General features: G+C 46.8%; 3 protein-coding genes across 3 annotated transcripts in view; 2 read left to right on the top strand and 1 right to left on the bottom strand.

The window, feature by feature from the left end:
- LOC121274691 (forkhead box protein N3-like) overlaps positions 1-9,054 on the top strand; it is a 12,846-nt gene extending 3,792 nt beyond the window's left edge. Inside the window, exons 3-5 of the mRNA XM_041181994.1 lie at positions 2,220-2,266; positions 8,043-8,157; positions 8,610-9,054. Of these exons, the coding sequence (XP_041037928.1) occupies positions 2,220-2,266; positions 8,043-8,157; positions 8,610-9,054 (607 nt within the window). The remainder of the gene's footprint in view (positions 1-2,219; positions 2,267-8,042; positions 8,158-8,609) is intronic.
- Positions 9,055-12,383: 3,329 nt separating this feature from the next.
- On the top strand, positions 12,384-39,812 carry LOC121274717 (phospholipase A and acyltransferase 3-like). The gene is made up of 4 exons (XM_041182048.1): positions 12,384-12,525; positions 23,044-23,149; positions 33,324-33,589; positions 39,588-39,812. Exons 1-4 carry the CDS (start codon positions 12,517-12,519, stop codon positions 39,732-39,734), a joined length of 528 nt encoding a protein of 175 aa, XP_041037982.1. The 5' UTR covers positions 12,384-12,516; the 3' UTR covers positions 39,735-39,812.
- Positions 39,813-68,652: 28,840 nt separating this feature from the next.
- Positions 68,653-71,756, bottom strand: part of LOC121274690 (phosphofurin acidic cluster sorting protein 1-like) — a gene marked incomplete at its 5' end in the record, with an annotated part of 5,854 nt that continues 2,750 nt past the window's right edge. Inside the window, one exon of the mRNA XM_041181993.1 lies at positions 68,653-69,612. Coding sequence (XP_041037927.1) covers positions 69,494-69,612 — 119 coding nt within the window. The remainder of the gene's footprint in view (positions 69,613-71,756) is intronic.

The following is a 71,756-nucleotide window of genomic DNA, read 5'->3' as shown; positions in this document are numbered from 1 at the left end:
TGAATAACGGTACCACATTGGCTATCCTCCAATCCTCTGGCACCTCTCCTGTGGCCAGAGAGGTATTGAAAATTATTGCCAGCGCCCCTATCTCCTCCTTTGCCTCACTTAACAGCCTGGGATACATTTCATCTGGGCCTGGAGATTTATCTACTTTTAAGTCTGCCAGACCACTTAGAACCTCCTCTCTTTCTATGATAATTTCTTTAATTATATCACAGTCCTTCTGCCTGATTTCCATACCCATGTCATCCCTCTCACTTGTGAACACTAACAATTCATTTGAAACCCTACCTACGTCTTCCAGTTCCGCACACAAATTACCACTATGGTCCTTAATAGGCCCTACTCTTTCCCTAGTTATCCTCTTACTCTTAATGTACTTGTAAAATAACTTTGGATTTTCCTTTCTTTTACCTGCCAATATTTTTTCATTCTCCCTTTTTGCTCCCCTAATGTCCTTTTTAAGTTCCCCCCTACACATTCGATACTCCTCTAGGGCTTCCACTGTTTTGAGCCTTCGGTATCTGCCATAAGCCTCCCTTTTTCTCTTGATCCAACCCTGTATATCCCTCAACGTCCAGGGTTCCCTGGATTTGTTGGTCCCACTCTTTATCTTTACTGGAATATGTTGGCCCTGTACTCTCCCTATTTCCTTCTTGAATGAGTCCCACTGCTCTGACGCAGATTTACCTAAACGTAGATGCTCCCTGTCCGCTCTGGCCAAATCATATCTGATCTTATTAAAATTGGCCTTCCCCTAATTTAGTACTCTGATTTCTGGCCCATCCTTGTCCTTTTCCATAACAATCTTGAATCTAACAGAGTTATGACCATTATCTGCAAAATGCTCCCCCACTGATACCTCTGCCACTTGCCCGGCTTCATTCCCTAAAATTAAGTCAGGACCGCCCCATCTCTTATAGGATCTTCTACGTACTGGCTTAAAAAGCTCTCCTAGATGCATTTTAAGAATTCTGTTCCCTCTAAACCTATCACACTATGACTAACCCAATTAATGTTGGGACAGTTGAAATCCCCCCACTATTACTACCCTACTGTTCTTAAACTTCTCTGAAATTTGCCTACATATCTGCTCTTCTATTTCTCTCTGACTATTTGGTGGCCTATAGTACACTCCCAGCAATGCAATTATTCCTTTTTTGTTTTTAAGTTCTACCCATATAGCTTCAGTTGAGGAGCCTTCTAAGTTGCCATCCCTCCTTACTGCTGTAATTGATTCCTTGATCAATATTGCGATACCCCCTCCTCTTTTACCCTCCTTCCCTGTCTTGCCTGAAGACCCCATATCCTGGAATATTGAGCGGCCAATCCTGCTCCTCTCTCAGCCATGTCTCTGTGACAGCAATGACATACTTCCATGTGTTAAGTTGTGCCCTCAACTCATCTGCCTTATTCGTCAGACTCCTTGCACTAAAATAAATACCATCTAACCTTGCCAAACTCCCTTGTGCCTTAACTGGCCTATAATTTCTATGCCTTCCAGACTCACTTGCTCTCTCTTCTAATTTTGGCTGTGCATCTCCCCCCTGCTGAACCTCCTCTAAACTTGTCTGGAACCTTGGTTGGACCTCACTTAGTTACTGTGCATTGTCTGGTCTCCATATATGAAAAAGATATAGAAGCACAGGAGAAGGTGCAGTAAAGATTGACAAAGACGATCCCAGAACTGAAAGGTTCGAACTATCAGGAAAGGCAGAACACTCTGGGGTTCTTTTCTCTAGAGAAGAGAAGGCTGAGGGGTGACCTGATCAAGCTCTTTAAAATGAGGAAGGGGGTTTTGATAGGGTCGACGTTGAAATGTTTCCAATTGTGGAGAGAGACCAGAGCTGGGGCCATCAATATAAGACAGTCACTCATAAATCCAATCGGGAATTCAGGAGAAACCTCTCCACCCAGAGAGTGGGGAGAATGTGGAACTCACTCCCAGGGATTGGTTGAGGTGAATAGTATAGCTACATTTAAGGGGGAAGCTGGATAAACACCTGAGGGAGAAAGGAATAGAAGGATATCGTGATGGGGGGAGATGAAGAGGGGGTGGGATGAGGCTTGTGTGGAGCAGAAATATCAGCGCAGAGTGGATGGGCTGAATGTCCTGCTTCAATGCTGTACATAGTTTGTATTAATGTGATAGAAGGAGTGAGAGAGATCTGCACAGCTGCTCACAATAACTCCCTCTCTCTCTGTTTCTCTGCCAGCTCCAGTGCCACAGTTCTGCCATACATACCTTACACACAGGACCCAGGTGAGTCAGTCAGAACAAGCACCCGCCTCCCAAACTGCTTGTTCTTATCCAGCAAGGAGCAGAGTCCCAGTCCTGAGGGATAGGGGTCTATCTCCATCCCACAGGCATTGAGCTTTGTCCAGCAGGGTTAGGGGGTCTATCTCTGTCGCACAGGGACTGAGCCTGTCCAGCAGGGTTAGGGGGTCTATCTCCATCCCACAGGCACTGAGACTGTCCAGCAGGGTTAGGGGGTCTATCTCCATCCCACAGGCACTGAGCTTTGTCCAGCAGGGTTAGGGGGTCTATTCTGTCCCACAGGGACTGAGCCTGTCCAGCAGGGTTAGGGGGTCTATCTCTGTCCCACAGGGACTGAGCCTGTCCAGCAGGGTTAGGGGGTCTATCTCTGTCCCACAGGGACTGAGCTTTGTCCAGCAGGGTTAGGGGGTCTATCTCTGTCCCACAGGGACTGAGCCTGTCCAGCAGGGTTAGGGGGTCTATCTCTATCCCACAGGGACTGAGCATTGTCCGGCAGGGTTAGGGGGGGGTCTATCTCTGTCCCACAGGGACTGAGCTTTATCCGGCAGGGTTATGGGATTTATCTCTGTCCCACAGGGACTGAGCCTGACCAGCAGTGTTAGGGGCTGTATCTCTGTCCCACAGGGACTGAGCCTGTCCAGCAGGGTTAGGGGGTGTATCTCCATCCCACAGGCACTGAGCTTTGTCCAGCAGTGTTAGGGGCTGTATCTCTGTCCCACAGGGACTGAGCCTGTCCAGCAGGGTTAGGGGGTCTATCTCTGTCCCACAGGCACTGAGCTTTGTCCAGCAAGGTTAGGGGGTCTATCTCTGTCGCACAGACAATGAGACTGTCCAGCAGGGTTAGGGGGTCTATCTCCGTCCCACAGGGACTGAGCTTTGTCCAGCAGGGTTAGGGGGTGTATCTCTGTCCCACAGGCACTGAGCTTTGTCCAGCAGGGTTGGGGGTCTATCTCCATCCCACAGGCACTGAGCTTTGTCCAGCAGGGTTAGAGGGTCTATCTCTGTCCCACAGGCACTGAGCTTTGTCCAGCAGGGTTAGGGGGTCTATCTCTGTCCCACAGGCACTGAGCTTTGTCCAGCAGGGTTAGGGGGTCTATCTCTGTCCCACAGGCACTGAGCTTTGTCCAGCAGGGTTAGGGGGTGTATCTCTGTCCCACAGGCACAGAGCTTTGTCCAGTAGGGTTAGGGTTAGTCCTGCTCGCCTTACAATTTTTCTTTCTGATAATCCAGAAAAGAATGAGTAAGGAAAGAGGCAACCATAACATGGGGACTGTGAAACTTGTCCTTCCTCCACAGACCTGACACTACCTTCCCTATCACACACGCTGGGAGGTCTTGTGATGAGCGTCCCTGCTTCTGAGCCAGGAGCTCTGGGTTCGAGTCCCACTCCAGGCCTTGATGACCATGATGGTATGTTCCCAATGTGGCCAAACAGGTTCATTATCATTCCATGTGATGGAATCACTCTCCAGCAGCTGCTGAAGCCAAAACTGAAAAAGTGACATCACAGGAAAGCTGTGACCTGATTGGTTGGTAGGAAATGTGCAGCAAATTTGAAAAAAGCTAATAAATGAATTATCTAAGTAGTGATGGCTGGGCAGGTGATGTGCTGTAGCTGTATGATATGGGAGCTGGCAGATCCCATTGCGAGCCGCAGTGATCACATCTGCAGCAAGTGTTGGTTGCTGGAGGAACTCCGGCTCAGAACTGATGAGCTGGAGTCCGAGCTCCGGACGCTGCGGCACATCTGGGAGGAGGAGAGTTACCTGGACGCTTTGTATCAAGAGGCGGTCACACCCGGTAGATTAAGTACCTCAAATTCGGTCAGTGGTCAGGGTCAGCAGGGTGTGACTGCAAGTGAGGCTGGTAGAGGGATCCTGTGTTCAGGAACAGAGGAGCCTCAGCTCTTGACCTTGTCCAACAGGTACAAGGTTCTTGCTCCCTGTGTGGGTGAGGAACAGGGCTGTAGGGAGGATGAGCCAGCTGACCACGGCACTGTGGCACAGGAGGCCATTCATGAGGGGGGAGCAAAAAGACAAGTGGTAGTTGTAGGGGATTCTATAATTAGGGGAATTGATAGCATCCTTTGTAAGCAGGATCGAGAGTCCCGCATGGTATGTTGCCTGCCTGGTGCCAAGGTGAGGGACATCTCTGACTGGCTTGAAAGGATATTGAAGAGGGAGGGGGAGGATCCAGTTGTTGTGGTCCACGTCAGGACAAATAACACAGGTAAGACTAGGAAAGAGGACCTGTTTGGGGATTATCAGGAACTAGGAACTAAATTAAAAAAGAGGTCCTCAAGGGTTATAATCTCCAGATTACTACCCAAGCCACGTGCAAATTTGCATAGGGACGTGAGAATAAGGGAAGTAAACATGTGGCTAAAGGAGTAGTGTGGGAAAGAGGAGTTCCATTTCATGGGGCACTGGCATCAGTATTGGAACAGGAGGGATCTGTACCATTGGGACAGTCTCCACCTGAACCGATCTGGGACCAATGTTCTAGCGAAAAGGGTAAATAGGGTGGTCAACAGGACTTTAAACTAGAAAGTCGGGGGGGAGGAAGGGAAGGGTAAAACTCCAAGAAGTATGACTAATGGGAAACAAAGCAGCAGGTTAGCGTTGGTGAGGGAGGGGGGGGGGGTGGATTCAACTTCATGGAAAATTCTGAAAAAACTGAAAAGAAAGGAGAGCCCAGGAGAGGCTATTAAAGTCTCCAGAACACAAAATAGGACAGAGTGTTTGGAAAGGGCTAGGAATCTAACTTCAAGCACATCAGATAAAAGGACGACAATGAGAAAGGGGACGGGAAATACAGGACTGAAGGTGTTGTATCTGAATGCATGCAGTATATGAAATAAGGTAAATGAGTTTGTGGCGCAGATTGAAATTGGCAGGTATGATGTGGTGGGCATCACGGAGACATGGCTGCAAGGGGATCAGGACTGGGAGCTAAATATCCAAGGATATACATCCTATCGAAAAGATAGGCAGGTTGGCAGAGGGGGTGGGGTTGCTTTGTTAGTAAGAAATTAAATTAAATCGATAGCAAGAAATGATGTAGGGTCAGATGATTTAAAATCTGTGTGGGTAGAGTTGAGGAACAGCAAAGGTCAAAAAACCATAATGGGAGTTATGTACAGGCCTCCGAACAGTAGTCAGGATGTGGGGCACAAGATACACCAGGAGATGGAAAAGGTGTGTAAGAAAGGCAAGGTTACAGTGATCATGGGGGATTTCAATATGCAGGTAGACTGGGAAAATCAGATTGGTAGTGGATCCCAAGAAAAGGAATTTGTGGAATGTCTATGAGACGGCTTTTTGGAACAGCTTGTGGTGGAGCCCACTAGGGAACAGGCAATTCGAGATTTAGTGATGTGTAATGAGGCAGATTTGATAAGAGAGCTTAAGGTGAAGGAACCCTTGGGAGGAAGTGACCATATTATGATAGAATTTACCCAGTAATTTGAGAGGAAAAAGCTGGAATCAGATGTAACGGTATTACAGTTGAATAAAGGCAACTAAAGAGGCATGAGGGAGGAGCTGGCCAGAATTGACTGGGAGATGAGCCTAGCAGGAAAGACAGTGGAACAGCAATGGCAGGAGTTTCTGGAAGTAATTTTGGAGACACAGCAAAAATTCATCCCTAGGAAGAAGAAGCATACTAAAGGGAGGACGAGGCAACCATGGCTGACAAGGGAAGTCAGGGACAGCATAAAAGCTAAAGAGAAAGCATACAATGCGGCAAAGAGCAGTGAGAAACCAGGGGATTGGGAAGCCTACAAAGACCAACAGAGGACAACTAAAAAAGCAATAAGGAGGGAGAAGATTAAATATGAGGGTAAACTAGCCAGTAATATAAAAGAAGATTGCAAGAGTTTTTTAGATCTATAAAGGGTAAAAGAGAGGCAAAAGTGCACATTGGGCCCCTGGAAAATGACACTGGAGAAGAAGTAGTGGGAAACAAAGAAATGGCGGAGGAACTGAATAGGTACTTTGCGTCAGTCTTCACAGTGGAAGACACGAGTGACATCCCCAAAGTTCAAGAGAGTCAGGGGGCAGAGGTGAGTATGGTGGTCAACTGAAAGGTCTGAAGGTGGATAAATCACCTGGACCAGATGGATTATACCCCAGAGTTCTGAAGGAGATAGCTGAAGAGATAGTGGAGGCATTAGTGGTGATCTTTCAGGAATCACTCGAGTCAGGGAGGGTCCCTGGGAAATCGCTAATGTAACCCCCCTGTTTAAGAAGGGAAATTACAGGCCGATTAGCCTGACCTCAGTCGTTAGTAAGATTTTAGAGTTCATTATTAAGGATGAGATTTCAGATTACTTGGAAGTGCATGGTAAAATCGGGCAAAGTCAGCATGGTTTCATCAAGGGGAGGTCATGCCTGACAAATCTGTTAGAATTCTTTGAGGAGGTAACGAGTAGATTAGACAAAGGAGAGCCAATGGATGTTATCTACTTGGACTTCCAGAAGGCCTTTGACAAGGTGCTGCACAGGAGGCTGCTCAGGAAGATAAGAGCCCATGGTGTTAGAGGCAAGGTACTAGCATGGATAGAAGATTGGCTGTCTGGCAGGAGGCAGAGTGGGGATAAGGGGGTCCTTCTCAGGATGGCGGCCGGTGACTAATGGAGTTTCGCAGGGGTCAGTGTTGGGACCACAGCTTTTCACTTTATACATTAATGATCTGGATGAAGGAACTGAGGGCATCCTGGTTAAGTTTGCAGATGATACAAAGATAGGTGGAGGGACAGGTAGTATTGAGGAGGCAGGGAGGCTGCAGAAGGATTTGGACAGGTTAGGAGAATGGGCAAAGAAGTGGCAGATGGAATACAACATGGGGAAGTGTGAGGTCAAACACTTTGGTATGAAGAATAGAGGCATAGACTATTTTCTAAATGGGGAGAGAATTCAGAAATCTGGAGTGCAAAGGGACTTGGGTGTCCTAGTTCAGGATTCTCTTAAGGTTAACTCGCAGGTTGAGTTGGTAGTTAGGAAGGCAAATGCAATGTTGGCATTTATTTCGAGAGGACTAGAATATAAAAGCAGGTATGTGCTGCTGAGGCTTTATAAGGCTCTGGTCAGAGCACATTTAGAATATTGTGAGCAATTTTGGGCCCTGTATCTCAGGAAGGATGTGCTTGCCCTGGAGAGGGTCCAGAGGAGGTTCACGAGAATGATCCCAGGAATGAAAGGCTTAACATATGAGGAACATTTGAGGACTCTGGGTCTATACTCGATGGAGTTTAGAAGGACGAGGGGGGATCTGATTGAAACTTACAGAATACTGAAAGGTCTAGATAGAGTGGATGTGGGGAAGATGTCTCCATTAGTAGGAGAGACTAGGACCCAAGGGCACAGCCTCAGAGTAAAGGGAAGACCTTTTAGAACAGAGATGAGGAGAAACTTCTTTAGCTAGAGAGTGGTGAATCTATGGAATTCATTGCCACAGAAGGCTGTGGAGGCCAGGTCATTGAGTGTATTTAAGAACGAGATAGATAGGTTCTTGATTGGTAAGGGGGTCAAAGGTTACGGGGAGAAGGCGGGAGAATGGGGTTGAGAAACTTATCAGCCATGATTGAATGGCAGAGCAGACTCGATGGGCCGAATGGCCTAATTTCTACTCCTACGTCTTATGGTCTTATGGTCCATAGCTCCAGACTACAACATGCTTGTTGAAGTGCATATTCCTTCATGAACTGTAATTTCCAGACACCAGACGTGGCTCTAACTCCAGCTCTGTTTCCATTCTGCAGATGGAGAGATTCCGCAGCAGCTTTTGAAAGTGAATCAGGAACATGGTGTAACTGCCGTAATGGATCATGATGGGACCAGTGTAATTGTTGATGAAGATCCCACCATGACAAACAGGTATTGTCCTTAACAAACAGTCTGATAGCTGGGAAAATACAGGCAGTGGGAAACAGACTGGAGTAGGAACCTGAGGCAGATGGTGGAGAAACAGACCGGGGATGGCGAGGCGGGGTGGTGGGGGTGGGGGCGAGACAGACAGACAAAGGAAGGAAGGGGACAGACAGAGGGAGGGGATGAGAGAGATAGGGGGGAGGAGAGGACTCAGACAGACAGAGTGAAGGAGAGAGACGGGGAGGGAGACAGACAGGACGAGGGGAGGAGATGGATGGGGGAGGGGAGACAATGAATGGGGAGGAGGAGAGGAGATGGACAAGGGATGAGAGGAGACAAACAGGGGAGGGGAGATGGATAGGGGAGGGCAGGAGACGGATGGAGGAGGGGAGGAGATGGATGGGGGAGGGGAGGAGACAGACAAATTTCTATCTGATGTTTTGCTTTCTCCTCTCCAGTTGTGAGCTGCCGTTTCTTCCCCTTCGGAAAGACTCCTTTTTCAACAGCCTGACACCAGCTCCCTCTACCATGCCCAGTGGGGATCATAACTACAGCCTGGTGAGGGCAGAGGAATGGGAGCTGTGCCTTCCGGTAGCCAGTGACCAGGAAGGACATGAGAATGTCTCAGGGAAACTTGGCTGCGATGAGGGTGATGATGACAGTGAGGGCTTCCTGAGTGGTGATGAGTGGGAGATGGAGAACAGTTCAGAGGACGAGGAGGTCAAGGACTCGCTAGCGGACAGCGGCTATGTTCCCCTCAGCCTCCGGGATGTCCCGGCTGTGGAGCTGTCAGAGGGCAGCCCGTGTGACAGGAGCCAGGAGGGGTTGGGATTCTCGGGCATTGATGAAGAGCTAAAAGAGGTGGCTGGATCCCTGCTCCACCTGGCTGGAATCTGCAGCTGAGGGGAGACTGGACTGAGCGTCAGGGAGGGGTCGTGGGGGGTGTCAACCTAACACCCTTCCTCCCACCCTCCAGGTTCAGTTTTCCCTTGGGGCTGACTCTATCGCCTGGGGTTTACCCCACCCCCGGTGCTTACCCTACCCACCCCACCACCCACACAGCCCCACTCCCCTCCCCACCCCGGCAAGGGCTCACCCCTTCCTCTGGGCCTTATCCTACCACCCACACAATGCCCCCCAGGGCTCATTGTTCTCCCCGGGGCCTCACAGTGACACCCCCTGTTCCTACACCCAGTTTATTCCCAGTCTCAGTCGCCAGTGTCCAGCTGTAACTGAGCCACGCTGGATCTGGAACACTCTGAACCATACTGGAGAGCGCATTCACACACTGAGCCACCCAGCTCACGTTACTCTGTAAAATCTTAGTGTGAAGTGAATCACAGACACATTAATCTGGGAACGTTTTGAAACTTCTGATAACTCAATGGTTTCAGTCTCCATCATCTTCTTTTCCAACCTCTCCTGTTTCCTTCTGCTTGTGGCCTCCTGTCTGAGGAGCACAGACACAGGGAGGGAGTAGGAAAAACACAGACTACACACACCGTGATCAGACTCACACATATATGTAAATGCATGTACATATACACATACATGTAGACGTGTATATATACGTACGCACACATGAACAGAATCACGTGTACACACTTATAAACATATATAGTTCTGTGAGGATTTAGTAGACACACATGTGACACCATGTAGATATCATTTCACTCAATAATGAAGCCAGTTAGACAGATGCGAGATGAGACGTCATTCGCAGTTTAACATACAGAAATACTGAACTGGCCAATGGCAGCTTTTAAAGTCTTCACATTTCTGATATGAATTAAAAATTTGTGACTGAAATCTCCTTGTTTGTGTGTTAGTCAGTAACACTGAGAATCCATGAGCTCCTCAAATGTGCAATGGGAGCAGTGGAGAGGGGACAAGAGGACAGCGAGTGAAGCTGGGGGAGTTACCACCACAATTCAGGGTGATCATGGAATGAGGAGCAGTTTTAACAGGCGAGAGCAGGACCCGGTGATGCTCAATGTGGTCCAGACACACCTGGTGATGAACAGCTCAACCAGTTGTCCACCATATTGGTTCAGGTCTGCATCCTTTGATCTTAAGTGGGCAGAGATCAGGGTAACTCCAGGGAGGAGTGACTGGGATGAGAGTGAGTAATGATTTTTAATGGGGACCAGGGAGTATCGAAGGTGGAGGTGAGAACATGATTAGCAGATCATTAGGTACAAAAATATCACAGTCAATGGAGGGCCAAAAACTAGACTGTTTCATTTGAATTTCTATATCTGCAGTCATTCTGGGAACTCTAGTCTTAGATGCCCTTCCTTTCACTCGCATGGGAATGTGTCTGCTCTGTAGCTGAACAATCTCCTGTTTAGAGGCCTCCCATTGCTGATTTACTGTTTGACCTATCAATGTCAGATCATAATCCATCTGGGCCAAGAACATAACAAGGAATATTGTATTCCTATTCCAGCCCCTTCTCTGATCCAGTCCTTCGTTATTGAGTTTACAATCTCACCTTGGACTGAACCAACTCTTCCTGTCATTCCTTTAAATGGTCTCATCACTGAGAAGGAAAACAAAGAATCCACATCAATTCTCTCACAGACACCAGAAAATAAAAACAAAAACTGAGAGTTCAAAATCATCCATCAAAATAAAAGCTGCAATGAGTTTTGTATCTGTGTGGGTTTTGGGCCTGTGCAGAGAGGCTTTTTAAAAAATTTAGTCATTTATGGGCTGAGGGCTTTGCTGGCTGGGCCAGCTTTGTTGACCATCCCTAATTGCCCCTTGAGAAGGTGGTGGTGAGCTGCCTTCTTAAGCCGCTGCAGTCCATGTGGTGTAGGTACACCCACAGTGCTGTTAGGGAGGGAGTTCCAGATTTTGACCCAGCGACAGTGATAAAATTCCAAATCAGGAAGGGGAGGGCAGTTAAAAGTCAAGCACATTGCTGTGGGTCTGAAGTCACATGTAAGCTAGGGGATTTCCTTCCCTACAGGTCATTAATGAACCAAATAGGCTGTTTTACAACATCATCAGATATATTCATCACCAGACTTGAAATTCCAGATTTTTATTGAACTCAGATTTCATTATCTGCTGTGGTGGGGTTTGAACACAGGTGCCAGGAGCATTACCCAGGGTCTCTGGAATACTAGTCCAGTGTCAATATCATTACACCATCACCATTTGGTGCTATATTTGGGGTTCTTGATGCTCTCTGCTTCAGCAATAACCACAACGATGTTTGCAGGGTTATCAGTATAACTCAGTAACTACCTGTCTACCATCAGAGTCAGAATATCAGGTGTTCTGTCTGACTGTAGTAACATCAGTAAAAAATCTAAACGGATGCTTTCAGTGACAGTGCTAAGGGAGTGCCACACTGTCCAAGGGTCAGTACTGAGGGAGTGCTGCACAGTCGGAGTGTCAGAACCGAGGGAGCGCCGCACAGTCGGAGGGTCAGTACTGAGGCAGCGCCGCACAGTCGGAAGGTCAGTACTGAGGGAGCACCGCACTGTCGGAGGGTCAGTACGGAGGGAGCGTCGCACTGTCGGAGGGTCAGTGCTGAGGGAGCGCCGCACTGTCGGAGGGTCAGTGCCGAGGGAGCGCTGCACTGTCGGAGGGTCAGTGCTGAGGGAGCGCCGCACTGTCGGAGGGTCAGTACTGAGGGAGTGCCGCACGGTCGGAGGGTCAGTAATGAGGGAGTGCCGCACTGTCGAAGGGTCAATACTGAGGGAGCACCGCATTGTCGGAGGGTCAGTACTGAGGGAGCGCCGCACTGTTGGAGGGTCAGCTTTTGAAATGTTAAACCACATTTATTTATCTACCAAAGCCACAGAGTAAAACCTGAACAGTGCATTAGTATGTCACTGTGAATGGGATCTTGCTCTGCACAAATTGGCTGCTGGGTTATTGCAACAGTGACTACACTTCAGAAAAAGTACATCATAGGCTACGAAGTGCTCTGAGGTTCCCAAGATTGAGAAAGGCGCTATATAAATGTAAGTTCTTTCTTTCTCATCACACCTGTAAGATAGGGTTGTTGTTGCCAGACAGTAGGATTGGGCAGCATGTCAAGAATGTTCATGGGTGGGAACGTGGAACTGACAGGAAGTTTTGATAAGGAATCTGGCACAACAACCTTTGTTCATGTGAAGTATCAAGACTGAAATAATCTGGGTGTGTTAACAACTGATTGGTCCATTTAAACTACATATATAAAGCCTAACAGACATCAGTGTGGAGAACTCAGTATAGGACCAACGACTTTATAAAGAAAGTCACATTGTTTCTCGATTCCATTCCACAAGTGATTTGACGTGGCAGAGTGATTTGATGTTCACAGTTGCCTAATTCTTGGTTTCAGTTTGCATTCACGATTTGAAAATGCACAAAGTAAGTTTTTGTTTAAGTTTGTCTTTAGTATTTTTGATCTTGACCAGTTCTAACACTTTGAACCTCAGAGATAAAAACAAAAAAACTGCGGATGCTGGAAATCCAAAACAAAAACAGAATTACCTGGAAAAACTCAGCAGGTCTGGCAGCATCGGCGGAGAAGAAAAGAGTTGACGTTTCGAGTCCTCATGACCCTTCGACAGAACTTGCGTTCGAGTCCAAGAAAGAGTTGAAATATAAACTGGTTTAAGGTGTGTGTGTGGGGGGCGGAGAGATAGAGAGACAAAGAGGTGGAGGGGGGGAGGGTTGGGGGGGTGTGGTTGTAGGGACAAACAAGCAGTGATAGAAGCAGATCATCAAAAGATGTCAACGACAATAGTACAATAGAACACATAGGTGTTAAAATTAAAGTTGGTGATATTATCTAAACGAATGTGCTAATTAAGAATGGATGGTAGGGCACTCAAGGTATAGCTCTAGTGGGTTTTTTTTTTATATAATGGAAATAGGTGAAATAGGTGGGAAAACCCCAACCCCCCCCCCCTTCCACCTCTTTGTCTCTCTATCTCTCCGCCCCCCACACACACACCTTAAACCAGCTTATATTTCAACTCTTTCTTGGACTCGAACACAAGTTCTGTCGAAGGGTCATGAGGACTCGAAACGTCAACTCTTTTCTTCTCCGCCGATGCTGCCAGACCTGCTGAGTTTTTCCAGGTAATTCTGTTTTTGTTTTGGATTTCCAGCATCCGCAGTTTTTTTGTTTTTATCTCTGTGTTTAATTGACTGCCACTGCTCTTCAAGAAATGCCTACCTCCTTGAAGAAGTTCTGTTCCTCTCTGCGACAAGACTTCCGTATCTCTCTGTTGTCTTGCTCACCTTCTTTGCTTTCCATTTCCCTCCTAGTGTTTGACAAGGTGTTTACTAAAACCCGCTTTCACAGCCATATCTCCTTTCTCAGTGACTGTCTCCGTCTCCGACTTACCCCACGTGGATTTCAACTGAAATTCCACCCCTCATGTTTCGAACCCACCCAGGATTACAGGTATCTCCGGGACATAAAACGTTTCTCGGACTGCTGTTCCCGTCACATTCTGAAATCCACACTCAGTGCCATGCGCCGCCATATGAACACATTCGACCTCTCCCTCCAGCAGCACCGCCGTACCCTTTTTCAAAGCTGCGCGTGCCCCCAGTTTCATTTTATCCTTCGGCTCATCCGACGCCTCAACAAGAAACTTTTTCTCTTTCTCTCAAGTGCTAAGGAACGCAAGCTACAACAACTCATCGACACCAACACCCATCTAGGACCCCCCACCCCTGCCTGTTCCTCCGTCCCCATCCTTTCTTCCAATCCCAACCCCAGCCGTGTATTCACTATACCCCCTGACCTTCCCCTCTCCGATGCTGAACGTTCAGTGCTCAGCAAAGGACTTAGTTTCATACCCTTACGCCCTCACCTCAATGAATTTCGGGCTCGGCATGATACTGAACTCTTCTTCCGCCGTCTTCGTCTCCGGGCTCAATTCTTTGGGCAGGAGTCCTCTCCCAGTTCAACGGATCCTTTTACCCATCTCCAATATTCTCCCTCCACCTGGACCCCTCCCTCTGGATTCTTACCTTCTCTCGATCTTTTCATTGAGAACTGTCGGCGCGACATTAGTCGTCTCAATTTCTCTGCTCCTCTCACCCATTCTAACCTGTCTCTCTCTGAACTTACTGCACTCCATTCTCTCAGGTCCAACCCTGACATTGTCATCAAACCCGCTGACAAGGGTGGTGCTGTTGTTGTCTGGTGCACTGACCTCTACTTCGCGGAGGCTGAGCGTCAACTCACAGACACTTCCTCCTACCTCTTCCTGGACCATGACCCCACCACTGAACATCAAGCCATTGTTTCCAGGACTGTCAGTGACCTCATCTCCTCTGGGGATCTCCCTCCCACAGCTTCCAACCTGATAGTCGCCCAACCTCGGACGGCCCGCTTCTATCTCCTACCCAAAATCCACTAACAGAACTGCCCCGGTAGACCGATCGTCTCAGCTTGCTCCTGCCCCACAGAACTCATTTCTCGTTATCTTGACTCCCTTCTCTCTCCCCTTGTCCAGTCCCTTCCCACCTACATCCGTGATTCCTCTGACACCTTACGTCACATCAACAATTTCCAGTTCCCTGGTCCCAACCGCTTACTCTTCACCATGGACGTCCAATCCCTCTACACCTCCATCCCCCACCAGGATGGTCTGAGGGCCCTTAGCTTCTTCCTCGAACAGAGGCCCGAACAATCCCCATCCACCACTACTCTCCTCCGTCTGGCTGAACTTGTTCTCACACTGAACAATTTCTCCTTCAACTCCTCTCACTTCCTCCAAATAAAAGGTGTGGCTATGGGTACCCGCATGGGCCCCAGCTATGCCTGTCTCTTTATGGGGTATGTGGAACATTCCTTGTTGCAGTCCTACTCCGGCCCCCTTCCACAACTCTTTCTCCGGTACATCGATGATTACTTCGGTGCCGCTTCATGCTCTCGTCAGGACTTGGAAAAATTTATTAATTTTGCTTCCAATCTCCACCCCTCCATCATTTTCATGTGGTCCATCTCTGACACTTCCCTTCCCTTCCTTGACCTCTCTGTCTCAATCTCTGGTGATAGACTGTCCACCAATATCCATTTCAAACCCACCAACTCCCACAGCTATCTCGACTACAGCTCCTCACACCCTGCTTCCTGTAAGGACTCCATCCCATTCTCTCAGTTCCTTCGCCTCCGTCGCATCTGTTCCGATGATGCTACATTCAAAAACAGTTCCTCTGACATGTCCTCCTTCTTCCTTAACCGAGGTTTTCCACCCACGGTCGTTGACAGGGCCCTCAACCGTGTCCGGCCCATCTCCCGCGCATCCGCCCTCACGCCTTCTCCTCCCTCCCAGAAACATGATAGGGTCCCCCTTGTCCTCACTTATCACCCCACCAGCCTCCGCATTCAAAGGATCATCCTCCGCCATTTCCGCCAACTCCAGCATGATGCCACCACCAAACACATCTTCCCTTCACCCCCCTTATCGGCATTCCGTAGGGATCGCTCCCTCCGGGACACCCTGGTCCACTCCTCCATCACCCCCTACTCCTCAACCCCCTCCTATGGCACCACCCCGTGCCCACGCAAAAAATGCAATACCTGCCCCTTCACTTCCTCTCTCCTCACCGTCCAAGGACCCAAACACTCCTTTCAAGTGAAGCAGCATTTCACTTGCATTTCCCCCAACTTAGTCTACTGCATCCGTTGCTCCCAATGTGGTCTCCTCTACATTGGAGAGACCAAACGTAAACTGGGCGGCCGCTTTGCAGAACACCTGCGGTCTGTCCGCAAGAATGACCCAAACCTCCCTGTCGCTTGCCATTTCAACACTCCACCCTGCTCTCTTGCCCACATGTCTGTCCTTGGCTTGCTGCATTGTTCCAGTGAAGACCAACGCAAACTGGAGGAACAACACCTCATCTTCCGACTAGGGACTTTACAGCCTTCTGGACTGAATATTGAATTCAACAACTTTAGGTCGTAAGCTCCCTCCCCCATCCCCACCCCCTTTCTGTTTCCCCCTTCCCCTTTTTTTTATTTTATTCCAATAAATTATAAAGATTTTCCTTTTCCCACCTATTTCACCTATTTCCATTATATAAAAAAAAACCCACTAGAGCTATACCTTGAGTGCCCTACCATCCATTCTTAATTAGCACATTCGTTTAGATAATATCACCAACTTTAATTTTAACACCTATGTGTTCTATTGTACTATTGTCGTTGACATCTTTTGATGATCTGCTTCTATCACTGCTTGTTTGTCCCTACAACCACACCCCCCCAACACCCCCCCCCTCCACCTCTTTGTCTCTCTATCTCTCCGCCCCCCACACACACACCTTAAACCAGCTTATATTTCAACTCTTTCTTGGACTCGAACGCAAGTTCTGTCGAAGGGTCATGAGGACTCGAAACGTCAACTCTTTTCTTCTCCGCCGATGCTGCCAGACCTGCTGAGTTTTTCCAGGTAATTCTGTTTTTACTTTTAACCTCAGCTCTGGTTTTGTGTCTAACAGGCTTCATGTTGTTATGATAACTGGACCCAGGTGTTTTACAATATAAATGGTATTGTTAATCCAATATCCAGAGCCCATTTACTTACTATTACAGAAATAGATGAAGTAAATTGGAACTCACATTTCAATTTGATTCCCTGTCTGGTTTTAGCTTTGGGTTTTCCCAGGATCCTGGATCTATTTCACTTTAAGCCTGGGCTCTCGATCTTCCCTTCCTGTGGGAGCACTTCCCACTTCTCCTCCTTCAACTCCATCCACCACCGTTCTGTTCACTTACAGACCTTGTCTAACTCGTTCTGTAGTTCCTGGGCTCTCTCTTCTGATTCCACTCTCCCTCCCAGTCACTTCCACTTTCCCTCCCAGTCACTTCCTCACAGTGTTTGACATTAATACAAGATGTCATTGTTCCCAATGGGGAGAAGTTGGGAACTGTGGAGCAGCAGAGAGATTTTGAGTTCCAAGTACAGAAATCACTCAAAGCTGGTGGATAGCTACAAGAAATCATTATAATGACTAATGGGATGTTGTATTTTATCGCGGAGGCTGGAATACAAAGGGGCGGCATTTTATTACAGTTTATATGAAGCTCTGGGCAGACCCCATCTGGAGTAACTGTGCTCAGTTTAGATCACTGCACCTCAGCAAGGACAAACTGGTTTTGGAGGGAGTGGAACATAGGAGCAGCAGTAGGTCATTCAGCCCATCAAGCTTGCTCCACAATTCAATCAGATCATGGCTGACCTTCTACCTCTACCCCACTTTTCCCTGCCACCCCCAATTCCTTTAATGTCATTAGTCTCCAAAAATCTATTGATCTCAGTCTCGATGACTGAGCTTCCACAGCCCTTTGGGGTACAGAATTCCAAAGATTCACCACTCTCTGAGTGAAGAAATTCCTCCTCATCTCAGTGCTAAATGACCTGCCCCTTATTCTGAGACTTTGTCTCCTGGTTCTAGACCCACCAGCAAGGGGAAACATCCATCATACATCCACCCTGTCAAACCCTGTGACAATTTGGTACGTTTCAATGAGAGCACCTCTCACTCTTCTAAACTCCAGAGAATAAGGGCCCAGTCTCCTCAACCTCTCCTAACAAGACAATCCTGTCATCCCAGGAATCAACCTGGGGAACCTCCTTTGCACTCCCTCTATGGCAAGTGTATCCATCCTTAGATAAGGAGACCAAAACTGTACACAATACTCCAGGTGTGCTCTCACCAAGGCTCTATATAATCGCAGCAAGACATCTTTAATCCTGTACTCAAATCCCCTTGCAACGATGGCCAACATATTACTTGCCTTCTTAATTGCACCTGGTGCTAATTTTTAGTGATTCATGAACAAGGACACCCAGCTCCCTTTGGACATGAACACTTCCTAATATCTCACCATTAAGACCATAAGACATAGGAGTAGAAATTAGGCCATTCGGCCCATCGAGTCTGCTCCGCCATTCAATCATGGCTGATAAGTTTCTCAACCCCATTCTCCCGCCTTCTCCCTGTGACCTTTGATCCCCTTACCAATCAAGAACCTATCTATCTCGGTCTTAAATACTCTCAATGACCTGACCTCCACTGCCTTCTGTGGCAATGAATTCCATAGATTCACCACTCTCTGGCTAAAGAAGTTTCTCCTCATCTCTGTTCTAAAAGGTCTTCCCTTTACTCTGAGGCTGTGCCCTCGGGTCCTAGTCTCTCCTACTAATGGAAACATCTCCCCCACGTCCACTCTATCCAGGCCTTTCAGTATTCTGTAAGTTTCAATCAGATCCCCCCTCATCCTTCTAAACTCCGTCGAGTATAGACCCAGAGTTCTCAAATGTTCCTCATATGTTAAGCCTTTCATTCCTGGGATCATTCTCGTGAACCTCCTCTGGACCCTCTCCAGGGCCAGCACATCCTTCCTGAGATACAGGGCCCAAAATTGCTCACAATATTCTAAATGTGCTCTGACCAGAGCCTTATAAAGCCTCAGCAGCACATCCCTGCTTTTATATTCTAGTCCTCTCAAAATAAATGCCAACATTGCATTTGCCTTCCTAACTACCAACTCAACCTGCGAGTTAATCTTAAGAGAATCCTGAACTAGGACACCCAAGTCCCTTTGCACTCCAGATTTCTGAATTCTCTCCCCATTTAGAAAATAGTCTATGCCTCTATTCTTCATACCAAAGTGCATGACCTCACTCTTCCCCACGTTGTATTCCATCTGCCACTTCTTTGCCCATTCTCCTAACCTGTCCAAATCCTTCTGCAGCCTCCCCGCCTCCTCAATACTACCTGTCCCTCCACCTATCTTTGTATCATCTGCAAACTTAACCAGGATGCCCTCAGTTCCTTCATCTAGATCATTAATGTATAAAGTGAAAAGTTATGGTCCCAACACTGACCCCTGCAGAACTCCACTAGTCACTGGCCGCCATCCTGAGAAGGACCCCCTTATCTCCACTCTCTGCCTCCTGCCAGACAGCCAATCTTCTATCCATGCTAGTACCTTGCCTCTAACACCATGGGCTCTTATCTTCCTGAGCAGCGTCCTGTGCAGCACCTTGTCAAAAGCCTTCTGGAAGTCCAAGTAGATAACATCCATTGTCTCTCCTTTGTCTAACCTACTCGTTACCTCCTCAAAGAATTCTAACAGATTTGTCAGGGATGACCTCCTCTTGATGAAACCGTGCTGACTTTGCCCGATTTTACCATGCACTTCCAAGTATTCTGAAATCTCATCCTTAATAATGGACTCTAAAATCTTACCAATGACTGAGGTCAGGCTAATCGGCCTGTAATTTCCCGTCTTTTGCCTCACTCCCTGCTTAAACAAGGGGGTCACGTTAGTGATTTTCAACCTCCGAGGCGCTCCCTGACTCCAGTGGTTCCTGTAAGATCACCACTAACGCCTCCACTATCTCTTCAGCTATCTCCTTCAGAACTCTGGGGTGTAATCCATCTGGTCCAGGTCATTTATCCACCTTCAGACCTTTCAGTTTTCCTAGCACCTTCTCCTTGCTAATGGCCACCATACTCACCTCTGCCCCCCGACTCTCTTGAATTTTGGGGATGTCACTTGTGTCTTCCACCGTGAAGACTGATGCAAAGTGCCGATTCAGTTCCTCCGCCATTTCTTTGTTTCCCACTACTACTTCTCTAGCGTCACTTTCCAGCGGCCCAATGTCCACTTTTGCCTCTCTCTTACTCTTTATAGATCTAAAAAAAACTCTTGCAATCTTCTTTTATATTACTGGCTAGTTTACCCTCATATTTAATCTTCTCCCTCCTTATTTCTTTTTTAGTTGTCCTCTGTTGGTCTTTGTAGGCTTCCCAATCCCTTGGTTTCCCACTGCTCTTCGCTGCATTGTATGCTTTCTCTTTAGCTTTTATGCTGTCCCTGACTTCCCTTGTCAGCCATGGTTGCCTCGTCCTCCCTTTAGTATGCTTCTTCTTGCTAGGGATGAATTTTTGCTGTGTCTCCCAATTTACTCCCAGAAACTCCTGCCATTGCTGTTCCACTGTCTTTCCTGCTAGGTTCATCTCCCAGTCAATTCTGGCCAGCTCCTCCCTCATGCCTCTGTAGTTGCCTTTATTCAACTGTAATACCGTTACATCTGATTCCAGCTTTTTCCTCTCAAATTGCAGGGTAAATTCTATCATATTATGGTCACTTCCTCCTAAGGGTTCCTTCACCTTAAGCTTCCTTATCAAATCTGCCTCATTACACATCACTAAATCTAGAATTGCCTGTTCCCTAGTGGGCTCCACCACAAGCTGCTCCAAAAAGCCGTCTCGTAGACATTCCACAAATTCCTTTTCTTTAAGATATACTCTGCCTTTCTGTCTTTCCTATCAATGGGGATAACTTCACACTTATTCACATTATATTCCATCTGCTGTGTTTTTGCTCATTCACTTAGCCTGTCCGAGTCCGCTTGAAGCCTCCTTGCATCCTCCTCACAAATTACATTCCCACCTAGTTTTGTGTCATCAGCAAATTTGAGAATATTACATTTGGTCTCCACATCCAAATACAGGTTGACATAGATGGTGAACAGCTGTAGGCCAGCACCGATCCTTGCGGTACCCCACTAGTAACTGCCTGCCATCCTGAGAATGTTCCTAGTCTCAGAATGAGAAACAAGCCATTTAAGACTGAGATAAAAGATGAAAGAAGAAAAAAAGCAGATAGAGTCTGCTCTACAATTCAATAAGATCACGGATCATCTGATTGTGCAAAACTTCACTTTCCTGCCTGTTCCCTATAACCCTTGACTCCCTTGTCATTCAAAAATCTGTCTAACTCAGCCTTGAATATATTCAATGAACCAACTTCCACTACTCGCTGGGCAAGAGAATTCCAAACACTAATGACCCTCATCGAAGAAATTCCTCCTCATCTCCATCTAAAATGGGAGATCCCTTAATCTAAAACTACGCCTGCTAGTTCTAAACTCCCCAAGAGGGGCAACATGCTCTCAGCATCTAAGGGAGCTGTACCATTCGGACAGCCTCCATCTGAGCCGCTTTGGGACCAGGGTCCTGGCGAGTCGTAGAACTAGGCTGTAGAGAGGGCTTTCAACTAAGTAGTGGATTGGGGAAGGGTTCATGTGAGGGAGGCTTGGGAAAGTTTAAGGGAAAGGATAAGGCTATAATGCAGTGTAGTGATATGGATAATGATAACCAGAGTGTGACAAGAAGGGGCAGGGCATACAAACATAACAGTGCACCAGCAAATAAGGTCAGAGCAGTGAAAAGTGGTAAAGATACAAAATTAATGGCTCTTTATCTGAATGCACTCAGCATTGGTAACAAGGAGGGTGAATTGATAGCATAAATAGAAATAAATTATGATATGATAGTCATTCGGAGATGTGATTGCAAAATTACCAAGACGAGGACCTGAATATTCAAGGATATTTGACATTTCAGAAGGACAAAGGGAAAGGAAAAGGAGATGGGGCAGCTCTGTTGATGAGATCAGTGCAATAATGAGAAATGATCTTGGTTCAGAGGATCAGAATATAGAATCAGTTTGGGTGGAGATAAGAAATAGCAAAGGAAAGGAGTTTATCAGTCCCCCTAACAGTAGTTACACTGTAAAACAGAGTATAAATCAAGAAGTAATTGATGCTTTTAAAGAATAGAAAGACAGCATATTATTTAAATGCAGAGAGAATGCAAAATGCTGAGCTACAGAGGGACCTGGATGTCCTTGTACATGAGTCACAAAAAGCTGAATGTGGATACAGCAAATGATTAGGAAGGCAAATCAAATATTGGCCTTTATTGCAAGGGTATGGAGTATAAAAGTCAAGAAGTCTTGCTATAACTGTTAAGGGCATTGGTGAGACTTCACCTGGACTACTGTGTACAGTTCTGGTCTCCTTACTTAAGGAGCGATACACTTGCATTGGAAGCAGTTCAGAGAAGATTCACTCGGCTGATTCCTGGGATGAAGGGTTTGTCTTATAAGGAAAGGTTCAGCTGGTTGGGCCGATAGTCATTGGAGTTTATAAGAATGAGAGGTGATCTTATTGAAGCTTATACAATCCTGAGGGGGCTTGATTGGGTCGATGCTGAGAAGATGTTTCCCCTTGTGAGGGAATTTAGAACCGGGGGCACAGATTAAAAATAAGGGATCTCGCATTTAAGACAGAGATGAGGAGGAATTTCTTCTCTCCGAAGGTGGTCATAGTGTCTGGAATTATCTTTCACAGAGAGAAGCAGAGTCTGAGTCAGTGAATATATTCAAGGCTGAGTTAGACAGATTTGTGATCTACAAGGTAGTCAAGGATTATGGGGGCCAGGCAGGAAATTGGAGAAAAAGCCACAATCAGATCAGCCATGATTTTATTGAATGGTGGAGGATGGAGCAGGCTTGATGGGTCCTATTTCTTATGATCTACCCTGTCAAACCCCCTCAATATCTTATATGTTTCAATCAGATCTCCACTCATTCTTCAAAATTCCAATGAGTATAGGCCCAGCCTGTCAATCTTTCCTCATAAGATCAAATTGAGGGGTTTAAGATGATTAAAGGGTTTGATAGGGTCAATAGAGAGAAACTATTTCCTCTGGTGGAAGCCAGGCCATTTAGGGGTGATGTCAGGAAGCGCTTCTTCACACAAAGGGGAGTGGAAATCTGGAACTCTCTCTCCCCAAAAAAGCTATTGAGTTTGAGTTTGGAATCTCCTGTCTAACCGTCTCCATCTCTCTCTCCTCCTATCGCTTTGACCAGGTTTTTGGTCTCAGGCCCTAGGCTGAAATTTTCCAGTCCTTCCCACCCTGCAGGTCAATTGACCTCTGTTAGTTCACCAGATTTTCTGTCCCAGCCCTGTTATTCTGTATCATAATTGCTGGAACTCCAGGAACCTCACTTTCAAACTGTCGTACTGACTTCGATTGTAAACCCCGTCTTGTTTCCAGTCATCGCGCCAACTCAAATGTGGAGATTTGATCGAAATATTCCGAGTTGGGTATCAACACTGGGCTATCTATGTTGGAGGTGGATATGTCATTCACTTAACTGGAGGTAAGGGTTACTAGACTATTCTCCTTAGATTCAAAGTCCTTTTCTATTAACAGAATAAAGGTATGCATCTGAAATCGGCCCACAATCCATTATTTACAATGGAGACTGTCTATGTAAATGTTACACTGTAATTACAGCCTTTCACCAGTGGAGGTGCTGCAGTGTCACCATTGGAAAGAGGGTGTAATTACAGTGTGACACTTCTGAGCCCAGATTCCTGGGGAATCTGCCTTGCTTCACTGATGGTGAAAAACATTTTGGCAGCAAGCTCTGCAATTCTCTCTCTAAACCTTGCACCTGCCACCAGCGGGGGAGCCAGTGGGAGACCGTGACCCCACACAAATTATTTTGAGGTCAGCCAAATTTGGACGTCATATAGGGTAAACTGGCTAAAAATGGAGGATAATTCAGTCAAATGTGGAGTACGAGCTTTCACCATGCACCCCCTTCCTCTCCCCTGCCTCTACCGCTGTCTGACTCTGTTGTCCCCAACTTTAAAAGCTGCTGTAGCATAACGATGTTCAGTATAGCAAGGGTTAATGTGGGACTAGACAACAGTACCACCCACAGTATGATGTAGACAGAAACATGACGGTAGACAGGAGACAGAATGTGTAGAGAGAGTCTGAGAGAAGTCGACATGAAGATAGCACCTGGTTAGGGCTATATCTTGGAGAGATGTAGACAGCTCAACCACACAACCCTCCAAACCTTTTAGTAAGACACCAAACAACCTTACAACATGGCGGCAGCAAGTGAATGACTCTGAAATCCCCAAGCTAGTGGAGGATCCTGAAATCACAAGGCAGCAAATGAAGGAGCTGGAAATTCCAAGACAAGACAGTAAGGAACTGCAGCCTGACCTAAGCGAAGTGCATTGAATTTGAAGACGCAGCTAGAGATCACCTAAGAAAACTCCATTGCAGGCGTGGAAACTGAAGGACAAAAGAAAGATCCACAATACAGCTGAAAAGGACTCCAGCAGAGCCCATGGCAGTCCATTGCAAAATCTGACCGAACACAGTTAAAGGGCCTAGCCAGATCTCAAAAGGGTGTGTTATAACACAGCAGTTGGTAAAGCTGAGTTATTTAAAAATCCCAGAGGGAAACTTTAAAGAACTGTCATAACCTATGTTCTTAAGTGGTATGTTTGAGATGCAGTTCAAAATTCATGAATCAGACAATCGGTTCTTGAGAAGTTTTTATATCAAACTACATGAGACATTTATTAATTTACACAAGTTAAATATATACACATGGCTACAAATTACTGCTATCATAACTTTTAACAAATTCCCAAACTAATCTCCACTAAGGCAACAACAACCCATAGACTTTAAACAGACACCAGGCAAAACATTTACACCTTACAAATTCAAATGAGGTTCTTTCACTTTGGCTCCTTTGCAGACACAGGAGTAGGCTTACAGGGTTTGATCTTACATCGCCTCTGCCCTCCACACACAAAACTGCTATCTGTTATACCTAGTACATCTCATTGAATGTAAATCCTCATTGTATCATCAACCCCCATTGAACTCCACCTCTTCTAACAATAAAACCCTTTTTTATTAGTAATATAAACATTGCTTGGTCTCTGCTAGCTAGGTGCCAGATTTCATTCCCCTCCTTCAATGCTTGATTCAACAAAATGCAAATGTACCTCTACTTCTCTGGTTACATCTCAAAACTAGTACACATCAAAGCGCCCAGACTAGCTAGCTTTAATCCAGGCTAAACCTCTATTTTTAAAAAAATAATTTCCAATAATATTATATAAGTTAATAGATTCATGATAGGTGAGCAAAATTAAAAAGATGAACGTAAGTAAAATGCTGAACAAACCTTTTAAAAATAATCAGGAAGAGCATACTGATTTTTTTACTAGCATAGCCAGAAGGACTCCGGAGCTGTCTCCAGAATCAGTGCCATACGACAGTCATGGAGAAGGTTTTTACACTACAGCAGTACATCAAGGTTAAGCAGGATATCAGAGAAAGTGCAAGTTACTACATTATGGTAATTGTCTGTGAAATTTTTTATTCATTCACAGGATGTGGGCATCACTGGCTGGGCCAGGTTTATTGCCCATCCCTAATTGACCTTGAGAAGGTGGTGGTGAGCTGCATTCTTGAACTGCTGCAGTCCACATGGTGTAGGTACACCCACAGTGCTGTTGGGGAGGGAGTTCCAGGATTTTGACCCAGCGACAGTGAAGGAACAGTGATATATTTCCAAGTCAGGGTGGTGAGTGGCTTGGAGGGCCACTTGCAGGTGGTGGTGTTCCCATCTATCTGCTGCCCTTGTTCTTCTAGGTGGTAGAGGTTGTGGGTTTGGAAGATGCTGTCAAGGGAGCCTTGGTGAGTTGCTGCAGTGTATCTTGTAGATGGTACACTTTGCTGCTACTGTTTGTCGGTAGTGGAGGGAGTTGACATTGAAGCTGGGGGATGGGGTGCCAATCAAGCGTGCAGCTTTGTCCTGGATGGTGTCGAGCTTCTTGAGTGTCGTTGGAACTGCACTCATCCCGGAAAGTGGAGAGTATTCCATCACACTCCTGACTTGTGCCTTATAGATGGTGGACAGGATTTGGGGAGTCATTATGTGAGTTACTCACTGCAGGATTCCCAGCCTCTGACCTGCTCTTGTAGCTACAGGATTTATATGGCTAATCCAGTTCAGTTTCTAGTCAATGGTAACCCCCAGGATGTTGATGTTGCAGGATAAAAACAGAAAACACTGGAAAAACTCAGCAGGTCTGGCAGTATCTGTGCAGAGTGAAACAGAGTTAAAGTATCGAGCCCATATGGCTTTTCTTCAGAGCTCTGAAGAAGAGTTGTATGGACTCAAAACGTTAACTCTCTTTTTCTGCTCCAGCATTTCCTGTTTTAATTACAGATTTCCAGCATCCACAGTATTTTGCTTTTTTATGTTGATAGTTTGGGATTCAGCGATGATAATACCACTGAATGTCAGGGGTGCGATGGTTAAATTCTCTCTTGTTGGAGATGGTCATTGCCTCACACCTGGGTGACGTGAATGTTACTTGCCATTTGTCAGCCCAAGTCTGAAAATTGTCCAGGTCTTGCTGCGTATGGGCAAGGACAGCTTCAGTACCTGAGGAGTTGCGAATGGTGCTGAACATTGTGCAATCATCAAAGAACATCCCCACCTCTGACCTTATTATAGAAGGAAGGTCATTGATGAAGCAGCTGAAGATGGTTGGGCCAAGGACACTACCCTGAGGAATTCCTGCAGTAATGTCCTGGAACTGAGATGACTGACCAACAACCACAATCTTCCTTTGTGCTGGGTATAACTCCAACCAGTGGAGAGTTTTCCCCCTGATTCCCATTGACTCCAGTTTTGCTAGGGCTCCTTGATGTCACACTTGGTCAAATGTGGCCTTGATGTCAAGGGCAGTCACTCTCACTTCACCTCAGGAGTTCAGCTCTTTTATCCATGTTTGAACCAAGGCTGAAATGAGGTCAGGAGCTGAGTGGCCCTGGTGGAACCTAAACTCAGTGTCAGAGAGCAGGTTATTTCTGAGTAAGTGCCACTGAAAACAGTGTTGATGACCCTTTCTACCACTTTACTGATGACTGAGAGTAGACGGATAGGGCGGCCAGGTTGGATTTGTTCTGCTTTTTGTGGACAGGACACACCTGGAAATTTTCCACATAGCTGGGTAGATGCCAGCGTTGTAGCTGTACTGGAACAGCTTGGCTAGTGGCGTGGCAAGTTCTGCAGCACAAGTCTTCAGTACTATTGCCGGAATTATTGTCAAGGCCCATAGCCTTTGCAGTATCCAGTGCCTTCAGCCTTCTCTTGTTATCACATGGAATGAATTGAATTGGCTGAAAACTCGCATTTCTAATGCTGGGGTCCTCAAAAGGAGGTGAGATGGATCATCCAGTCGCCACTTCTGGCTGAAGATTGTTGCAAATGCTTCACCCTTGTCTTTGGCACTGATGTGTTGGGCTCCCCCATCACCGAAGACACAAATATTTGTGGAGCCTCCTCCTGCAATGAGTTGTTTAATTGTCCACCACATTCACGACTGGATGTGGCAGGACTGCAGAGCTTAGGTCTGATCTGTTGGTTGTTAGTTTAGCTCTGTCTATCGATTGCTGCTTTTGCTGTTTGTCATGCAAGTGACCCTATTTTGTAGCTTCACCAGGTTGACACCTCATTTTCAGGTATGCCTGGTGCTACTGTTCCTTGCATGCCTTCCTGCACGCCTCATTGAACTAGAATTGATCCTCCAACAATGTAATCATAAGGCAAGGTATACATGAATCCTCAACCACATTTGGTTAGATAGTAAAAGCCTTTGACAAGTATTTTAAATACCAAGTTGTGGAGAGCACAGATGTAAAAGAAAAGGCATAGAACTCCCCCAATTAAGCAGCAAAAGGCCATGGAGCATCCCCGGGCGAGGGAGGCAATACTCAAGGAAAATACAAGATGGTCGCTGACCCTGTCAACACAATGATGTGCATGAGCTGAAAAATTTAGTGCAGAGGAAAGAGGCTGAGAAGCAGCTGTAAGGCCTAAACATTAAACCTTTTTGAAAACAATGACACATTACCCAAATTGCAACAGCAGGTGGCTGTGAATGAACAAAAGTTATCTGATGTAACCCAAAAGCAACAAAACCTGCAAAAACAAAATGAAGCTATCCCACGGGAAAATGTTCTTATCAAAGCTGCATTGGAAGGGCTCAACCAGAAGTGCAATCTGCACAACAGCAGGTAGAAAAGGTATTCAAAGAAGTCACTGCCGTGAAAGATTCCTTGAAGAATCAATAAGTACCCCTGGAAAATCATGACAAGTTAAAAAAGATGTTTAATGCTGCTTCGGAAAAAGCTGTGTTGGAACTATCAGTAGCAACAAAGCAATGCACTGAAGCACAGCGTGAGTTGGCAAGAGGTCAACAAGGAAATAATCAATTGAAACAACAACTAATCATCCTTCATGATTAAATGCAAAAGGAGTACATGTACAGAAGATGAGTTTGCTAATTGAAAAGAAAATATTTTTTCCAATATTACTGTGGAATACTGTGAAGCAGAGTTGTGGGGACTGTGCATATGTTGTGTGTGTGTGTGTGACTAATTTAATTAGACTGAAGATAGTCAGACTGCAAGGTTTAAGTCATCAAAGGGGTTAGGTATAAAAGCAGGCATTTTGAAGTGGAAATGAGTGAGCTAAAATGGGATACAAGTACATACAACATGAATAGGAATTTGCATTAGGAGATAGATAAGGAGTGAATTTTTGGCTATTGAATTTCAAGGAGGAAAAAGGAAGCTTTACAACTGCCAAAGATCATAAATAAATAAAGCAAAGTTATTAAGTTTATTTTTCCCGAAAGTGATGGCCATAAAGACAACATGAAAGATTTTAGATTCTGGGAAAGGTAACTTTCTAAAGATATTTAAGAACAACGGGTTTACAGAAGCAAAGGGCAAATGTATTTAAGGCTTACTAGGCTTACAAAGCAAAGAATATTTTAGCATTGCAGGATAGCTATTTACACAGAGTGTGACAGGAAGGGACAAAGTGTACAAACATAAAAAAAGCAGCAAATAGGGTCAAAGGGGGAAAAAAATCATAAAAAGGCAAAATTAATGGCTCTTTACTTAAATGCACTTAGTATTTGGAACAAAATAAATGAATTAACAGCACAAATAGAGGTTAATTGGTACGATCTTATAGCTATTACCGAGGCATGGTTACAAGGAGATCAAAGCTGGGAACCAAATATTCAGGGGTATGTGACTTTTCGAAAGGACGGGCAGGACGGATAGGGTAGTGGGGTAGCTTTGTTAATATGAGATGGAATAAGTAGGGTAGCAAGAAAGGATCTTGGATCAGAAGATGTAGAATCCATATGGGTAGAGATAAGAAATAGCAAGAAGATGAAGACATGGTGGGAGTAGTCTTTAGGCCCCTGAACAGTAGCTACACTGTAGGGCAGAAAATAAATCAGGAGATAATGAGGACATATAAAAAAGAGAGCGCATTAATCATGGATGACTTTAATCTTTATATAGATTGGGAAAATCAATTGGTAACCACAAGCAAGAATTCATTGAGTGTATTTGGGACAGTTTCCAAGAACAATATGTTGTGGATCAAACCAAGGATCAGGCTATTTTGGATCTGGTAATATGTAACGAGGCAGGTTCAATGAATGATCTCAGAATAAAAGATCCCCTCGGAAACAGTGACCATAACATGGAGGAATTTAGTATTCATTTTGAGAGTGAGAAACTTGGGTCAAAAACAAATGTGCTAAACTTAAATAAGGGTAATTACAAAGGAATGAGGGCAGAGTTGGCTGGAGTGGACTGGGAAAGGAGTTTAGCAGAAAACACAGCTGATGAACAATGACAGACATTTAAGAAAATAGTTCATGATTCACAACAAAGATATATCCCAGTGAGGAAGAAGGATTCTAAGAAGGGGATAAACCAACCATGGTTAATCAAGGAAGTTAAGGATAGGTTCAAATTGAAAGAAAAAACATACAATATGGCAAAGATTAGTAATGAGCCTGAGGATTGGGAAAGTTTTAAAAACCAACAAAAATGACCAAAAGATTAACAAAGAGGGAGAAAATAAACTTTGAGGGTAATATAGCAAATAATATAAAAACAGTCAGAGCTTCTTTAAATATATAGAAAGGAAGACAGAGGCCAAAGTAAACATAGGCCCCTTAGAAAATGAGGTTGGGGGAATAATAATGGGGAGCCAGGAAATGACAGAGGAGTTGAATAAATACTTTGCTTCAATCTTCACAGTAGAAGACACTAATAGCATTCCAAAAATACGAAATAATCAAAGGGTCAAAAGGGGGGAGGAAATGTGTACAATAACTAACATTAGAGAAAAAGTTCTAGGCAAACTAATGGGGCTAAAGGCCAATAAGTCCCCTGGACCCTGGATGGGTTGCATCCTAGGATATTAAAGGAAGTAGCTACAGAGATAGTGGATGCACTGGTAGTAATCTTCCAATAATCCTTAGATTCTGGAAAAGTCCCAGAGGATTGGAAAACTGCCAATGTAATACCCTTACTCAAAAAGAGAGGGTGACAATAAACAGGTAACTATAGGCCTGTTAGCTTAACATCTGTCATTGGGAAAATGTCAGAATCTATTATAAAGGATGCAATAGCAAAGCATTTAGAATTACATAATCTAATCAAGCAGAGTCAGCAAGGCTTCATGAAGGGGAAATCATGCCTGACAAATTTATGAGAATTTTTTGAGGAGGTAACAAGCAGGATAGATAAAGGGCAACCAGTAGATGTAATATATTTGGATTTCCAAAAGACGTTTGATAAGAGCCCATGGTGTTGGGAAAAGTGTATTAGCATGGATAGAGGATTGGTAATGAATAGAAGACATAGAACTGGGTTAAGGTGGCATTTTCAGGGTGGCAACCTGTAACTAGTGGGTGCCACAGGGATCAGTGCTGGGGCCTCAATTATTTACAATATATAGTAACAAATTGGATGAGGGAATGAATGTACTAATGCCAAGTTTGTGGATGACACAAAAATAAGTGGGAAGGGAAGTAGTGAGGAAGACACAAAGAGTCTACAGAGGGATATAGACAGCCTAAGTTATAGCAACAGTGGGTGCCTTGCGGTAATATTACTGGATCTTTTATGTATTAAGAATCTATAGGAACTGTTGCCTGGAAAAGAGTATTTATTTGTGAGTGTAGCAAAGTAGAAATCTTCTGAGAAATGTTAAAAGACTAAATTTAACTGTGTAGCTGTAATCTTGTGTGTTTAAGTTTTCTTTTGTTAAGAAATGTTTAAATTTAACATTTAATATCTCTAGGGTGGTAATGGAATCTTTACTTCTGACTTCAGTACAGATACCTTCTCATGATAAAAATACAAATTGCAAAAACATTGTGATAGCCTGACCAAGTTTCCCTTTGGGATTTGGTTAGCCCGGCAAATACCACCTGCCACATCATAACATAATGAAAAACTAGAACTTGAAATATCAGAAGTCTCTATTAATTATCGTGAAAAATGCCTGGAACAGGAAAAGGAATTCCTGATGAATCAGAACAGTTGGTGGAATGCAGAATTAACAACGCAAACTGATGAGATGTTGGAACTTCATCGTGAAAAGAGCAATGAAATTCTTGAACTTTGGAATGATGAGATGAGCAGTATGGAACAGCAGTCCAGACTCTAAAAGTAGATAAGGAAAATTCTAAGAATCAGATTGAAGATCTAACAGTGAATTGAATGAGTCTAAGGAACATTCAGTGGCCATGGAAGGCTCCAAAAGAAACTGAATGCCAGACAAAGTTGTGAATCTTGTATAAAAGTTGGGCAAATAACTCTGAAACAAAGCCAACTGCACTCACCGGAGTTGTTGTAGGGTTTTTGGATTCGAGGCCACAAATGCTTAAGATGGACAGTTTACTATTCTTAAGTGATTTTAAGATAGTTTATTAAGAAGCAACAGTTTAGATATGATACATTAACTAATTAGACAGAAAAAGTGTACGACCCATGATAGTTGAGAGTGGTTTACAGATCCCAGAGGACGAACAGATGGCTGGCACAGAGTGTGTGTTGTTCTCAGCAGCTTGTGATAACAGCATTCTGCTCTCTAGTCCAAGTGTCAGGGAACTCTTCCTTCAGTCTTTCTCCTCCTCTTCTTCTTCCTCTTCCATCTGAAGAAAGCGGCTGCATGATGAGCACTGCTACCTCACCAGCCCCACCTCCCTGTCCCTGAGCACTTGTTAATATACCCTTTTTCTGGGGGCTGGTAGCTTACCCAGTGTCAATTATCAATTCAAACCCTTCATGCCAATGGATACATGGCAGGTACCCAAACTGTCAGAGTGGTTGCCACCTCCCCTGTTCGTCACCCTGCTTCAGATCAGCCTTTTAGTTTACAGCATGCTGAGGGTTGTTTCTTCCCCCTTTCCAAACACTTGCATAGATAAGGGCGATACACAAGACACCATCCTACCAACTTAGGAAGGACAACATGCAGCTTGAACCAAGTGACCCTGATATTTCCAGGGATTGTTTAGACGTTGGAGTGTTTAGAAATTGCCTTTCCAGAGAGAGAATCAATGCTGTTCAGCTAATCTCATAAAAATTCTATACTATGTAGAAAATACCAGTTTATTAAGACCCCAATTTCTTACATAGTGGCTGAGGGGAACAAAAAGATTAATAAGTTTGAAAAAAAATCTGGAAAATAAGTGAGTAAACAAATATTTGGGTGAAACTGTGAAAGACGTGGAAATGAAGGTTCTATTTCTGAAATGTCAAGTTCAAGGCAGACCCCATGGAGAAAGAAAACCCAAGTCCACTCTATGAATGAATGGAGTGAACATGCCCTCTGGAAGGAACAGGATAAGCAAATGGTATCCAACTGCACAAGACGGAGGGTTGAGAAAGAGAAAATTCAACATGAAGGGGTGCAGAATACTACAATTTCAACTCAGAGCCAACAAAGTCAGCCTGAAGCAACTGAGACTACCACTCTTCTGAATGGGAAGAGAACAAAATCTGGAAGAATTGCAAAACCTCAAGACTGCCTGGATTTGTAAGGTCAGAGACTTGTGTGGGAGGAGTAGCACATAAAAAAAGATTGTACTGTAAATGTTTTAAGGGGTGGTGTAGTATAAGGATTTTCAGCATAGCAAGGGTTAATGTGGGACTGGAGAATAGTATGATGTAGAGAGACACATGATGGTAGACAGAACAGTGTGGAGAGTGTCTGAGAGAAGTCGGCATGAAGGTAGCACCCAGTAACGGCTATTTCTTGGAGAGATGTATATAGTTGTGTGTTAAAGTGAATGGTTTATCCTCAAACACACAAGCCTCCAGATCTCTTAGTGAGACACCAAGCAACCTTACAACAGCTCCCTCAAACCCTCAGTGAGCAAAGCTCAGCTCAGCTCCCTGGACTCAATAACCCTGCTCTTCATTTCACTCCTCTCCGATACACCTTGTGAATGTTACTCTTAAAGGTATCAGAGAATTGTAACTTGTAACTTTTTAATCAGCCTCAGTAACACATTCCCTTTAACTGTACCTAACCCATGTCATACCCTTTTAACTGTATCCACACTGGGTAATCTAACAGCCTCAACAAACCTTTTCTTTAATATATTTTCCAGATGGAGGATCAAGTTCAATGGCAATTGGATTGTCCAGTTCTACGGAATGTGCTGTGGTTAAAAAGCAACTTCTCTCTGAGGTTGCTGGAAATTACAAGTACCGTGTCAACAATAGTTCTGACAAGAAAAGGGTCCCATTACCTGTTGACCAGATAATAAAAAACGCTGGAGCAAAGATTGGAAAGAGAATGAAATACAAAATAACAGCAGCAAACTGTGAACACTTTGTTAATGAGCTTCGATACGGTAAAAAAATATCATATCAGGTGTGTAAATCCCATAGCCCACAGGTAATTATAGACTGGGAAGGAGGGGAATCTGATATGTCTTTGGTCTCTCAGCCAGCATCTCTCCAAATGTCTGAGACACATTGATACAAGGGGCTGATACAGGGTAGTGTCCTTGGCTCAACCACCTTCAGCTGCTTCATCAATGACCTTCCTTCCATCAGAAGGTCAGAAGTGGGGATGTTCGCTGATGATTGTACAATGCTCAGCACCATTCACAACTCCTCAGATACTGAAGCAGTCCATGTCCAAAAGCAGCAAGACTTGGACAATATCCGGGCTTGGGCTGACAAGTGGCAAGTAACATTCGCGCCACACAAGTGTCAGGTTATGACCATCTCCAACAAGAGAGAATCCAACCATCGCCCCTTGATGTTCAATGGCATTACCATCACTGAATCCCCCACTATCAACATCTTGGGGGTTACCATTGACCAGAAATTGAACTGGACTAGCCATATAAATACTGTGGCTACAAGAGCAGGTCAGAGGCTGGGAATCCTGTGATGAGTAACTCACCTCCTGCACCCCAAAACCTGTCCACCATCTACAAGACACAAGTCAGGAGTGTGATGGAATACTCCCCACTTGCCTGGATGAGCGCAGCTTCAACAACACTCAAGAAGATCAACACCATCCAAGACAAAGCAGTTTGATTGGCACCCCATCCACAAACATTCACTCCCTCCACCACCGACACACAGTAGCAGCAGTGTGTGTACCATCTACAAGATGCACTGCAGGAATTCACCAAGGCTCCTTAGACATCACCTTTCAAACCCACAACCACTATCATCTAGAAGGACAAGGGCAGCAAATAGATGGGAACACCACCACCTGGAAGTTCCCCTCCAAGTCACTCACCATCCTGACTTGGAAATATACCGGCCGTTCCTTCACTGACACTGGGTCAAACTCCTGGAACTCCCTCCCTCACAGCACTGTGGGTGTACCTACATACCATGGACTGTAGCGGCTCAAGAAGGCAGCTCATTACCACCTTCTCAAGGGCAACTAGGGATAGGCAATAAATGCTGGCCAAGCCAACGAAGCCCATATCCCATGAATGAATAAATAAAATTGCATCTTCCCCCAAGTTTGGCCCTGGGTTTTCCTGTGTCTGGTCCCATTAAGCCAGGCAGCTTGCAAACTCCATACAGCCTCATTTGTCAGACTCTTTTTATTCCTTCATGGGGTGTGGGTGTCGCTGGCCGGGCCAGCATTTTTTTTGCCCATCCCTAGTTGCCCCTTGAGAAGGTGGTGGTGAGCTGCCTTCTTGAGCCACTGCCGTCCATGTGGTGTAGGTACACCCGCAGTGCTGTTAGGGAGGGAGTTCCAGGATTTTGACCCAGCGACAGTGAAGGAACGGCCGATATATTTCCAAGTCAGGATGGTGAGTGATTTGGAGGGGAACTTCCAGGTGGTGGTGTTCCCATCTATCTGCTGCCCTTGTCCTTCTAGATGGTAGTGGTCATGGGTTTGGAAGGTGTTGTCTAAGGAGCCTTGGTGAGTTGCTGCAGTGCATCTTGTAGATGGTACACACTGCTGCTACTATGCGTCAGTGGTGGAGGGAGTCAATGTTTGTGGATGGGGTGCCAATCAAGCAGGTTGCTTTGTCTTGGACTGTGTCAAGCTTCTTGAGTGTTGTGGGAGCTGCACTCATCCAGGCAAGTGGGGAGTATTCCATCACACTCCTGACTTGTGTCTTGTAGATGGGTGACAGGCTTTGGGGAGCCAGGGGGTGAGTTACACATCACAAGATTTCCAGCGTTGGATCTGCTCTTGTAGCCACAGTATTTATATGGCTAGTCCAGTTCCGTTTCTGGCCAATGGTAACTCCCAGGATGTTGATGGTGGGGGACTCAGCGATGGTAATACCATTGAATGTCAAGGGGAGGATTTGCATTTGTTGGAGATGGTCATTGCCTGGCACTTGTGTGGTGTGAATATTTTACTTGCCATTAAACAGCCCAAGCATGAATATTGTCCAGTCCTTGCTGCATATGGACATGGGCTGCTTCAGTATCTGAGGACTCCAGTTTTGCTAGGGCTCCTTGATGTCTCATTCAGTCAAATGCTGGTTTGGTGTCAAGGGCAGTCACTCTCACCTCACCTCCGGAGTTCAGCTCTTTTGTACATGTTTGAACCAAGGCTGTAAAGCAGTCAAGAGCTGAGTGGCTCTAGCAGAAGCCAAACTAAGTGTCAGTGAGCAAGTTATTGCTGCGTATGTGCTGACTGATAGCACTGTTGATAATCCCTTCCATCACTTTACTGATGAGCGAGAAGGGGCAGTAATTGGCCGGGTTGGATTTGTCCTGCTTTCTGTGTGCAGGACACACTTGGGCAATTTTCCACATAGCCGGGCAGATGCCAGTGTTCTAGCTGTACTAGAACAGCTTGGTTAAGGCATGCAGCTAGCCCTGGAGCACAGGTCTTCCATACTATTGTCAGGACCCATAGTCTTTGCAACGTCCAGTGCCTTCAGCCATTTCTTGATATCAAACGGAGTGAATTGAATTGGCTGTGATACTGAGGTCCTCCAGAGGAGGCCGAGATGGATCATCCACTCAGCACCTCTGTCTAAAGATGGCTGCAAATGCTTCAGCCCTATCTTTCACACTGATGTGCAGGGCTCACCCATCATTGAGGATGGGGATATCTGTGGAGCCTCCTCCTCCAGTGAGTTGTTTAATTGTCCAGCACCATTCACGACTGGATGTGGCAGGACTGCAGAGCTTAGATCTGATCCTCTGGTTGTGGGATTGCTTAGCTCTGTCTATCACTTGATGATTATACTGTTTGGCACGCAAGTAGTCCTGTGTTGTAGCTTCACCAGGTTGACACCTCATTTTTAGGTATGCCTGGTGCTGCTCCTGGCATGCCCTTCTGCACTCTTCATTGAACCAGGGCTGATCCCCTGGCTTGGTGGTTATGGTAGAGTGGGGGATATGCTGGGCCATGAGGTTACAGGTTGTGGTTATATACAATGCTTCATGGATGCCCAGTTTTAAGTTGCTAGATCTGTTTGAAATCTATCCCATTTAGCATAGTGGTAGTGGCACACAACATGATGGAGGGTATCTTCAGTGTGAGGACAGGAATTTGCCTCCACAAGGTCTGTGTAGTGGTCACTCCTACTGATACTGTCATGGACAGACATATTCTTCTTTCAAACACAACAGAACAGTCATCTGGTCAGCTGCAGCAGCCCCAGGAGGGAGGGTGAGAATAACACCACCGGGCTGATGTAGAGACCCTGTCATTTAATCTGACACCCTCAGCCACCAGCTCAGATAGTGGCACTGCATGAACTGTAGAAGGTAGTGTGGAGTCAGGATCTGTATGTGGCGAGTCACTGGGCACGAGCGGCTCGCAGCCAGAACAAGGGGAAAGATCAGGAAGGTGCCAGCTCACTGCAGGGTGAGGTCACAGACAGGTTCTGCTACAGGGGATTCAGAGGATGAATGCATGGAGCAGCTGACAGGAGAACGCTGATGAACATGCAGACCGAGATAAAAACAAAAAAACTGCGGATGCTGGAAATCCAAAACAAAAACAGAATTACCTGGAAAAACTCAGCAGGTCTGGCAGCATCGGCGGAGAAGAAAAGAGTTGATGTTTCGAGTCCTCATGACCCTTCGACAGAAGTTGAGTTCGAGTCCAAGAAAGAGTTGAAATATAAGCTGGTTTAAGGTGTGTGGGGGGGGCGGAGAGAGAGAGAGAGAGAGAGGTGGAGGGGGTTGGTTTGGTTGTAGGGACAAACAAGCAGTGATAGAAGCAGATCATCAAAAGATGTCAACAACAATAGAACAAAAGAACACATAGGTGTTAAAGTTGGTGATATTATCTAAACGAATGTGCTAATTAAGAATGGACGGTAGGGCACTCAAGGTATAGCTCTAGTGGGGGTGGGGGGAGCATAAAAGATTTTAAAATATTTAAAAATAATGGAAATAGGTGGGAAAAGAAAAATCTATATAACTTATTGGTAAAAAAAAGGAAGGGGGAAACAGAAAGGGGGTGGGGATGGGGGAGGGAGCTCAAGACCTAAAGTTGTTGAATTCAATATTCAGTCCGGAAGGCTGTAAAGTGCCGAGTCGGAAGATGAGGTGTTGTTCCTCCAGTTTGCGTTGGGCTTCACTGGAACAATGCAGCAAGCCAAGGACAGACATGTGGGCAAGAGAGCAGGGTGGAGTGTTAAAATGGCAAGCGACAGGGAGGTTTGGGCTATTCTTGCGGACAGACCGCAGGTGTTCTGCAAAGCGGTCGCCCAGTTTACGTTTGGTCTCTCCAATGTAGAGGAGACCACATTGGGAGCAACGAATGCAGTAGACTAAGTTGGGGGAAATGCAAGTGAAATGCTGCTTCACCGGACACGGTTGAGGGCCCTGTCAACGACCGTGGGTGGAAAACCTCGGTTAAGGAAGGAGGACATGTCAGAGGAACTGTTTTTGAAGGTAGCATCATCGGAACGGAGGCGAAGGAACTGAGAAAATGGGATGGAGTCCTTACAGGAAGCGGGGTGCGAGGAGCTGTAGTCGAGATAGCTGTGGGAGTCGGTGGGTTTGTAATGGATATTGGTGGACAGTCTATCACCAGAGATTGAGACAGAGAGGTCAAGGAAGGGAAGGGAAGTGTCAGAGATGGACCACGTGAAAATGATGGAGGGGTGGAGATTGGAAGCAAAATTAATAAATTTTTCCAAATCCCAACGAGAGCAAGAAGCAGCACCGAAGTAATCATCGATGTACCGGAGAAAGAGTTGTGGAAGGGGGCCAGAGTAGGACTGGAACAAGGAATTTTCCACATACCCCATAAAGAGACAGGCATAGCTGGGGCCCATGAGGGTACCCATAGCCACACCTTTTATTTGGAGGAAGTGAGAGGAGTTGAAGGAGAAATTGTTCAATGTGAGAACAAGTTCAGCCAGACGGAGGAGAGTAGTGGTGGATGGGGATTGTTCGGGCCTCTGTTCGTGGAAGAAGCTAAGGGCCCTCAGACCATCCTGGTGGGGGTTGGAGGTGTAGAGGGATTGGACGTCCATGGTGAAGAAGAAGCGATTGGGGCCAGGGAACTGGAAATCGTTGATGTGACGTAAGGTGTCAGAGGAATCACGGATGTAGGTGGGAAGGGACTGGACAAGGGGAGAGAGAAGGGAGTCAAGATAACGAGAAATGAGTTACCGAGATGTTTGATGCACTGACAGCCTTGACAGTCTCCTGTCACTGTCAAAGAGCATGAAGGAGTCTGGTTCCAACATGATACAGGACATCTGACAGAGCCAAGAGCCTCGCCCTTTGACCAGAGAGGTGTTGGCTGTCACCACGACTGTACTTGCAAACCCAGATATCTCAGCTTTCACACAGCTCAGACACAAACAGCCAACAGCTCAGTGCTGAAGTGGAGGCTCAGGCTGCTGCCACCGATTCCAGTCTGAAACCGGGCCCTCAAGCCCCAGAGCTGATTGAGGGTATCCTGTGAGAGCATCTTCAGTCTCTCTCAGTGAAAGCCAGCAGCCTTCCACCAGCTACGCTGCAGCCACTTGGGTAACACTGTGTAGGAGCATTAGGACAGGTAAAGGCACCCACAGGACAGGCACTAAGGGAATGTAAGTGAAAGCTGAATAGTTTGTTTATGTATGATTGAATGTGCTTTTGGAGAAGGTTTTTGGAAAGGTTATTGTTGGTGCTTTTATTACAGGATCTTGGTCAAGAGGACACTATGAAGGGACATCCCATTTGGAATGTGATTTGGGGAATGGTGGACCGTGGTGGGTGTGGCAAGAAATCCCTGGTTATTCCAAAGAACGGGAATGGAGAACGAGGCATATGTTAGCTGGGAAGGGCAGAGTGCGTAGGTCACCAGAGGTCATACCCTCAAAGACTGAGCAGTTTATATATAGCTGGGATCCCAGCGTTATTGAAAACATCTTCACTGTCCTGTTTCTACCTCTAACTGATTCAATCTCTTCCCACAGGCTGCTGCTGCTGCTCGTGGTGTGGCTGCAGGTGTTGGTACCGCTCTTCTAGGTGCTGCTCTAGTTCCGTCTGCTCCTTTCGCTGTTCTTCTTGCTGCTGGTGTGACTGCAGGTTTTGCTGTTAATGCACTTAAAAATCTTTTATGATTTATAAAGTCACTGGCTGATAAGTAATTGTGTGAATTGAGCTGGTTCAGTAACTCTGTTGTGTTACACTCCTTAAAATTGACGTTGAACTAAAGATTGTAATGCTGGTCTGATCTTGTTGGAGAGTTGTCAAAGTTGAACCATTTCATATGGAGTCTATCCACGTATCATCAGCGCAGCAGAAGTTTCGGGTGGGAGGATATGGCGGGGAATAGGAAAGGTGAATCCTGAACAATATTAACTCACAATGTAACTACAGGACACTGGGACACAGGGAGAAACCAGGAAATAAAAGGAGGCAGAAACTAACACAGAGTTTAGAACAGAGATCAGGAAACATTCCACAGGAAGGAACACTGACTCCCTGGGCTGGACTCCTGGATTACAGCAGGAAAACTACAAACAGGAATTGATCGGGTGACATATAAACAGTAAATGATGGAAAATGCTCAGCAAGTTTGGCAGGATCTGTGGAGAATTCTGATTGTAGTGAAGATTAGCAGCTTTTGTACCTGCAGGTGGGGTTTGCATAGATTTCAACCGATGGATGGGCAAGATGTGTCAAAGTAATCGCTTCTCAGAATGCTACATCACAGGAGGTCAGTCTGCCCATCAAGCCTGTGCTTCTTCTTTGAAAGATCTATCCAATTAGTCCCACTACCCCTGGCTCTTTCCCCCAAAGTCCTGCAAATACTTTTCAAGTATTTATCCAATTCCCCCTTTTGAAAGTTCCTATTGAATCTGCTTCCAACGCCCTTTCAGGCAGCAACTTCCAGATCACAACTCGCTGTGTTAAAAAAACATTCTCCTCATCTCCCCCTTTGGCTCTTTCACCGATTCTCTTCAATCTGTGTCCCTCTGGTTACCGACCCTCCTGCTGCTGGAAACAGTTTCTCCACATTTACTCTATCCAAACCCTTCCTGATTTTGAACACCTCGATTCAATCTCCCCCTTAACCTTCTCTGCTCTAAGGAGAACAATCCCAGCTTCTCCCAGTCTCTCCATATGAACTGAGGTCCCTCTTCTGCGAACATTCCAGTAAATCTCCTCTGCCCTGAGTTGGTGTGCCCTGCAGCTGGTTGGAGTCACACCCAGCACAAGAGAAGATGGTTGTGGTTGTTGGAGGTCAGTCACCTTAGCTCCAGGACATCACTGCAGGAGTTCCTCAGGGTAGTGTCCTTGGCCCAACCATCTTCAGCTGCTTCATCAATGACCTTCCTTCCATCATAAGGTCAGAAGTGGGGATGTTCACTGATGATTGCACAATGTTCAGCACCATTCGCAACTCCTCAGATACTGAAGCAGTCCATGTCCAAATGCAGCAAGACCTGGACAATATCCAGGCTTGGGCTGACAAGTGGCAAGTAACATTCACACCACACAAGTGTCAGGCAATGACCATCTTCAACAAGAGAGAACCAACCAGCGCCCCTTGATGTTCAATGGCATTACCATCACTGAATCCCCCACTATCAACATCCTGGGGGTTACCATTGACCAGAAACTGAACTGGACTAGCCATATAAATACTGTGGCTACAAGAGCAGGTCAGAGGCTAGGAACAAAAACAGAATTACCTGGAAAAACTCAGCAGGTCTGGCAGCATCGGCGGAGAAGAAAAGAGTTGACGTTTCGAGTCCTCATGACCCTTCAACAGAACTTGCGTTCGAGTCCAAGAAAGAGTTGAAATATAAGCTGGTTTAAGGTGTGTGTGTGGGGGGCGGAGAGATAGAGAGACAAAGAGGTGGAGGGGGGGGGGGGGGTGTGTGGTTGTAGGGACAAACAAGCAGTGATAGAAGCAGATCATCAAAAGATGTCAACGACAATAGTACAATAGAACACATAGGTGTTAAAATTAAAGTTGGTGATATTATCTAAACGAATGTGCTAATTAAGAATGGATGGTAGGGCACTCAAGGTATAGCTCTAGTGGGTTTTTTTTTTAATTTTAATATATAATTGGAATAGGTGGGAAAAGGAAAATCTTTATAATTTATTGGAAAAAAAAGGGAAGGGGGAAACAGAAAGGGAGTGGGGATGGGGGAGGGAGCTTACGACCTAAAGTTGTTGAATTCAATATTCAGTCCAGAAGGCTGTAAAGTCCCTAGTTGGAAGATGAGGTGTTGTTCCTCCAGTTTGCGTTGGGCTTCACTGGAACAATGCAGCAAGCCAAGGACAGACATGTGGGCAAGAGAGCAGGGTGGAGTGTTGAAATGGCAAGCGACAGGGAGGTTTGGGTCATTCTTGCGGACAGACCGCAGGTGTTCTGCAAAGCGGTCGCCCAGTTTACGTTTGGTCTCTCCAATGTAGAGGAGTCCACATTGGGAGCAACGGATGCAGTAGACTAAGTTGGGGGAAATGCAAGTGAAATGCTGCTTCACTTGAAAGGAGTGTTTGGGTCCTTGGACGGTGAGGAGAGAGGAAGTGAAGGGGCAGGTGTTGCATCTTTTGCGTGGGCATGGGGTGGTGCCACAGGAGGGGGTTGAGGAGTAGGGGGTGATGGAGGAGTGGACCAGGGTGTTCCGGAGGGAGCGATCCCTACGGAATGCCGATAAGGGGGGTGAAGGGAAGATGTGTTTGGTGGTGGCATCATGCTGGAGTTGGTGGAAATGGCGGAGGATGATCCTTTGAATGCGGAGGCTGGTGGGGTGATAAGTGAGGACAAGGGGGACCCTATCATGTTTCTGGGAGGGAGGAGAAGGCGTGAGGGCGGATGCGCGGGGGATGGGCCGGACACGGTTGAGGGCCCTGTCAACGACCGTGGGTGGAAAACCTCGGTTAAGGAAGAAGGAGGACATGTCAGAGGAACTGTTTTTGAATGTAGCATCATCGGAACAGATGCGACGGAGGCGAAGGAATTGAGAGAATGGGATGGAGTCCTTACAGGACGCAGGGTGTGAGGAGCTGTAGTCGAGATAGCTGTGGGAGTCGGTGGGTTTGTAATGGATATTGGTGGACAGTCTATCACCAGAGATTGAGACAGAGAGGTCAAGGAAGGGAAGGGAAGTGTCAGAGATGGACCACGTGAAAATGATGGAGGGGTGGAGATTGGAAGCAAAATTAATAAATTTTTCCAAGTCCTGACGAGAGCATGAAGCGGCACCGAAGTAATCATCGATGTACCGGAGAAAGAGTTGTGGAAGGGGGCCGGAGTAGGACTGCAACAAGGAATGTTCCACATACCCCATAAAGAGACAGGCATAGCTGGGGCCCATGCAGGTACCCATAGCCACACCTTTTATTTGGAGGAAGTGAGAGGAGTTGAAGGAGAAATTGTCCAGTGTGAGAACAAGTTCAGCCAGACGGAGGAGAGTAGTGGTGGATGGGGATTGTTCGGGCCTCTGTTCGAGGAAGAAGCTAAGGGCCCTCAGACCATCCTGGTGGGGGATGGAGGTGTAGAGGGATTGGACGTCCATGGTGAAGAGTAAGCGGTTGGGACCAGGGAACTGGAAATTGTTGATGTGACGTAAGGTGTCAGAGGAATCACGGATGTAGGTGGGAAGGGCCTCCGTCGCATCTGTTCCGATGATGCTACATTCAAAAACAGTTCCTCTGACATGTCCTCCTTCTTCCTTAACCGAGGTTTTCCACCCACGGTCGTTGACAGGGCCCTCAACCGTGTCCGGCCCATCCCCCGCGCATCCGCCCTCACGCCTTCTCCTCCCTCCCAGAAACATGATAGGGTCCCCCTTGTCCTCACTTATCACCCCACCAGCCTCCGCATTCAAAGGATCATCCTCCGCCATTTCCGCCAACTCCAGCATGATGCCACCACCAAACACATCTTCCCTTCACCCCCCTTATCGGCATTCCGTAGGGATCGCTCCCTCCGGGACACCCTGGTCCACTCCTCCATCACCCCCTACTCCTCAACCCCCTCCTATGGCACCACCCCATGCCCACGCAAAAGATGCAACACCTGCCCCTTCACTTCCTCTCTCCTCACCGTCCAAGGACCCAAACACTCCTTTCAAGTGAAGCAGCATTTCACTTGCATTTCCCCTAACTTAGTCTACTGCATCCGTTGCTCCCAATGTGGTCTCCTCTACATTGGAGAGACCAAACGTAAACTGGGCGACCGCTTTGCAGAACACCTGCGGTCTGTCCGCAAGAATGACCCAAACCTCCCTGTCGCTTGCCATTTCAACACTCCACCCTGCTCTCTTGCCCACATGTCTGTCCTTGGCTTGCTGCATTGTTCCAGTGAAGCCCAACGCAAACTGGAGGAACAACACCTCATCTTCCGACTAGGGACTTTACAGCCTTCTGGACTGAATATTGAATTCAACAACTTTAGGTCGTAAGCTCCCTCCCCCATCCCCACTCCCTTTCTGTTTCCCCCTTCCCTTTTTTTTCCAATAAATTATAAAGATTTTCCTTTTCCCACCTATTCCCATTATATATTAAAATTAAAAAAAAAAACCCACTAGAGCTATACCTTGAGTGCCCTACCATCCATTCTTAATTAGCACATTCGTTTAGATAATATCACCAACTTTAATTTTAACACCTATGTGTTCTATTGTACTATTGTCGTTGACATCTTTTGATGATCTGCTTCTATCACTGCTTGTTTGTCCCTACAACCACACACCCCCACCCCCCCCTCCACCTCTTTGTCTCTCTATCTCTCCGCCCCCCACACACACACCTTAAACCAGCTTATATTTCAACTCTTTCTTGGACTCGAACGCAAGTTCTGTTGAAGGGTCATGAGGACTCGAAACGTCAACTCTTTTCTTCTCCGCCGATGCTGCCAGACCTGCTGAGTTTTTCCAGGTAATTCTGTTTTTGTTTTGGATTTCCAGCATCCGCAGTTTTTTTGTTCTTATCAGAGGCTAGGAAGCCTGTGACGAGTAACTCACCTCCTGACACCCCAAAGCCTGTCCACCATCTACAAGGCACAAGTCAGGAATGTGATGGAATACTCCCCACTTGCCTGGATGAGCGTAGCTCCCACAACACTGAAGAAACTGAACACCATCCAGGAGAAAGCAGCCCCGCTTGATTGGCACCCCATCCACATACACTCCCTCCACCACCGACGCACAGTAGCAGCAGTGTGTGTACCATCTACGAGATGCACTGCGGGCATTCACCAAGGCTTCTTAGACAGCACCTTCCAAACCCACGACCTCTACCATCTAGAAGGACAATAGCAGCAGACACATGGGGAACACCACCACCTGGAAGTTCCCCTCCAAGTCACTCACCATCCTGACTTGGAAATATATCGCTGTTCCTTCTCTCTCGCTGTGTCAAAATCCTGGAACTCCCTCCCTAACATTGGAAACCCTTGTGAGAGAGACAAAGTTTCAGTCAGATTAGTTGGCTCACCAATGTAACAGACAGCTTAAACAAAATAAGGTGAGGACTTTGGACAGTAATGGGAGTGTTTGGAGTGAAATAAAGCCCATCCATTCTTAATTAGCAAATTCGTTTAGATAATATCACCACCTTCAACACCTATGTTCTTTTGTCGGTGACTTCTTTTTGATTATCTGCTCATCACTGCTTGCTTGTCCCTACAACCACACCACCCCCCCCACTTCTCTCCCCCCACCCCACCCCACCCCCCAACTTCTCTCCCCCCATCCCCCACCACCCCCTAACTTCTCTCCCCCCACCCCGCCCCCCCACTTCTCTCCCCCCACCCCAACCCCCACTTCTCTCCCCCCACCCACCCCCCACTTCTCTCCCCCCACCCCACCCCCCACTTCTCTCCCCCCACCCCACCCCCCACCACCCAACCTTAAACCAGCTTATATTTCACCCCTCTCCTTATATTCCTCTTCCTCCCTCTCCCCCTCCCCAACCCCCTCCTCTCTTCCCCCACTCCCCAACCCCCTCCTCTCCTCCCACTCCCCAACCCCCTCCTCTCCTCCCCCTACTCCCCAACCTCCCCTCCTTTCCTCCCCAACCACCCTCCTCCTCCCTAACCCCCTCCTCCTCCTCAATCCCCTCCCCAACCCTCCTCCCCAACCCCCCTCCTCCCTAACCCCCTCCTCCTCCTCCTCAATCCCCTCCTCCTCTCCTCCCCAACCCTCCTCCTCCTCCCCTCCTCCCCAACCCCCCTCCTCCTCCCCTCCTCCTCCCCTCCTCCCCAACCCCCCTCCTCCTCCCCTCCTCCCCAACCCCCCTCCTCCTCCCCAACCCCCTCCTCAATCCCCTCCTCCCCAACCCTCCTCCTCCCCCTCCTCCCCAACCCTCCTCCTCCCCCTCCTCCCCAACCCCCGTCCCCAACACCCCTCCTCCCCAACCCCCACCCCCTCCCCCTCCCCAACCCCAACCACGCCTCCCCAACCCCCCTCCTCCCCAACCCCCCTGCCTCTTTCCCACTCCCCCCCTCCCCCTCCCAACCCCCTTCCTCCTCCCCCTCCCCTCCCTTGTGTGGTAAGCTGGTGGTAACTCTTCACTGGTTTATGTGTTTGTAAAGATATTGCTGGGTAAAGGAATAATGGGAACTTGAATTGTCTTGTGTTTGTATTGAGGTCTTTCCAAAATTGTCTGGTATAATTTTTCTTGTTTAATAAATATTTAATTATGTGTTAAAAATTCATCAGCAGACTCCTGTGAATTTATTTAGTAACTTTCCTCCACATTTCTAAAAAAAACAAGTTTGGATCTATCAGCCAGATTTCACCCTAGGATTTGACTTGTCCAGTATTATCAGCTGGGGTAATAACAGGTACAGAGCCAGATTAGGATATATTAGTCCTGGTAGTAAACAGGGAACAGAGAGTCAGAGGCCCCATGTTGAGATGAAGTTGACTGGTCAGCTTGGATTATGGATAATGTCCAGGTTTGGAGACGGGAATGGAGAGTGATTGAATCCAGGAACAGTATGATGGGTACAGTGTCCGATTCACACTATTGAAGGTATTTCCATGTGAATGAGGTTCACTGTTAACTGGAGTAGTGTCCCCAAGTCTGGGCACCACACTTTAGGGAAAATGTGATGGGTTTAAAGGGGGTGCAGAAAAGATTTACTAGGATGGTTCCAGGGACGAGAGACTTCAATTACGTGAATAGATTGGAGAAGCTGAGGTTATTCTCCTTAGGGAAGAGAATATTGAGAAGAGATTTGATAGAGATTTCAAAATCATGAGGTCTGGACAGAGTAGATAGATCGAAACTGGTGAAAGGGTTGAGAATCAGAGGATTTTGATTTAAGGAAATGAGCAAAAGAACCAAAGGCAACGTGAAGAAAAACAGATTTCTACAGAGCGGTTAGGACCTGGAATGCACTGCCTGAGAATATGGTGAGGGCAGATTCAATTGCAGCTTTCAAAAAAGAATTGGTTTAAGTACCTAGAAGAAAACATTTGCAGGGCAACAGGGAAAAGGCAGGGCAGTGGGACTAGGTGAATTACTCTTGTAGAGAGCCAACATGGACAAGATGGGCCAAATAGCCTCCTTCGATGCTATAACCATTCTCTGATTCTATAAGTATGCAGAACCAATCATGGGGTAGAGAAGCAGTGGTGATGTTGGAGGTCACCATAAGATCCAGAAATGGTGGAAAAATATGGTCAGAGTAAGCAAAAATGGTAAAAAGACAGAATTAAAGGCTCTTTATCTGAATGCTCACAGCAATCATAATAATATAGGTGAACGGATAGCGCAAATAAATGAGCTTGATATAATACCTTAAACACATCTCTGTAATGGTGAGTATAAAAAGTGCAGGGAGGAACTTAAAAAGGAAATTTGGAAAGCTAAGAGAATGTGGTCTATATGTGCTTGAGCAAGGTTTTTGATAAGGTCCCTCATGGCAGGCTGGTCAAGAAAGTAGGAGCCCATGGGATCCAAGGCAAAGTGGCACAATGGATCCAAAATTGGCTGAGAGGCAGGAAGCAGAGGGTGATGGTAGAGGGATGTTTCTGTGACTGGAAATCTGTTTCCAGTGGGGTTCTACAGGGCTCAATGCTGGGGTCCTTGCTGTTTGTGGTGTACATAAATGATTTGGATTTAAATGTAGAGGGTATGATCTAGAAGTTCACAGATGACACAAAAATTGGTAGAGTGGTAAATAGTGAGGGGGATAGCTGTAAACTGCAGGAGGATATCAATGGACTGGTCAGGTGGGCAGAGCAGTGGCAAATGGAATTCAACCCGGAAAAGTGTGAGGTAATGCACTTGGGGAGGGTTAACAAGGCAAGGGATTACACTATGAATGGTAGGACCCTGGAAAGTACTGAAGATCAGAAGGACCTTGGTGTGCATGTCCACAGATCCCTGAAGGTAGCAGGGCAGGTAGATAAGGTGGTTAAGAAGGCGTATGGGATACTTGCCTTTATTAGCTGAGGCATAGAATACAAGAGCAGGGAGGTTATGCTGGGACTGTATAAAATGCTGGTCAGGCCACAACTGGAGTATTGTGTGTAGTTCCGGACAGCACATTGTAGGAAGAATGTGATTGTACTGGAGAGGGTGCAGAGGAGATTTACCAGGATGCTGCCTAGGCTGGAGAGTCTGAGCTATGAGGAAAGATTGGATAGGCTGGGGTTGTTTTCCTTGGAGCAGTGAAGGTTGAGAGGGGATCTGATAGAGGTGTATAAGATTATGAGGAGCATAGACAGGGTGGATAGGAAGGCACTTTTTCCATTAAGAGAGGAGTCAATAACCAGGGGGCATAGATTTAAGGTAAGAGGTAGGATGCTAAGGGGGGAGTTGAGGAGAATTTTTTTTCACCCAGAGGGTGGTGGGAGTCAGGAACTCACTGCCTGAAAGGGTGGTTGAGTCAGAAACTCTCATAACATTTAAGAAGTATTTAAATATTCACTTGTGTTGCCATAGCCTCCAGGGCTATGGGCCAAGCGCTGGAAAATAGGATTAGCGGTTAGATCTTTGTTGACTGGTGCAGACACGACGGGCCCTAAACGTCTGTGCTGTAAACGTCTATGAGTCTGAGTGGCCTAGCCTGGCACCTGAATATTCAAGGGTATTTGACATTTTGGATGGACAGAAGAAAAGGAAAAGGAGATGGGGTGGCTCTGATAATAAAGGATGAGATTAGTACAGTAGTGAGAAATGATCTTGGTTCAGAAGGTCATGATGTAGAATCAGTTTGCTTGGAGATAAGAAATAGCAAAGAAGTCTCTGGTGGGAGAGGTTTATAGGCCCCAAACAGTAGTAGCACTGTAGATGAGAGTATACAACAAATAATCAGGGGTTTCAGGGTAGATACTGCAATAATCATGGGTAATCTTAATCTTCACATCAACTGGACAAATCAAATTGGCAAAAATCACCTGGAGAATGAGTTCATACAGTGCATGCCGGACAGTTTCTTAGAACAATGCATTCTGGAACTGTTACGATCCCATCTAAAATTATCCCTGGACAAGCCTGATCCCAGGGTGGAAACCAGCTTGACAGATCCTAACTTTTATTTGTTTGTTTAGAAATATGGAGGGTGGCTACTGAACAGAATCACAGGAATCAGCTAATGAACTTTTAACAAAAATTAAAACATTTATTAAACAAAAAAAGATTAACTATATTACAATACTCCTTCACCCACAACTATATCTTTACAGATATATACAGATTTGTAAGGATAACACAAGTTACAAAAGCTATCTTATACTTTAATGTCTACAGAAAGTACACAGTCCATGTGAACCCAATAGGCAACCTGTGGTCAGGCACACCACACTCAAACCAAGTGACAGATGTCACCCTAACCAGATGCTATGGATCTCTCCAACTCTCCCCAAACACTTGTCACTGTGAGTCAACCAGTTTCACTGGACTCCATTATCCACATGAGGGTTTCCAATCTCCACTCCCCAAGAACTCGCTTCGCAATCTTCTCCCAAACCGATACTTTCTGTCAGGTGCCTTCCGCAAAGGTTCCCTTCAAGGGTTTCGAACTCTCCTTCTGATGTTCCTCTCCTCTGGGTTGCCATAAGCATTCAAGCCATCTTCCACACACACTCTCTGACTCAGCTGTCAACAATACCACTACTTCACATGCCCATAGCAAATAAGTTACAAACCATTACTTGCCTCTTTGAATCTTCAGGCCTCTTGCAAGCCGTTCTCAATTTAAATCTGCTTTCTGCAGATTTTGTCCCTTTAAGCTGGAAGCCTTCTCTCTGCTCCTTACTTTCACTTCCACAGAACAGGACCTTTTCCAGGTTCCTGTCCTTTGACTAGAAGGAGTTTCACCTGTTCCACTCCCCTGGATCCTGGAGGTCTTTTCATTAGCTTGGGACTTGCTATGTGTCCCCTTTTCCAGTCTCTCCTGGCAGCGGTCTTCAAAACAACTGGACTCATGCAACTTCCAAAGCAAAAAACCTGTTTTTTCTCGTTTCTTGTGTGCGTCTGTGGGAGGGGCCTGTGTCTCTGGACCCCTGTTGCTAGGCAACAGCCAGTTTGTTTTACTCTTGTGTTTAACTTAGAGTCGTAAAATCCCTCATTAAAAATGCAGGCACCTTAAAGTGAAACTATAACTCAACCTGACCTTTCCTTAACACACAAATACAATTCAACTTAAACTTTAAAATTCATTCCTAACACCCAAAAAATACAAATATAAAACTTACATAAATCATCTCTATTTCCTAACAGAACCAACCAGGGACCAGGCTATTTTGGACCTGGTAATGTGTAATGAGACAAGATTAATTGCTACGACTGCAGCTGATGTTATTTGCTGAGTTAGCGAAACTTGTCGTAATGATCATAACTTTTTTTTTGTATTTTGAAAACGAGGGTAAAACTACTGATCCTAGAAGCATAGAATCCCAGTAACTCTTTTTGGATATTAAAAATAAAAGATTTGTTAACACACAAGATTAAAATTACACATTTGAAATAATCTTACAAAATGTTCCCCAAAAAGCCCACTCGGTCAGACCACACAAGTAAGTTACTTGGCAACAGTTCCCCTATAGATTTTTAACCAGAAAAATCTAGTAATATTACCCAAAGCAAAGCTGCTGCCACTTTAGTAAAAGGTATACCACATGACTTCTCACTCTCTTCCACTCTGCTGTGGAAATCCGGGAAAGGTTCAGAAACAGACTGCCTTCTGAAAACAAAAACTTCTCTGGCTTGAAACTGGATGGCTGCTTCAAATTCACAACTTCCCACAGCACAGAGCTGGTCTCAGGTCATCTCCCCCAACACGACCAACACAACTCAGCTAAACATCTTTCCTTAAATATCCTTTTTCCATCTGGTCTTAGATTCCATTGTCCTCGGCACCTCTTTGAACTCAATTTTTCCAAAATATAAACATCTTTCATGTCTCTGTGTTTAATTGACTGCCACTGCTCTTCAAGAAATGCCTACCTCCTTGAAGAAGTTCTGTTCCTCTCTGCGACAAGATTTCCGGATTTCTCTGTTGCCTTGTTCACCTTCATTGCTTTCCATTTCTCTCCTAGTGTTTGACAAGGTGTTTACTAAAACCCGCTTTCACAGCCATATCTCCTTTCTCAGTGACTGTCTCCGTCTCCGACTTACCCCACATGGATTTCAACTGAAATTCCACCCCTCATGTTTCGAACCCACCCAGGATTACAGGTATCTCCGGGACATAAAACGTTTCTCGGACTGCTGTTCCCGTCACATTCTGAAATCCACTCTCAGTGCCATGCGCCGCCATATGAACACACTCGACCTCTCCCTCCAGCAGCACCGCCGTACCCTTTTTCAAAGCTGCGCGTGCCCCCAGTTTCATTTTATCCTTCGGCTCATCCGACGCCTCAACAAGAAACTTTTTCTCTTTCTCTCAAGTGCTAAGGAACGCAAGCTCCAACAACTCATCGACACCAACACCCATCTAGGACCCTCCACCCCTGCCTGTCCCTCCGTCCCCACCCCATCTTCCAATCCCAACCCCAGCCGTGTATTCACTATACCCCCTGACCTTCCCCTCTCCGATGCTGAACGTTCAGTGCTCAGCAAAGGACTTAGTTTCATACCCTTACGCCCTCACCTCAATGAATTTCGGGCTCGGCATGATACTGAACTCTTCTTCCGCCGTCTCCGTCTCCGGGCTCACTTCTTTGGGCAGGAGTCCTCTCCCAGTTCAACGGATCCTTTTACCCATCTTCAATATTCTCCCTCCACCTGGACCCCTCCCTCTGGATTCTTACCTTCTCTCGATCTTTTCATTGAGAACTGTCGGCGCGACATTAGTCGTCTCAATTTCTCTGCTCCTCTCACCCATTCTAACCTGTCTCTCTCTGAACTTACTGCACTCCATTCTCTCAGGTCCAACCCTGACATTGTCATCAAACCCGCTGACAAGGGTGGTGCTGTTGTTGTCTGGCGCACTGACCTCTACCACGCGGAGGCTGAGCGTCAACTCGCAGACACTTCCTCCTACCTCTCCCTGGACCATGACCCCACCACTGAACATCAAGCCATTGTTTCCAGGACTGTCACTGACCTCATCTCCTCTGGGGATCTCCCTCCCACAGCTTCCAACCTGATAGTTGCCCAACCTCGGACGGCCCGCTTCTATCTCCTACCCAAAATCCACAAACAGAACTGCCCCGGTAGACCGATCGTCTCAGCTTGCTCCTGCCCCACAGAACTCATTTCTCGTTATCTTGACTCCCTTCTCTCTCCCCTTGTCCAGTCCCTTCCCACCTACATCCGTGATTCCTCTGACACCTTACGTCACATCAACAATTTCCAGTTCCCTGGCCCCTACCGCTTCCTCTTCACCATGGACGTCCAATCCCTCTACACCTCCATCCCCCACCAGGATGGTCTGAGGGCCCTTAGCTTCTTCCTCGAACAGAGGCCCGAACAATCCCCATCCACCACTACTCTCCTCCGTCTGGCTGAAATTGTTCTCACGCTGAACAATTTCTCCTTCAACTCCTCTCACTTCCTCCAAATAAAAGGTGTGGCTATGGGTACCCGCATGGGCCCCAGCTATGCCTGTCTCTTTATGGGGTATGTGGAACATTCCTTGTTGCAGTCCTACTCCGGCCCCCTTCCACAACTCTTTCTCCGGTACATCGATGATTACTTCGGTGCTGCTTCATGCTCTCGTCAGGACTTGGAAAAATTTATTAATTTTGCTTCCAATCTCCACCCCTCCATCATTTTCACGTGGTCCATCTCTGACACTTCCCTTCCCTTCCTTGACCTCTCTGTCTCAATCTCTGGTGATAGACTGTCCACCATTATCCATTACAAACCCACCGACACCCACAGCTATCTCGACTACAGCTCCTCACACCCCACTTCCTGTAAGGACTCCATCCCATTCTCTCAGTTCCTTCGCCTCCGTCGCATCTGTTCCGATGATGCTACATTCAAAAACAGTTCCTCTGACATGTCCTCCTTCTTCCTTAACCGAGGTTTTCCACCCACGGTCGTTGACAGGGCCCTCAACCGTGTCCGGCCCATCTCCCGCGCATCCGCCCTCACTCCTTCTCCTCCCTCCCAGAAACATGATAGGGTCCCCCTTGTCCTCACTTATCACCCCACCAGCCTCCGCATTCAAAGGATCATCCTCCGCCATTTCCGCCAACTCCAGCATGATGCCACTACCAAACACATCTTCCCTTCACCCCCCTTATCGGCATTCCGTAGGGATCGCTCCCTCCGGGACACCCTGGTCCACTCCTCCATCACCCCCTACTCCTCAACCCCCTCCTATGGCACAACCCCTTGCCCACGCAAAAGATGCAATACCTGCCCCTTCACTTCCTCTCTCCTCACCGTCCAAGGACCCAAACACTCCTTTCAAGTGAAGCAGCATTTCACTTGCATTTCCCCCAACTTAGTCTACTGCATTCGTTGCTCCCAATGTGGTCTCCTCTACATTGCAGAGACCAAACGTAAACTGGGCAACCGCTTTGCAGAACACCTGCGGTCTGTCCGCAAGAATGACCCAAACCTCCCTGTCGCTTGCCATTTTAACACTCCACCCTGCTCTCTTGCCCACATGTCTGTCCTTGGCTTGCTGCATTGTTCCAGTGAAGCCCAACGCAAACTGGAGGAACAACACCTCATCTTCCGACTAGGGACTTTACAGCCTTCCGGACTGAATATTGAATTCAACAACTTTAGGTCGTGAGTCCCCTCCCCCATCCCCACCCCCTTTCTGTTTCCCCCTTCTTCTTTTTTTTTCCCAATAAATTATAAAGATTTTCCTTTTCCCACCTATTTCCATTATATAAAATAAAAAAAAAAACCCACTAGAGCTATACCTTGAGTGCCCTACCATCCATTCTTAATTAGCACATTCGTTTAGATAATATCACCAACTTTAACACCTATGTGTTCTATTGTACTATTGTTGTTGACATCTTTTGATGATCTGCTTCTATCACTGCTTGTTTGTCGCTACAACCACACCAACCCCCTCCACCTCTCTGTCTCTCTATCTCTCCGCCCCCCACACACACACCTTAAACCAGCTTATATTTCAGCTCTTTCCTGGACTCGAACTCAAGTTCTGTCGAAGGGTCATGAGGACTCGAAACGTCAACTCTTTTCTTCTCCGCCGATGCTGCCAGACCTGCTGAGTTTTTCCAGGTAATTCTGTTTTTGTTTCATGTCTTCCTACTGCTTCCACATTCAGGTAAGATAAAATGTAATAGTCTTCCCTTGTTCACTTGTGAAAACTTTGTAAGTTGTAAAAGTCCCTCGTCACTTCTAAACTCCCTTTGAAATTTGTAAAGCGAACAACAATTCACTGGTCAATATACATGTTAGGATTCCTACAGTTCCACGTGCTATAAGATTGGCCTTATCGGCAACCTCACAAATAGGGCCTGAGCCACTTGATCACCATGAAAGCTCGATGCTGAAATAGGATGCATTAAGGCCATCCTGCGGGGCAGTGGCTACCCTCATCAGATCATTGCTTGCTGTATATCACACAAACTCATGAATGGGCCTAAGGCCACCACCTTTGACCCTGAAAAGTGCCCAGTATATCATAGATTACCCTGGAAGGGTAAGATGGCTCAAAAATTTGAGCAAAGGGCGAAGCTAGCTTTTTCACGTTGCTACAATGCAGTAGCAACACGAGTGGTATTCCCCATACACAGGATGCTGCCATCAAGCAAAAAGACGTCCTGCCTATCACACAAATGAGTAATGTGGCACATGAATGTCAATGCTGGTGGGATGCCAGGCACATAGGCTGTACGTCCCAATGCTGGCACATCATGTCAAACATCACGTCCCTTCAACTGTTCACAACAGGCAAAGTACTGACCGTCCCCAACCAGCCTGTGCGTGCAAAACCCAAAATATAGTGTCCAGCACTAGATGTTATTCCGCGATTGGGCATTGGCTAAACAATACTAATTGTGCTAAGAATTACATTGACAACCAGTTTAAAATTATCAGTAGGGCTTGCAATGCAGCTCACTTATGTGTACTAGAAGCTACATATATTAATACACAGGACCCTGTCCTTCGCAGACAGAAAAAACACATACACACATTGCGCCTGTTTCAACTAAACAAAATAGGTGACAGCCATTCACTGGTTCATTCCCCAGGGCAATGCCTTGACCAGGGTTAACCTGCCTGGTTTGAATTTAATCAGCTTGACAGTTAACTGTCAGTTATCAGTTAACTGGTGCATTCCCCATGGCAATACCTCTACCAAAGTCCATTGCCAACCAATTAGCACTCTCTGCTCAGACAATATAAATTGTTGTTAACTTTACAATTTGGTATTGTGAATTGTCCTAATGATTACAAGACAAAAAGCTTTGACAACATGTCTTTTGTCAGCTATACTCAAATTTATTAGAGTTCTTTGAGGATGTAACAAGCAGAGTGGGTAAAGGGGAACCAGTAGATGTAGTGTATTTGGATTTCCAAAAGGCATTTAAATAGGTGCCACATAAAAGGTTGCAACACAAGACAAGAGCATGTGATGTTGGATATATTAGCAGGGATAGAGGACTGGCTAACTATCAGGAACAGAGAGTCGGGGTCAATGGGTCATTTTCAGGTTGGCAGAATGTAACGAATGGAGTGCTGTCGGGATCAGTGCTGGTGCCTCAACTATTTACAATCTATATTAATGACCTGGATAAAGGGACTGACTGTAGTGTAGCCAAATTTGCTGACCATACAAAGGTATGTAGTAGAGCAAGTTGTGAGGAGGATACAAAGAGTCTGCAAAGGAATATAGATAGGTGAAGAGAGTGGGCAAAAGTTTCACAAATGGAGTAGAATGTGGGAAAATATGAAGTTGTCCACTATGGCGGGAAGAACAGAAAAGCAGAATATGATTTACATGGAGAGAAACCGCAAAATGAGCAATCCAGGTGTTCTGGTACATGAATTACAAAGTTAACAAGCAGGTACAGCAAGGAAATAAAAACTGGGTGGAACTTAAAAGCAGGGAAGTCTTGCTACAATTGTACAGGCATTGATGAGACCACTCCTGGAGTACAGTGTGCAGTTCTGCTCACCTTACTTAAGGAGGGACATACTCGCATTGGGAACTGTTTAGAGAAGGTTCACTTGGCTGATTCCTGGGGTGGAAGGGTTGTCTTATGAGGAAAGGCTGAGCTTGTTTGGCCTATAAATTGGAATTTAGAAGAATGGGAGGTGATCTTATTGAAACATATAAGATTCTGATGGGGCTTGACAGGGTGGATGCTGTGAGAATATTTCATCTCATGGGGCATCTAGAACGAGGGGGCAGTTTCAGAATAAAGGTCTCCCTTTTAAGATGGAGATGAGGAGTTTCTTCTCTCACAGGTCATCAGTGTTTTGAATTCTCTCCCTCAACAAGCAGCGGAGGCTGGGTCATTGAATATATTCAACGTTGAATTAGACAGATTTGATTGACAAGGGGTCAAGAATTAAATGGGACAGACAGGAACGTGGAATTAAGGTCATAGTAGATCAACCACAATCTTATTGAACAGCAAAGCAAGCTCAAGAGAACTGAAGAAGAAAGGTCTAGACCGGGAGGTGTGGAGAGATGAACAGAGGAGGTGGTTGTAGGCAGATCACCACCACACAATGGTCCTGTGAAGAGCCCTGGGACAGTTTCCAACGTTAAAGGTGCTTTATAAATGTAAGCTGCTGTTGTTGAACTCACCTGGACATTGCTATCAGCTGTGAATACTGTGGATGTTGGAAATCTGAAATAAAAACAGAAAATGCGGGAAAAACTCAGCATCTGTGGAGAGAGAAATAGAGTTAATGTTTCGAGTCTGTATGACTCTTCTCCAGAGCTCTGAAGGAGAGTCATACAGACCTGAAACGTCAACTCTGTTTCTTGCTATCATCTGCTGCTCTGGTCAAGGCTCACAGCTGCCCTCAAGTGGCCACTGTCGGAACAGCAGTTTGATTCTGAGAAATCCCAGTTCCACCTATTCCAATAATCACAGGAGACTCCGTTTATCCAAACCACTTTACATTCCCTAAGCAACTTCCCAGCATAATCTAATGGTTCCTGCTTCAAGCAGGTTTCTGCATTAAACAGATGCCTTTCATTCAGGGAAGGCTCCATGGTGACTGGTATGTGGAATAGGGCAGGATTTTTCAATCAGAGGTCCCCATATCCCCAAGGGTCTGTGGGCGGGACAGAGGCAGATAAAAAAGAGATAGAGGGAGTAAGAGAGACAGAGACAAGAGAGAGAAGGGGGAAAGAGATGGAAAAGCCGAGTACTGAGCAATATTAACTCAGAATATAACCACAGGACACGAGAACGTGTAGTATAAGGATGTTCAGGATAGTAAGGGTTAATGTGGGACTGGAGAAACAGTACCATCCAATTATGATGTAGAGAGTCACACGATTGTGGACTGATCATAAAGAGAATCTAGTATAAGTTGGTACGAGGATAGCTCCTAGTCTGAGCTATGCTTTGTACATATGTATTTAGTTATGTGTTATCAATGAACACTTAAATGTTCAATCTCTTCATGAGACCTACTTACTACATGGTGGCAGCTGGTGAAGGACCCCGGAATCCCAAAGCACGAGAAAAAGTGGGGAATCTGCAGCCTGAGCTGAACGACATGCACCCAACTTTGAAGACACAGCTGGAAATTGCATAAGAAAGCTCCGTTGCAGACATGGAGGCTGAAGGGCAGAAGGAAAATCCACTGCCCAAGTCTATTGTGAGACCCAATCAGACTCAGAGTCAAAGGGACTGGCCAGATCGCACTGGTGAGCAAAATTCAGTAAAACAAAAAAGCTGAAATAATCCTTTCAAAATAATCAGGACATTACTCAGGCAGAGCAAACAAATCCTTTAACAAGCGCGTCTCAAAGAACACTCCAGCTCCTGATCCTGAATCGGCGCCAGACACGTAGCAGCTGAGCTCCATTGAAATAAAAGAGTAAAGTTTGGAATGGCAGCCAGAGCCAAAAAACACCTTCCAATCGAGTTTCTTCGCTTAGAAAACCCCACTACCTCACCCAAACTGCTGAATTGTATGTTTCCCTGCCAAATCCATTAGTTAAAAAAAATCAGCTCCTTGAATGCAACTGGAGGCTGCCATAACCCGACACATGCAGGAAGAAATAAAAAAGTTACTGCAGTGCCTTATTTAAAAGGGAATCAGGATTTAAAGCTGTACTCCCATCATGAAAAACAGCCACAGATAGTAAATCAACCCTACCAGATCAATTTGGGCTGATGCAAGGGCCAGAATTGGGCTCTTTGGTGAAAAAGATTTTTAAAGATATTCAATTGCTTCACGATTGAATCAGAAAACAGAGGCTGAACAAGTGAATACACCACTATATTTAGTAGGTCTAATAGGTGACAACATAATCACAAGTGTCAGGAAGATACAATAATTTTCATAATGTTATTGGAATTCATTATAAATTAGAGTAATGGTGATCTCTGTGCCTATGTGTCTATGTCTGAGAGTGTGTGTGTGTGTGTGTGTGTGTGTGTGTGTGTGTGTGACTTAATTGAATTAAAGGCAGGTCTGAAGGCTTTGAGATAACAAAAGATGAGCTAGGTCTGAAATGTTAAGTAGGTAAACATAGGTGTAAAGGGAACAACTGCATTTTTAAGTCAACCAGACTAGCTTGAATCCTAAACCAGCTTTTCTCTCAAGTAGGGATGGCAATGTTTTCCTTACAGAATCTCACAGTGCAGAAGAAGCCCTTCGGCCCATCAAGTCTGCACCGAGATGTGAGAGCCTCCTCAAAATGGCAGAAGACGTCACCAACTATACGGAACGGAAGACTCCCGATGGGTCCGCCAGTGCAGATACTGTCGACTGGAACTTCAGCTCTGAATCGTCTTCACTCTTTGCAGAGGGGGTTAGTCCAACTACTTGGCAGAACCTCCTCCTCAATCAGACCAGCCAAACCTCCAGGTGAGCAGGAACGTACTTCGAGAGGAAAGTGCACAGGAGAACAAGCAGCAGCTGAACAAGGGGCCTCAGAGTCCAACAGTTGATGTTATACAACCAGGGAAAACCACAGCAATGAAGCTGCGGTTTCCAGCTAAAACACAACAGCAATTCCCAGGAACTTTGGTCATGTAAAGAGGGAAGTCACTGCGCATGCCCCCGGTCAAACGGTGGCGCGCATGCGCGGACTCTCGCCCGGAGAGGGACGCATGCGCTAACCTGCTGCCACGTGCCAATACCACCCCCCCCCCCCCCCCCCCAAAGACACACAGCACGCGCAAACCAGCCACGTGCTTGCGCCAACCGCCACTCGGCCGCCCGGCGGCACAGCCGCAGCCCCCACCCGCTCGGCAACGAGGCAAACGCCCCCCCTCCCCCACACTCCCCCACCACTGACCCACATCACCTCAAATCATCTCCGCCTCCCTCACCCGCGAACTCCGGCCATCGATGGAAGGAAAGCCGGCGGAACCAGGTGAGAGAAGCTTCAGTCTACGGAAGATCCCAATAGCGGCAGGGGCGGGGGGGGAATGAGATCGGAGCACTTGACCCCAGCTCCACCCACACCGATACAGCCAATCACAGGGGCTCGCCCTCATATCGATACAGCCAATCACAGGGGGGGGGATCCCCCCTCTCAATACAGCCAATCACAGGGCCTCACCCTCATATTAATACAGCCAATCAGCCAATCATAGGGGCTCCCTCCATATCAATACAGCCAATCACAGGGGGCTCCCTTCCTATAATACAGCCAATCACAGGGGCTCCCTTCCTATAATGCAGCCAATCACAGGGGCTCACCCTCATATCAATACAGCCAATCACACAGGGTCGCCCTCATATCAATACAGCCAATCACAGGGGTTCCCTCCATATCAATACAGCCAATCACAGGGGCTCCCTTCCTATAATACAGCCAATCACAGGGGCTCCCTTCCTATAATGCAGCCAATCACAGGGGTAAAAGCAAAATCCTGTGGATGCTGGAAATCTGAAACAAGAATAGAAAATGCTGGAAAAACTCAGCAGGTCTGACAGTGGCTGTGGAGAGAGAAACAGAGTTAACGTTTCGAGTCCGTGTGACTTCTTAGAGCTAAAGATAAGTAAAAACATGATGAAATTTATACTGTTTAAGGAGGGTGAAGCTGGATAGAAGGCCAGCGATAGGTGGAGGCAAAGGAGGGATTGACAGAGATGTCATGGACAAAAGGACAAAGAGGATGTTAATGATACTGATACTGATTAAAGGAGGTGCTGATGGTGGCGTTAAGGTCAGAAAGCAGAATGTGATGATAGCAGGACAAAGGTGAGCACCTCTGGAAAGAACATGAACAAGTGACAGACGGTTCTTTGTAGGGTTGGGGGCGAAGGTAGTGGGGAAAAAAGATTGAAAATGGGATTAAAGGTGGACATAAAACAATAAATAAAAATGAAAACAAAAAAATAAATGGATAAAAAAATAAAAATTAGAAAATGAAAAAATAAAAAATAAAAATGAATATTGCAAAAAAGGGGGTAAGGATGGAGGAGAGTGTTCACGGTCTGAAGTTGTTGAACTCAATATTCAGTCCGGAAGGCTGTAAAGTGCCTAGTCGGAAGATGAGGTGCTGTTCCTCCAGTTTGCGTTGGGCTTCACTGGAACAATGCAGCAGGCCAAGGATGGACATGTGGGTAAGAGAGCAGGGTGGGGTGTTAAAGTGGCAAGCGACAGGGAGGTCTGGGTAATGCTTGCGGACAGACCGAAGGTGTTCCGCAAAGTGGTCACCCAGTCTGCGTTTGGTCTCTCCAATGTAGAGGAGACCATATTGGGAGCAGCGAATGCAGTAGACTAAGTTGAGGGAAGTGCAAGTGAAATGCTGCTTCACTTGAAAGGAGTGTTTGGGCCCTTGAACAGTGAGGAGAGGGGAAATAAAGGGGCAGGTTTTGCACCTTCTGCGGTTGCATGGGAAGGTGCCATGGGAGGGAGATGAGGTGATGGAGGATTGGACCAGGGTGTCCCGGAAGGAACAGTTCCTACGGAATGCTGCTGGGGGGGGGGGGGGGGGGGGGGGGGGGGGGGGGGGGGGGGGGGGGGGGGGGGGGGGGGGGGGGAAGATGTGTTTGGTGGTGGCATCATGCTGGAGTTGGTGGAAATGGCGGAGGATGATCATTTGAATGCGGAGGCTGTTGGGGTGAAAAGTGAGGAAAAGGGGGTCCCTATCATGTTTCTGGGAGGGCGGATGCGCGGGAGATGGACTGGACACGGTTGAGGGCCCTGTCAACCACCGTGGGTAGGAAACCTTGGTTAAGGGAGAAGGAAGACATGTCAGAAGTGCCATTTTGGAAAGGGCATCATCAGAACAGATGCGACGGAGGCGAAGGAACTTGGAGAATGGGATGGAGTCCTTACAGGAAGCGGGGTGTGAGGAGCTGTAGTCGAGGTAGCTGTGGGAGTCGGTAGGCTTGTAGTGAATTTGGTGGGCGGCCTATCACCAGAAATTGAGACAGAGAGGTCAAGGAAGGGAAGGGAAGTGTCAGGGATGGACCATGTGAAGGCGATGGACGGGTGGAAATTGGAAGCAAAGTTGATAAATTTGTCCAGGTCCAGACGAGAGCATGAAGCAGCACCGAAGCAGTCATTGATGTACCGGAGAAGGAGTAGGAACAAGGAATGTTCCACATACCCCATAAAGAGACAGGCATAACTGGGACACATGAGGCTACCCATAGCCACACCTTTTATTTGGAGGAGGTGAGACAAGTTTAAGGAGAAATTGTTCAGTGAGAGAACAAGTTCAGCCAGACGGAGGAGAGTAGTGGTGGATGGGGATTGTTCGGTCCTCTGTTCAAGGAAGAAGCAGAGAACATCAGACCATCCCGGTGGGGGATGGAGGTGTATAGGGATTGGATGTCCATGGTGAAGAGGAGGCTGTTGGGAACAGGGAACTGGAAATTGTTGATATGATGTAGGGCATCACAGGAATTGCGGATGTAGGTGGGAAGAGACTGGACAAGGGGAGAGAAAACAGAGCCAAGATAGGAAGAAATGAGTTCTGTGGGGCAGGAGCAGGCTGACACGATCAATCTACTGGGACAGTCCTGTTTGTGGATTTTGGGTAGGAGGCAGAAGCGGACCATTCGAGGTTGGGAGACTGAGGTTTTGAGTCGTGGAGGGAAGATCTCCAGAGGAGATGAGGTCAGTGGCAGTCCTGGAAACAATGGCTTGATGTTCGATGGTGAGGTGATAGTCCAGGGGGAGATAGGCAGAAGTGTCTGACAGTTGACACTCAGCCTTTGCGAGGTAGAGATCAGTGCACCAGACAACAACAGCACCACCCTTGTCAGCAGGTTTGATGACAATGTCAGGGTTGGACCTGAGAGAACGGAGTGCAGCAAGTTCAGAGAGAGACAGGTTAGAATGGGTGAGAGGAGCAGAGAAATTGAGATGGCTGATGTCACACTGACAGCTCTCAATGAAAAGATCAAGAGCAGGTAAGAATCCAGAGGGAGGGGTCCAGGTGGAGGGAGAGTATTGGAGGTGGGTAAAAGGATCCATTGAATGGGGAGAGGACTCCTGCCCAAAGAAGTGAGCACGGAGACGAAGGCGGCGAAAGAAGAGTTCAGCATCGTGCCGAGCCCGAAATTCATTGAGATGAGAGTGCAAGGGTATGAAACTAAGTCCTTTGCTGAGCACTGAACGTTCAGCATCAGAGAGGGGAAGGTCAGGGGGTATGGTGAATACATGGCAAGGGCTGGGATTAGAACTTGGGATGGGGTCAGAGGGATGGAAAGGGGTGGAGGGTCCTGGATGGGTGTTGGTGTCGATGAGTTATTGGAGCTTGCGTTCCTTTGCACCTGAAAGGAAGAGACAAAGTTCCTTGTTAAGGTGTCGGATGAGACGAAGAATAAAATGAAACTGGGGGCAAGGTCAGCTTAGAGTTAGGGTGAGTCAGTGCTGCTGGAGGGAGAGGTCGAGTGTGTTCATATGGCGGCACATGGCACTGAGTGTGGATCTCAGGATGCGGTGAGAACAGCAGTCCGAGGAGCGTTATATGTCCTGGAGATACCTGTAATCCTGGGTGGGTTCGAAACATGAGGGATGGAACTTCAGTTGGAATCTACAAGGGATAAGTCAGAGACGGAGACAGTCACTGAGGAAGGAAATATGGCTGTGAAAGCGAGTTTTCGGAAATCCTAACAGAGAGAAGAGCAGTACTTCTTCAAGGTAGGCATTCCTGGAAGAGAAGTGGCAGTGGATTAAACACTAAGGTAAAAATAAAATACTGCAGATGCTGGAAATCTGAAACAAAAACAGAAAATGCTGGAAAAATTCGGCGGGTCTAATACCATCTGTGAAGAGAAAAAAAAGTTAACGTTTTGAGTCCTTATGACTTCTTCAGAGCTAAAGATAAGTAAAAACATGATGAAATTTATACTGTTTAAGGAGGGTGAAGCTGGATAGAAGGCCAGCGATAGGTGGAGGCAAAGGAGAGATTGACAGAGATGTCATGGACAAAAGGACAAAGGGGATGTTAATGATACTGATACTGACTAAAGGAGGTGCTGATGGTGGTGTTAAGGTCAGAAAGCAGAATGTGATAATAGCAGGACAAGGGTGAGCACCTCTGGAAAGAACAACATGAACAAGTGACTGTTGGCCCGTGTGGAGGTGGGGACGGGGACGATGGTGGGAAAAAGATCGAAAATAGGATAAAAGGTGGGGATAAAACAATTAATAAAAATGAAAATAAATAAAAATAAGTGGATAAAAAATAAAAATTAAAAAACTAAAAAACGAAAATGAATATTGAAAAAAGGGGATTGGAAAGGGGGTGGGGATGGAGGAGAGAGTTCATGATCTAAAATTGTTGAACTCAATATTCAGTCCGGAAGGCTGTAAACTGCCAAGTCGGAAGATGAGGTGCTGTTCCTCCAGTTTGCGTTGAGCTTCACTGGAACAATGCAGCAAGCCAAGGATGGACATGTGGGTATGAGAGCAGGGCGGTGTGTTGAAATGGCAAGCGACAGGGAGGTCTGGGTCATGCTTGCGGACAGACCGCAGGTGTTCTGCAAAGCGGTCACCCAGTCTGCGTTTGGTCTCTCCAATGTAGAGACCACATTGGGAGCAGCGAATGCAGTCAACCAAACTGAGGGAAGTGCAAGTGTAGCGCTGCTTCACCTGGAAGGAGGGCTCCCCCACCCCCACCCCCACAGGGGCTCCCTCTCATATCAATACAGCCAATCACAGGTCTCCCTTCTCAAAATACAGCCAATCACAGAGGCTCCCTCTCACAACACAGCAAATCAGAGCTTTGTTCCCCTATATTCAAGAAGGCAGCTCACCATCACCTTCTCAAGAGCAACGAGGGATGGGCAATAAACACTGGCCCAGCCAGCGAAGCCCACATCCCGTGAATGAATAAAAATAAATAAATATCAGACAATCACATGATGGGCTGGGCTCACTCTCATGATTTCAGCCTATTGTTCCCTACCTGTATAGCCAATCCAAGGGCTACATTTCATTTGGATTCCCCTAAACGGGCCAATCCTAGGCCTCTTTCCCCATTGGTACAGCCAATCCCAGGCCTACTCCTTCATTGGTACAGCCAATCCCAGGCCTCCTCTCCCATTGGTGCAGCCAATCCCAGGCCTCCTCCCCCATTGGTGCAACCAATGCCAGGCCTCCTCCCCCATTGGTACAGCCAATCCTGTGGCTCCTCTCCCATTGGATAAATGTGTATATTCAGCACCCCACCAACTGGATTCTCTGTCAGTAACCTGGGTTATCTGGGAATTAATGGAATTGGGGATTGAAACATTAAGTTGGTTCAGTTTATAGGAGGAGATGTGGAGTCACACAACAAATTTGTTCCATATTAACACAACTTTATTTGGATAAAAAAAAAGATAATACTTTATATATTGAAGCAAAAGACACAGAACAGTGATCCTTAGTGAAGGACCAGGACACTCTCTATCTCTCTCCGAATACTGATAACAGGCCTGCTGTTAATAGCTCAATAGAGAAACAAAGAAAGCACAACAAGTTACTGAGACATTCACAGACTGTCCCTGATGCTCACAGGGGTGATGGAAACAGATTCAATAGTAACATTCAAAGGGGTAATTTGATAAATACACAAAGAGGAGAAACTTGTAGGAGTATGGGAAAGGGCAGCTGCAGTGGAACTAATTGGATAGCTCTTTCAAAGAGCTATTACAGGCATGATGGGCCGAATATCTTCCTCCTTTGCTGGTCATTCTATGAATCTGTAACAAACTCCTCCCGGAGTGCTATCTGGCAGGTGTAACACAATTCTCCGAACCCCAGAGAGCAATAGCTGGTGTTGCAGCATCTGAGCCTGGACAAGGCCAGTTTAATCCAGCTGCAGCCTACTGAATGCAAATGATCCACACCCTCCAGATCAACGTGTCCCTTCTTCCTCCCACCACCCCCACCCAACAAAGCTGCCAGGTCTCACTCAGGTAGGATTGCACATGTTCATCTCCCAAGGGACCATGCAACCTGATGGAGGCTGGATGTTCCACTGCAGGGAGCCCTATATCCAGTGTGTGTGAAAGAGAGAGTCTGTGCGCGCATCTGTATAAATGTGAGAGAGAATGTGTGCACTTGCAAGAGTGTGAATGTGTTTGTGCGTGAGTGTGTGAGAGAGAGAGAGATGTGTGTGTGTGTTATTTTTCGTGGGATGTGGGCGTCACTGGCTGGGCCAGCGTTTATTGCCCATTCCTAGTTGCCTCTTGAGAAGGTGGTGGTGAGCTGCCTTATTGAGCCGCTGCGATGCGTGTGGTGTAGGTACACCCACAGTGCTGTTAGGGAGGGAGTTCCAATGTTTTGACCTGACAGTGAAGGAACGGCGACATAGTTCCCAGTCTGGAGGGTGAGTGGCTTGGAGGAAAACTTCCAGGTGGTGGTGCTCCCACGTCTGCTGCCCTTGTCCTTCTAGATGGTAGCGGTTGCAAGTTTGGAAGGTGCTGTCGAAGGAGCCTTAGGGACTGAGAGTGCGTGTCTGTGAGTGAGTGAGTGAGTGTGTTTGCGTGCATGAATGCATGCGTTTGTATGCATATGAGTGCATGTGTTTGCGTGCGTTAGTGCGTGAATGTGCATGCGTTTACGTGCATGCGTTTGCCTGTGTGTGTGCATGCGTGAATGTGTGTTTGCGCGCGAGCGTGAATGTGTGTTTGCGTGCGCGCGTGAATGTGTGTGTTTGTGCGTTTGCGCGTGAATGTGTGTGTTCGCGCGCGCGCGTGAATGTGTGTGTTCGCGCGCGCGCGCGAATGTGTGTGTTCGCGCGCGCGCGCGAATGTGTGTGTTCGCGCGCGCGCGCGAATGTGTGTGTTCGCGCGCGCGCGCGAATGTGTGTGTTCGCGCGCGCGCGCGAATGTGTGTGTTCGCGCGCGCGCGCGAATGTGTGTGTTCGCGCGCGCGCGCGAATGTGTGTGTTCGCGCGCGCGCGCGAATGTGTGTGTTTGCGCGCGAATGTGTGTGTTTGCGCGCGCATGAATGAGAGTTTGCGCGCATGAATGAGAGTTTGCGCGCATGAATGCGTGTGTTTACACGCGTGAATGTGTGTTTACACGCGTGAATGTGTGTTTACATGCGTGAATGTGTGTTTGCATGCGTGTGCATGAACATGTGTGTTTGCATGAATGTGTGTGCAAGTGTGCATGTGCATGTGTATGTATTTACACATACACAGAAACACAGACACACGCTAGGGAGAGTGGACAGAGACCAGGAGCAGGAATCCCGATTTCAACTAACCCTCCCTTCCTAAGGTGAGCTGCAGTTTTTGGAGATGGACATCATCCATGTTTGTTCCTGTGGATTTGACTCTGGTTCTGCTTTAGCTGAGTAGCCACATGTAAAGTCAACACAAATTCTATCACCGGCTTGCACGTTCAATCACATTCCACTATTGGCACCAGCTTTTCTATTTTTTGCAAAGAATCAATGTTTTGAAGAAAGTTTTCAACACTGTGGAACTGCAGTGAGGTGCAGCGAGCTCTGAATATTATTGCCCCTCTTTAACTCAGTTACAGCCTTGACTGTGATTGTTAAATCAGCACAGGACATCATGGTGCCTGGGCCTTGCCTGCAGTGTGCATAGGGCTCAGTGCCACGGCAGGAAAAGTATTTAACAGCTCGGTCACTGGTTAATTCAGCAGCGGCCAGGGACGGAGCCTGGGCCTTTCCTGCTGTGTGTGTGACTCAGTGCCACCGCGGGAGGAGTATTTAACAGCTCAGTCACTGGTTAATTCAGCAGCGGCCAGGGACGGAGCCTGGGCCTTTCCTGCTGTGTGTGTGACTCAGTGCCACCGCGGGAGGAGTATTTAACAGCTCGGTCACTGGATGACTCCTCGCTGTATAAGAATTGATCCTGAGGGTGAGTGCGTGACACAGAGCAGCAAGATTCTAACACACATCCACCACCTGACCCTCTCTCTCTGTCCATATTATACATCAGCTTTATGGCACCAAAGACACAAACATATTCAAAAAACAAACAAGGACAAAATTCACTATTTACAACACATAGCAAAACATCACTCGCAACACATCAGGTACAGCACGGGGTTAGATACAGAGTAAAGCTCCCTCTACACTGTCCCCATCAAACACTCCCAGGACAGATACAGCACTGGGTTAGATACAGAGTAAAGCTCCCTCTACACTGTCCCCATCAAACACTCCCAGGACAGGTACAGCACGGGGTTAGATACAGAGTAAAGCTCCCTCTACACTGTCCCCATCAAACACTCCCAGGACAGGTACAGCACGGGGTTAGATACAGAGTAAAGCTCTCTCTAAACTGTACCCATCAAACACTCCCAGGACAGGTACAGCACGGGGTTAGATACAGAGTAAAGCTCTCTCTAAACTGTCCCCTTCAAACACTCCCAGGACAGGTACAGCACGGGGTTAGATACAGAGTAAAGCTCCCTCTACACTGTCCCCATCAAACACTCCCAGGACAGGTACAGCACGGGGTTAGATACAGAGTAAAGCTCCCTCTACACTGTCCCCATCAAACACTCCCAGGACAGGTACAGCACGGGGTTAGATACAGAGTAAAGCTCCCTCTACACTGTCGCCATCAAACACTCCCAGGACAGGTACAGCACGGGGTTAGATACAGAGTAAAGCTCCCTCTACACTGTCCCCATCAAACACTCCCAGGACAGGTACAGCACGGGGTTAGATACAGAGTAAAGCTCTCTCTAAACTGTACCCATCAAACACTCCCAGGACAGGTACAGCACGGGGTTAGATACAGAGTAAAGCTCTCTCTAAACTGTCCCCTTCAAACACTCCCAGGACAGGTACAGCACGGGGTTAGATACAGAGTAAAGCTCCCTCTACACTGTCCCCATCAAACACTCCCAGGACAGGTACAGCACGGGGTTAGATCGAGAGTAAAGCTCCCTCTACACTGTCCCCATCAAACACTCCCAGGGCAGGTACAGCATGGGGTTAGATACAGAGTAAAGCTCCCTCTACACTGTCCCCATCAAACACTCCCAGGACAGGTACAGCACGGGGTTAGATACAGAGTAAAGCTCCCTCTACGCTGTCCCCATCAAATACTCCCAGGGCAGGTACAGCATGTGTTGAGAGACAGAGTAAAGCTCCCTCTGCACTGTCCCCATCAAACACTCCCAGGACAGGTTCAGCATGGGGTTAGATATAGAGTAAAGCTTTCTTACTGTTAAATTTGAGTTGTTTTATAGAGTGTTGGATGGAGAGACTATCATGACCATTGGCCATCGTCTGATACCTGCACCTGCACTGGGTGACTCAGAATCTAAAAACCATTCCTGACATCCGTCATATAGAAAGATTCCTGCATGTACCTTCATATCATCACATGGACGCAGACAGAAAGAATGACAGAAATGGAGGAGGGGGAGGTCACAGGGGGAGGGGGGTAATCATAAAAAAGGGTATCATAGACCTTGGGAAATCACAGGCAGTGGGGCCACAGAGAGGGCATCACAGACTTTTGGGGATGCAACAGAGGGGGTTACTGATATTTGGGGATCACATACACAGAGAGAGGGTCACAGATATTTGGGAATCAAATAGAGGGGGTCACATATTTGGGGATCAAACAGAGGAGGTCACAGATATTTGGGGATCAAACAGAGGAGGTCACATTTGGGGATCAAACAGAGGGGGTCACAGATATTTGGGGATCACGGACATTAATGGGGGGGGGGGGTAATTACAGACATGGGGTCACAGACGAGTATAAAAGCTGTTCTCTACATAGCTCGCCAGTTACAATGTTCCTCTAAGAATCGGCAGTTTCGAATCTCGACCATCCCCGTGATATATTCCAGTCAGCGTGGGTCTGAGAGATTGGAGACTGGAGTTTGCCCTGACTGTCTGTGTGGCCTCTGACCCTGTGCTGGGCTAACACAAGGGCTTACTGTACGAGAAGAGTCCAATCGGGAAATGCTTGACGTGTGTAGGCCACTGAGCTGCCAGCTGAAAAAACTTCACATCGTTCCAATCCAGTCCATCGATGGAAACTACAAAACACAAAATATCATCGATCACTGTTTCATCTCCTCACCCTCAACCCCATCCCTTCGTCACACGCAAGCATCCATCAGACACTAAGACATATTCAGGGCAGTTAACCAAAAACTAATTCAAAGGGGTCGGTTTGAAGGAGTGCCCTGAAGTGGGTGGGGAGGGTGGTGGCGGACAGGGAGTCTTAGGGAGGGAAATCCAGAGTTTAGGGACCGCAGGCAGCTGAAGGCACGGATGCCAATGCTGGAGCAATTGATTGGAAACGCACAAGAAGCCGGAATTAGAGGAGTGAGGGTATCTCGGAGGGTTGTAGGGACTGGAGGAGGTTACAGAGATAGGGAGTGTTGTAGGGGCTGGAGGAGGTTACAGAGATAGGGAGGGTTGTAGGGGCTGGAGGAGGTTACAGATAGGGAGGGGTGTAGGGACTGGAGGAGGTTACAGAGATAGGGAGGGTTGTAGGGGCAGGAGGTTACAGAGATAGGGAGGGTTGTAGGAGCTGGAGGAGGTTACAGAGATAGGGAGGGTTGTAGGGGCTGGAGGAGGTTACAGAGATAGGGAGGGTTGTAAGGGCTGGAGGTTACAGGGATAGGGAGGGGTGTAGGGGTTGGAGGAGGTTACAGAGATAGGGAGGGCTGTAGGGGCTGGAGGAGGTTACAGAGATAGGGAGGGTTGTAGGAGCTGGAGGAGGTTACAGAGATAGGGAGGGTTGTAGGGGCTGGAGGAGGTTACAGAGATAGGGAGGGTTGTAGGGGCAGGAGGTTACAGAGATAGGGAGGGTTGTAGGAGCTGGAGGAGGTTACAGAGATAGGGAGGGTTGTAGGGGCTGGAGGAGGTTACAGAGATAGGGAGGGTTGTAGGGGCAGGAGGTTACAGAGATAGGGAGGGTTGTACGAGCTGGAGGAGGTTACAGAGATAGGGAGGGTTGTAGGGGCTGGAGGAGTTTACAGAGATAGGGAGGGTTGTAGGGGCAGGAGGTTACAGAGATAGGGAGGGTTGTAGGAGCTGGAGGAGGTTACAGAGATAGGGAGGGTTGTAGGGGCTGGAGGAGGTTACAGAGATAGGGAGGGTTGTAGGGGCAGGAGGTTACAGAGATAGGGAGGGTTGTAGGGGCTGGAGGAGGTTACAGATAGGGAGGGGTGTAGGGACTGGAGGAGGTTACAGAGATAGGGAGGGTGGTGGGGGCTGGAGGAGGTTACAGAGATAGGGAGGGTTGTAGGGGCTGGAGGAGGTTACAGAGATAGGGAGGGTTGTAGGGGCAGGAGGTTACAGAGATAGGGAGGGTTGTAGGAGCTGGAGGAGGTTACAGAGATAGGGAGGGTTGTAGGGGCTGGAGGAGGTTACAGAGATAGGGAGGGTTTTAGGGAATGGAGGAGGTTACAGAGATAGGGAGGGTTGTAAGGGCTGGAGGAGGTTACAGGGATAGGGAGGGGTGTAGGGGCTGGAGGAGGTTACAGAGATAGGGAGGGCTGTAGGGGCTGGAGGAGGTTACAGAGATAGGGAGGGTTGTAGGGGCAGGAGGTTACAGAGATAGGGAAGGTTGTAGGAGCTGGAGGAGGTTACAGAGATAGGGAGGGTTGTAGGGGCTGGAGGAGGTTACAGAGATAGGGAGGGTTGCAGGGGCAGGAGGTTACAGAGATAGGGAGGGTTGTAGGAGCTGGAGGAGGTTACAGAGATAGGGAGGGCTGTAGGGGCTGGAGGAGGTTACAGAGAAAGGGAGGGTTGTAGGGGCTGGAGGAGGTTACAGAGATAAGGAGGGGTGTAGGGGCTAGAGGAGGTTACAGAGATAGGGAGGGGTGTAGGAGCTGGAGGAGGTTACAGAGATCAAGGGGAATTAGAAAATGAGGTTTTTAAAATTGAGGTGTTGCCCACTGGGCAGAGACGTAGGTCAGTAAGCACAATGGGGATGATGGGTGAACGATTTTGTGTGTGTTAGGATGTAGGGTAGCAGAGTTTAGAATGAGAAAAAGAGGGGTGAATTTGATAGAGTGGTCTGCAAACATTGGAATAATTGTATCTGTTGGTGATAAAGAGTAGGTTAGGGCAATCAATCTCAGAGGAACGCTGGGATGTGGAGGGGAGAATCACACTGGGACAAGAGGAGCTGATCACCCATGAATAACTCTGAGCTTCTCAAAGCTCA

The sequence above is a fragment of the Carcharodon carcharias genome, assembly GCF_017639515.1.
Source record: "Carcharodon carcharias isolate sCarCar2 chromosome 37 unlocalized genomic scaffold, sCarCar2.pri SUPER_37_unloc_2, whole genome shotgun sequence".
NCBI classification, from domain to species: domain Eukaryota; kingdom Metazoa; phylum Chordata; class Chondrichthyes; order Lamniformes; family Lamnidae; genus Carcharodon; species Carcharodon carcharias.
This window is presented reverse-complemented; position numbering and strand designations above follow the sequence as displayed.

What these genes read in the sequence shown, in the direction of transcription:
- LOC121274717 (XM_041182048.1), top strand. An exon ending in TGTCATTCACTTAACTGGAG is followed by an intron (nt 23,150 to 33,323) that starts GTAAGGGTTACT and finishes TATATTTTCCAG; the next exon opens with ATGGAGGATCAAGTTCAATG. An exon ending in GTAAAAAAATATCATATCAG is followed by an intron (nt 33,590 to 39,587) that starts GTGTGTAAATCC and finishes CTCTTCCCACAG; the next exon opens with GCTGCTGCTGCTGCTCGTGG.